At 44.5% G+C, this 72,089-nt stretch overlaps 1 protein-coding gene across 1 annotated transcript; it reads right to left on the minus strand.

Moving 5' to 3' along the window:
* Positions 1–4,330: 4,330 nt before the first annotated feature.
* On the minus strand, positions 4,331–41,042 carry GJA10 (gap junction protein alpha 10). The gene is made up of 3 exons (XM_078647717.1): positions 39,492–41,042; positions 12,012–13,080; positions 4,331–4,401 (listed from the first exon to the last, which is right to left on the minus strand). Exons 1-3 carry the CDS (start codon positions 41,040–41,042, stop codon positions 4,331–4,333), a joined length of 2,691 nt encoding a protein of 896 aa, XP_078503843.1.
* Between the last annotated feature and the right edge of the window lie 31,047 nt (positions 41,043–72,089).

The following is a 72,089-nucleotide window of genomic DNA, read 5'->3' on the forward strand; positions in this document are numbered from 1 at the left end:
ACACATTCTTTAGCACCCTCTGTAGCTGCCCTATAAGAGGCTTATTATAAGTTTAAGGGGTTGGACCCATATAGTCAATGGGACCTGGGTAATTGCTCGTTATATAAGAAGGGGGGTCCCAGACAAAACACAACAAATTATTAAATTCACACCAATTTGTATAAATTAATTCAAAAGAAGGGGATCGAATCAAGGTGCAAGGTGTTTTTATTTTCACCGCACCAATCCTAAACATTCATTAGGTCATTAGTCAGAACATAAGTATTTACACAATACACAAAAATTCAATAAGCCCACAGGGGAGAGGGGAAGGTGCAAGGCAGGAAAAAACATTTCTTGAATGTTCAAACATCACATATCATACTTCAATTTTATCAGTCCGCATTTTTTGATCACCGAACAAATTAAATAGATCCCCAAAGGTGGGGTCAAATACAGTGTAAACACATCAGAATGAATTTAATTTCAAAAGACAAATCTCCTATACAGCTATATACATAAAAATGTTCTGTAGGAGTTTAGATAAGTAGAGGAAGTCTACGTTTCGACCCATAGGATGTAGGACGGTGGATCCTTACTACGCGGGTCTTCGTCAGGACGTGAGGGTAGGGGGGAGGAGCGGAGTGGTTGTTGTGGGGCTGTTCCTGATGAGGAAAATGATAATAGGCCTCTGAAAAAACGTAGTCCTGGCACTTGCCACGTGAATTGGCCGAAATAGCTGTATCTCAGCCGTAGTATTATATGGTATTCGGCTGTTCAAATAGTTGTGACGGGATTAATTGGTCCAAAAAAGCGCGTCAGTATGTCCCATCGGTTACTCGCGCTCTCCATAAACAATAGGGGAGGTAGCAGTTTCTCTGCCGTAGTATTGGCCCATTCAAAAAGGTGATTGTATCTTCATAATTGCGGCGGGATTGTTGTCCGTGAAAGTACAACAAACGTGTCCGTTTAATCCATCAGAAATTCTCTGCCGTAGTATTGGCCCATTCAAAAAGGCGATTGTATCTTCATAAATCATCTCCTGATTGCTACCTGATTGAGGAAGACGCTGGCTCGCGCGCTCCCTGAATAATTTCACTTCGGAATTTCTGATGGATTAAACGGACACGTTTGTTGTACTTTCACGGACAACAATCCCGCCGCATTTATGAAGATACAATCGCCTTTTTGAATGGGCCAATACTACGGCAGAGAATTTCTGATGGATTAAACGGACACGTTTGTTGTACTTTCACGGACAACAATCCCGCCGCAATTATCAAGATACAATCACCTTTTTGAATGGGCCAATACTACGGCAGAGAAACTGCTACCTCCCCTATTGTTTATGGAGAGCGCGAGTAACCGATGGGACATACTGACGCGCTTTTTTGGACCAATTAATCCCGTCACAACTATTTGAACAGCCGAATACCATATAATACTACGGCTGAGATACAGCTATTTCGGCCAATTCACGTGGCAAGTGCCAGGACTACGTTTTTTCAGAGGCCTATTATCATTTTCCTCATCAGGAACAGCCCCACAACAACCACTCCGCCCCTCCCCCCTACCCTCACGTCCTGACGAAGACCCGCGTAGTAAGGATCCACCGTCCTACATCCTATGGGTCGAAACGTAGACTTCCTCTACTTATCTAAACTCCTACAGAACATTTTTATGTATATAGCTGTATAGGAGATTTGTCTTTTGAAATTAAATTCATTCTGATGTGTTTACACTGTATTTGACCCCACCTTTGGGGATCTATTTAATTTGTTCGGTGATCAAAAAATGCGGGCTGATAAAATTGAAGTATGATATGTGATGTTTGAACATTCAAGAAATGTTTTTTCCTTCCTTGCACCTTCCCCTCTCCCCTGTGGGCTTATTGAATTTTTGTGTATTGTGTAAATACTTATGTTCTGACTAATGACCTAATGAATGTTTAGGATTGGTGCGGTGAAAATAAAAACACCTTGCACCTTGCTTCGATCCCCTTCTTTTGAATTAATTTATACAAATTGGTGTGAATTTAATAATTTGTTGTGTTTTGTCTGGGACCCCCCTTCTTCTATAAGAGGCTTAGCCAGCCAGCCATCTTGACATATTGTTACCAAGTTACTCAACCAAAACAACCTGTATTCCAAACCTCCTGTCCCTGATTATGCAGACATCTGACTGCTGAATAGCAAAATAGGAAGTGAAAACAGAGTAACACTGGATTGGAACATGCCTCACATCTTGGTCAGACCCTAGCTGCCCTTGAAGCAAGTTAAACAGTCTGTTTTTCCTTTCTTTTTCTTTGATCACTTACTTGCTTCAACCCTCACCATGAAGGCCAACGACACAGCTCCGGCACCCCAAATCTCAGACATCGGTGGTCTACCTTCATTTTAGAGTGCAATTACCTTCCAGCGGTGTATAATGCCAGCACATCTTTTGTCACATACTCATGTACTCAGATATCTAAAGCTTGGATTTAAGTGCAGCGAAGCATGCACGAGTGACTGCAAAGTGACATGGACGGTGCATGGAGAAAGATCTATACCTCCTGGATTCTGGATTATAGGTACTTGTGGGAATAATTATGAAAATACCTAGTGGTAGATTTACTAGGAATTCATGCATCGCAGTGCAGCAAGGCAAGTTACTGCACTGCGTTGCTTAAATGGAAGATAGCTCAGAGTGCCATATTTGCAAAGATATGGTGCTCGTCAGCTCCCTCCTAGTGCTGGTGCACTTGCGGCTGCCTAACGCCAATACAGGCACCTATGTGCCATGCTGCAAGGAAGCCTGCTCATAGGCAAGATTTTTCTGTGCACAAAGAGATACCTTCCTGCATAAAAACAATCTTGTAAGGCACTTTCATCTTTTTGTGCATGATGCACACTGTATCACGCACAGAAAGAGGAAGCAACGAGGAGAAATAAAGATATTTCTCCTCGTTCCACTCACTGGGAAGGCGTTGTATTTTGACACATTTCCAGGTTTACAAGCTTTAGGAAATCTATAATGTGCCAAAATCCATAGGTGGATGTATGGGAACGCCCATGCTTCACCCATGGAACAGTGTAATGCAACTTGCATAAAGGGCTCTGTTGCGTTACATTTCCTTTATTAAGCTACCCAAGGCAGCTCAAGTCGGCCCTTGCATGGCTTAGTAAATGTCAACTCATATTTTGCCCCAAAAGTGGTGCAACCACAAAACAAAATCTTAGTAAATCTGGGCCCTAGAGTATATATTTTTTGGGCAGTTTGATGGAGCGCAAACTCAACTTGAAGGTATTGGAGCGCTTTACATGAGCACCAGTTACATTACACAAAGACACAATTTTAATTTTATAAGCATGGGGAGATTAACTGATTTGCCCTGAATCACAGGGTGTTGAGCCAACTGGTTCCCAAGTTCCACAGTCGGCAGCTCTGGCCATTATGCCACTTCCTCTCACCTGTATCTGGAACTTGGATGAGCTCTCACCATCTGAGTCAACCCTTAAAGGTCTTTTCTGAAGAAAATTGTATATATCCAAACCATAATCAAGTTATGCATTAGACAAGAATAGGAAATCCGTGTTCTCAAAGGTATACATCTTACTTCCTGTATACTTATGTTTATAATAAAAAAGCATTTTAAGCAAAACAAATGCAGGAAACTTTGTTTCCTAGTTTGAGCATAAACCACTGATAGGAGAGTTCAGCAACACAGTATAAAACATCAACAAGTTAACTAGCATCCCACATAAGTTAGCTAGAGTAAAGTGCATTTTATTGAACATGAGCAGGAAAAGAATAGGTTGTTGAGGGGAAACCAAACAGCAGGAAACTACTTCACAAAGGTCCTGAAGCATTTGTTGTAATGTACGTGAAGTTTCACAATTGAAACCGAGCTATCAGAGTTGAACCAGCAACAATGAACCATACTACTTCAAAAGACTTGTGTTCTGCTTCACACAATGGCTACCAATGATGAACTAAAGACTGGACACAGTGGTAAATTATGTGGAAAGGGTTTTGTGGGCACGCCCATAGTCCATTACGACTATCCTATATTTTTGTAGTGTATAAAGTTTGTTTTTTGCTCTTCGTTGCATAGTTAGTTGTAGTCTTCAAAAAAGTTTAAGCGGTGCATCACTACATGTTGTTTGTCTAGTAAACATGGGTATTAAATAGCAGTAAATTGCAGACAGAGCATCTTCCACAACAGAACTGGCTCAGTATGCAGTGAGACGCAAAAAGCTTTCTGTTTCTGAGGGCATTTGCCTTGTTCACATAGGTGCCGGCATAATTTGGAGGTGCATAGAGCTTTACGCAGCAAAGTCAGGCTTTCCCTATGGAGATGCTGCTGTGTTCATTCCTTTGTTTCATCCCTGATGCTGAAACTTACTTTTTCATTATGGAAGATAGTTCTAGAATCATACTCTGCAAGACATTAAGAAAGAATAAAAGATGATTTAGTTGTTATGCAACACTTGAATAAAATTCTAATTGACAAACAATTTGTAAAAAAAAAAAGTAATGGGGCATTGCATTAATCTAAAAGAACAGAATCGTTTACTTTTGACACAAAACGAACTTAAAAAGTTAGTGTAATTTACCTTAACGCTGAGAAAAAATGTACCAGGTTTCCTAAAAATCATCCATTTTGATTTTCCTCCCTCTTCCCTTCTTACCTGTGTGACAGAAAGGGATTAGTGTTGGCAAGTCCCAATCTCAAAACAAGCAGAACTGCTTGTCAAATAAAGTCCAAATGAAATAAAGTATCCACATCTACATAATGATGGCATTTGGCTACTAAATTGAAGGGTAGATATAAAATTGCAAATTCAACATTTTGGATTTATTGTGTCAGAATTATCTTTCCTATTTCCTATTGTTCCTTTTTTTTTAAACTGTACCTATTTGGTCTCATCACCCACACTTAATATTTGTCACAACTAACACATGCCACCTTCAGCACATCTAACAGAACACTTCCCAATAAGTAAACCTCACTCTTAGCACAACCTACTTTTAGAATTGCTGCAGTCACCACACACAGCATAGGTGACATAAATCCCATATATAGTACATACTATATATAGTACCCAGAACATATGCTGGGCACTTAGCACTGACAGTACAACCACTTCTTCCTCCACACAATATTCCTCAAATGATCCACACAGAAGATCAGCTGTCTACACTACAGGGTTCCTCCTGCTTCACAGTACAGAAGTACAGTAAAGACCTCCTATAAGTTAAGAAAGTAACAACCAAGCTTTTGTATAACACATGCAAGGAAAAAATAAGAGCTAGACGTGACCCATTCAGCTCAGTTGTGAATGTTCCTGCAGTTGGCAGGAGGTAGTCAAACACCACACCTCCCTCCCTCCCTCCCAATCACACTTTCTATCTATCTAAATGTCTGGCAGCAAGGCAAAAAAAGCACGCATTTCGGCTATTCATATCTCCCTAACCGCGCCCCCACCCCGAAATCGGACTCAAGGACTAAACTTCAGCATGTAGTGCCCCTTTTCACCTACACATCAGTCAGAGAGTAAGGAGCACCACCTTAAAAGCCCTACATCCAAATAGCAGAAACACATAAACAAGCAGAAATACTGACACAGTCAATGAGAAATTAGTATGTGCCAGAACACGTTACACACAACCATTTCACAAAAGTTAAACTATGGAGTCATTAGATGTAATGCCTCAGTCAACGCGGACCAACCAGCAAAACTACACCGTGAAATTAAATTAGCTTAATCATGAACTCACAAATCTCACCCTTTCTATCCAGCTTTCAAACAAAAAACGAAGGCCCAGATTTCCTATCATTTTGCATTGGTGTTGTGTAATTTTTGTGGGGCAGCCCCATTGCAAATACATTTTTGCCATTTACTAAGCCACCGAATGCCACTTTGCGTGTCTTTGGTTTAGTAAATACAAAGCAGAGCAATGTCTTGTGTTATTTTGCGTTGGTTAGGCGTTACATCAGCGGAGCATGGGTGTTCCCATGCATTCACACAAGTATTCGGACAAAATCCCAGATTTAGAAAGACTTATAAACCTGGGTTTGCCGAAAAAATGTGCACCTAACTGAAGGAGGCATAACAAAGAAAAATATATGCTACTTCTCCTTGTTACTTCCTCATTCCATGTTTGCTATATTCCTCCGGGGATTGTTTTTGTGCAGGAAGGTGTCCCTTCCTGTCTGTCATTCAGGCACTCTTGCACTATGGTGCAAGGGTGCTTGCATTGGTGCAGCACAGCGCACAGTGCACCTGCACAAGAAGAGAGCAGAAATGCTCCATATCTTTGTCAATATGGAGTATTTCTTCTCTCTCCCTTCCACACAACACAGCAAGTGCCTTTGCTGCTCTGCATTGCATGAAATAATAGTAAATGCACCCCCTAAACAACTGAGAAGCCTTGGTCTTTCCCAAACTAAGAACTCACACACCCAAAGAGAACTCATGACTGAGCTTGGAGCACTAGTCTTCGAAGAGCACTCATGACGTCTCATACAGCAGAAAAAAACACATGCTGCACAACAAGCCGTTAGAAGCATTTACAATAGAACAAACCTTAAGGCACAATTGCCTTTCCTATTATGAATACCATCTAGAGTTAGATTAAAATAAACAGCAGATATCTATATAGACAGTGCTCCCAACTTGAACACTAATAACATCAAAAACCATCAAAGCATATTTTTCTTCATACTCAAATCCTGTATGCTTGAAAAATGAAAATCAAATATGAATTATACAAAATTAATTTAGCCCGCGTACATGTAAAAGTGCTAATAAAATATATCACAAGAAACACAGAATGCAGAAGAAAGCCAAAACAAAAGCAATTTGTTACATTTTTGTTATGGGCTTTAATACCTGCAAAACTACCCAGAAACTAGCTACCAGGAACAACTAGATAAACTAAAAAAATGTTCTGAAGAGAGAAAAGCAAACAGCTTAGCTGTCATAGATAATGCCCAAGATAAAAAGTCCACTTCAACTTCTTGGTTACAGAAAGAGCATCTTCTTCATCTTGGTACTTCAATATCCAATCCATTCTGAGCTACCGTAATGCTAGACAGACGACCATGAAAAGAGTTGATCATCATTTCCCGGCACACACCAACTAACCTGTCCCTAGCATAGTGGTCTTCAAATGTTTTAATGGGTAAACAACCGTTACAACGCAACTATTACAACGGACTACTTTTACAACGCAACTTTTACAACGCAGGATCCATTACAACGAACTACCATTACAACGCATTTTTTTTCATCGCACATGCCTTTATAACGCATGCCATTACAACGTAAGTATTGGTAAGTATATAATTATATTAAAAATGTTATAGGTTTGGGTTTTTGGGTAAAGGGGTATTTTTAGGATTCAGGGCTAGGTTTGGGTTTTTGGGTAAAGGGGTATTTTTAGGGTTCAGGGCTAGGTTTGGGTTTTTGGGTAAAGGGGTATTTTTAGGGTTCAGGGCTAGGTTTGGGTTTTTGGGTAAAGGGGTATTTTTAGGGTTCAGGGCTAGGTTTGGGTTTTTGGGTAAAGGGGTATTTTTAGGGTTCAGGGCTAGGTTTGGGTTTTTGGGTAAAGGGGTATTTTTAGGGTTCAGGGCTAAGTTTGGGTTTTTGGGTAAAGGGGTATTTTTAGGGTTCAGGGCTAGGTTTGGGTTTTTGGGTAAAGGGGTATTTTTAGGGTTCAGGGCTAGGTTTGGGTTTTGGGGTACAGGGGTATTTTTAGGGTTCAGGGCTAGGTTTGGGTTTTTGGGTAAAGGGGTATTTTTAGGGTTCAGGGCTAGGTTTGGGTTTTTGGGTAAAGGGGTATTTTTAGGGTTCAGGACTAGGTTTGGGTTTTTGGGTACAGGGTTATTTTTAGGGTTCAGGACTAGGTTTGGGTTTTTGGGTACAGGGTTCAGGGCTAGGTTTGGATTTTTGGGTAAAGGGGTATTTTTAGGGTTCAGGGCTAGGTTTGGGTTTTTGGGTAAAGGGGTATTTTTAGGGTTCAGGGCTAGGTTTGGGTTTTTGGGTAAAGGGGTATTTTTAGGGTTCAGGGCTAGGTTTGGGTTTTGGGGTACAGGGGTATTTTTAGGGTTCAGGGCTAGGTTTGGGTTTTGGGGTACAGGGGTATTTTTAGGGTTCAGGGCTAGGTTTGGGTTTTTGGGTAAAGGGGTATTTTTAGGGTTCAGGGCTAGGTTTGGGTTTTTGGGTAAAGGGGTATTTTTAGGGTTCAGGGCTAGGTTTGGGTTTTTGGGTAAAGGGGTATTTTTAGGGTTCAGGGCTAGGTTTGGGTTTTTGGGTACAGGGGTATTTTTAGGGTTCAGGGCTAGGTTTGGGTTTTTGGGTAAAGGGGTATTTTTAGGGTTCAGGGCTAGGTTTGGGTTTTTGGGTAAAGGGGTATTTTTAGGGTTCAGGGCTAGGTTTGGGTTTTTGGGTAAAGGGGTATTTTTAGGGTTCAGGGCTAAGTTTGGGTTTTTGGGTAAAGGGGTATTTTTAGGGTTCAGGGCTAGGTTTGGGTTTTTGGGTAAAGGGGTATTTTTAGGGTTCAGGGCTAGGTTTGGGTTTTGGGGTACAGGGGTATTTTTAGGGTTCAGGGCTAGGTTTGGGTTTTTGGGTAAAGGGGTATTTTTAGGGTTCAGGACTAGGTTTGGATTTTTGGGTAAAGGGGTATTTTTAGGGTTCAGGGCTAGGTTTGGGTTTTTGGGTAAAGGGGTATTTTTAGGGTTCAGGGCTAGGTTTGGGTTTTGGGGTACAGGGGTATTTTTAGGGTTCAAGGCTAGGTTTGGGTTTTAAATAAAATTAAATTAAAATAAATTAAATTATATTAATTTTAATTACTTACATTTTTAAAAATAACATATACTTACCAATACTTACGTTGTAATGGTATGCGTTGTAAAGGTATCTGCGATGTAAAAAAATGCGTTGTAATGGTAGTTCGTTGTAATGGATCCTGCATTGTAAAAATTGCGTTGTAAAGGTATGCGTGCTAAAAGTATGCGTTGTAACGTCATACATCCGTTTTAATGCTGCGCTACCCTCATGTAAACATTCTATTGCCCCCCACAATGATAACAAACATTTTTCACAATTATTCTATAAACTGGAAACTCTAAAATATTTAATCGTTCAAGTTTCAGTAATGCTCAGTTATCCATTTTAATAATTCATAATTGCCTACATCCTATGGTCACCCTGAGCTCTCTAAAGTTTAAAAGTATCCACAAAGTGATCCTTTAGCAGAAATGGAAAGTATGGACTTTGGGGATTATCTCAAGTCCCCTCCTTTGACACCTACTCCGAGCCAGGATATGAGAGACAACAGATTTTATGATGGCCCACCACAGAGTGCCTCACTGCCACTAATTTCCTAATACACAGCACTGTTTTCAGCATGATGCTACTCTAGATAAGTGCCTAGAGCACACTGTGATCATTTCAGGCCCTCCCAGAAGGCCTACCCCCCCCCCAGTTTGAAGAGCTCTGCCCTAGGATACCCAATTTATAAGCCCAACTGTGAGCTACAGGAAACCAAAGCTGACCATCAAAGCAATTGTGTAAAAAAGTACAGAAGCACATGTAAAAGTCCAGTGTACATGGTCTCTAAGCTAATCAGATTTAAGTGTGATCAAGAGTTGTTTTTAGTCTTCAAATTTCTCAAAAATCTTCGTTTTTTATGGTACAACATGAAAATAAAAGACAGCTGACGCCTGTTTCGTCCCACAGACTTATTCAAGGCTGCAAATGATGCATACAAACTACTTCCGTTATTGTGAATTATGGTGACAAGAAGGTGATGAAAATAGTTTTCGAAAGAAGAGAGTCAATAAAAATACGCCCAAAGATTTATAAATCACCCCAAAATAATAATCGAAAGTTGAAGATCGTGTAGAGGGCCTTAAACAGGTGTATGGATAAGTCAAAAAAATGTAGATGGTGCCCGAATTGCTTCTCTAAAAAGTGGACCAAAGGAACATGCAATAGACTGTAAAATCCTCTTTGTGTTTTAGATACAACCAAGGACCTAAGTGAGTTGCCATAGTCAGCAAAAGGTTACTTCAATATGCCTCAAAGGCAAAATAATACCTGCGATTCTGAACCAAGTAGTAGATTCATGGAACAAAGGGCTGCATTAGAATGTCGGGCGGATCGCCACTGCCATGCGGACGGTGGCGATCCGCCCGTCATCCTTCCCCACCTGCCACCCATTTCCCCCCGCCATATTACGATGGCGGGGGGGACCGCGGCGGACTGAAAGACCGTCCGCCGCTTTTCCGCCCAGTCAACGAGTTGACCAGGCGGATAAGGGTTTCATATGATGGCGGTGTCTGTTAGACACCGCCATCCATATTAGGATGTGGGTGGGAACATGCTTTTCCATGGCGGTGTTACCACCACGGAAAGGCATGCGGGAATGTCTTGTGGGGGCCCGTTGTGGGCCCCCAGGGACTCCGGGGGGTGAGGGGTGCACATGGCGGGTACCTATGGTACCCCCCTGCACTTCACTGTACAACGTGGCAGGCACCGCACAGTGCCTGTCACGTTGTGCATTGCAGTACGCAATGTGAAAAATGTGGGATGCGCCTGCCAGTGTGGCGGGCGCATCCTAATGGCCCCTGCGGGACCGCCGCCCTTATGGTGGGCGGTCCCATTTTACGTCGGGATGGCAGGCGGACTTTGTCCGCCTGCCATCCTAATGGGGCCCAAAGTGTTCAAATATAAGTAATGTCAAGATCTAAGAAAAAGCAACTGAAGATTTTGTCACGGAGGGCATATGCGTTTTCTGTAATTAGAGTTATCCAACTTCCCAAAGAAATAGAGGTAACTGTCCTCTGAGTAATTGTCAATAAGTATAAGAGAAAACACAAGCTTGTGTTCAGATCAAACAAGACCCCTTTGGAACACCCATCATAATCATAGCAATTACTATTTTATGCTACATCTTTCATAGTTGCAGACCAGCCATGTCCCAGTACAACAAAATAGCAGACCCCATCCTGAAGCACATGTGGACGTCCTCATTCTGAAGAAAACCGTCCCACCACATCTCTTAAATGACAAGTCCCACTCCCATGATTCATCAATAGTCTAGACCTTGTATTGTATTGTATTGTATTGGTGTTCTTATATAGCGCAATGACTGTCACCCATCGGGTATCCTGGCGATTAGACTTAGATGACACACACACAGTGTACAGACAGTTACAATGCCTACAGGAGGGGATGTTAACAGGTTATGGGAAACAAAAATGTTTTCAGAGCATTCTTAAAAGAACTAAGATCCTCTGTGCGGCGTAGGCCAAGCGGTATAGAGTTCCACAATGTTGCCGCAGTAAATCTAAAAGAACGGCCTCCTAACCGGTCCTTAAAATCTTGGGAACTGTCACCATACATGCTGAGGCCGAATGAAGAGATCTGGCAGGTACGTACCAGGAAAACAGGTTCTGCAAGGAGGAGGGGCCCTGTCCATGAAGGGCTTTGTGTACCAGACAAAGGGCCTTAAATTCAATCCTCTGAGGGATTGGAAGCCAATGAAGCTCCCTAAGCGTTTTGTTGAAGAATCAAACCGACTACGTGAGAGGGCCAGCTTGGCGGCGAGGTTTTGCACTTGTTGCAATTTTGCCACCAAGATCTTAGGAGCCCCTAGAAGTAGTGAGTTGCAGTAGTCAAGCCTGCTTAGGATGATACTTCTCACTACTTCTGGCCTGGATTGTACCGGGAGCATCGGTAATACTTTCCGCAACATACGCAGAAGGGCCATACATGTGGCCACTGTTTTATTTACCGACCCATCCAGCTGCAGGCTGAAGTCAAACATCACCCCCAAATTTCTGACTGCTTGTGCCGGCAGACCAGTATCCTGAAAAGTTGGAGGACAGAAGTTCGGTGGCAGAGGTCATGGGGAGGGGTTCGAGGAACAGTGCAAAACCTCCGTTTTAGAACCGTTAAATTGCAGAGAATTACGGCTCAACCATGCTGCCGTCATGGACATGCACTGGTGGAAAGTTTCTTGCGACACTGCCTCCTTACCCTCCAACGCAAAGACGAGTTGGGTGTCATCTGCGTAGTTGGTGACTGCTATGCCATAAGATTTTATCAACTGAATCAGGGGACGGAGGTAGAGGTTAAACAGGATTGGGCTGATGGCCGATCCCTGGGGCACACCCTGCCCCACCTTTCTGATGTTGGATTTAAAGGGAGGCAGGGCAACCATTTGATGACGGTTATCGAGATAGGATATCAGCCAATTCAGCGCCAGTCCCGATACCCCAATTTCCTCCAGTCTCCTGATCAGGATCGTATGGCTGACCGTGTTGAACGCGGTCGACATGTCAAGTAGTACTAGAAAAACCGCTCGACCTTGGTCGGTACGCGTCCGCAGGTCATCTAGCACTGTCACCAAAGCGGACTCCGTCCCATGAGCAGGTCTAAAGCCAAACTGGGCCACGTCCAGACATGCGCTGCTCTCCATAAAACTGGAAAGATGTTTAGTCACCAGTTTCTCCAAGATTTTAATTGGGAATGGGAGCAACGAAATAGGTCTGAAATTTGCTGGACAAGTAGGGTCCAGAGTAGCTTTTTTTAGAAGAGGGGATACCACTGCCAACTTCCAACAATCCGGGACTTGTGCCAACTCAAGGGACTGGCAGCAGATGGAGAAGAGCGGCGGGAAAAGCTCTTCCTGAAAAAGTTTCCAGAATTTAGGTGGAAGAGGATCTAAAGGCGAGCCCGAGGATATCCCCTCTGCCAGTGGACAAAAGTCTTCAAAGGACGGTAAAGGGAAGAGGTTCAATTGGGCAAAGCTGGCATTGATCGTAGGTCCAGCCATAGAGGTAGAGTGGTCCAAGGAGGTATGGGCAGTGGAGTCTGGCGATGAGGCAAGGTTGTTCAAGATCGTTGTGATCTTAACCTCAAAGGCCAGAGCCAGTGCATCACATAGGGTTTGGGAAGCGGGAATGTTCTTAACTGTACTAGCGGGAGATGCCAGATCTTTCACGATTTTAAATAAGGTCTGGGACTTATTCTCCGCTGCTAAGAGTGATTCCTCTAAGAAGCTAGCCTTGGCCTGCTTGATCTGGGCTTTATAGGTCGATAGGGCCTGTTTAAAAAGAGCTCTGTCAGATTCAAGGTAAAACTTTCTCCACTTTCGCTCAGCCCGTTTACAATGATGCTTGAGCTGGTGGAGTTTGTCTGTGAACCTTAGTCCTGCCTCTAATTTTCCGGAGGGGAGCCAGTGAATCCAGAGACGTTATGATTTGTTGACTAAGAGTCTCATAGCTGGCCGCCACATTATCACCCAGCCTAAAGCCCTCTACGAGCAAGGTGGGGCATGGAGACAATTTCAGGAGTTTCGACCATTGTCTACCCACCTTAGTCGCTCCTGGATTACATTTCTTCATGGCTGGGATGGGGGATGAAAGATGAAAATGCACAAGCGCATGATCCGTCCAACACTGAGGGAGGATGCTTCGGATGGCCACTTGGTCAGCGTCAGCAAAGATAAGGTCAAGAGCATGGCCCCTTACATGTGTCTGCGAAAGTACCAACTGCTGTAGCTGGATGTTCCCGCTAGCCTGGACCAGCTCTTTTAAAGCAGAGTCGGTCGGGCCACCTGGCCATAAGTTAAAGTCACCCAGCACCATTAACCTCGTATGCGAGTTAGGAAACTCGTAGATGACATCAATAAGTTCCGTTACAGCAGATAATGCACTGGCCGGAGGTCTATAGCACAATAGGCCTGCATAAAGTGTGCCCCCCAGATCATTAATAGCAAAACCCATGAGTTCGCAGCCTGAGATTATCTTAGTATCAAGCACAGAGAGATCTATTGTCTCTCTAAAGATCTTGTGTCTTGAAGACACAAAGGGCCTTATTTAGAGTTTGGTGGATGAAATACTCCATCACTCACATGATGGGTATTCCATCTGCCATATTAAAAGTTTCCTAGGTTAAAGTGCACTGGTAATTCATTGGATGGGATATTGGCTGCGTTTCTGACTGAGCATCCTAACTACTAACTCTAAATAAGGTCTAAAATGTGGTCCAGTCAACATGACACTCAAAGGATTCCCAAAATGTAAAGAATTATGCTCCCAAACTCACTCAACCTTTAAGTCACTCTAGTAGAATTACAACCATCTTTCAGAAGCTCAATGTGCTCCTTGAGACCACAAACTGTTTATAGAACAAAACAAATGAAAAAACCTTGAACAGCATCTTTTTTTGGGGATTTAAACCTTCACTGTGGAGAAAACCTAGATTAGTCTCCACTTCCATTACCTTATTGACATTTGTCTAATAGAGCACTAGATCAAACCAATACACAGGAAGTGATTTGCACTAGATCTAATAATAATTTCCAAACCCTCTTTCAGACCACCTGAGGTCCTCTTCTGATTTAGGTTCAATAAAGAGATTCTCCAGAATCAACCTGGGACCTAAAACAGGGGTGAGAAATCTAAAAAACATGGATGTGACTAAATTCAATAACTTTATAGAGACATATCTTGCTGTAAACCAATGCAAAACAAATGTCAACCACCTCACTAGAATATATTATGACACTAGAACAGATGTGCTGGGTGAATTTAACACAGCGATTCCCGAAAAGTCGAAGTTTAAAAATGCAGTACTTGTCAGCAGGACTAAATTCAGAAAAAAGAACACATTTCATATGTGAATAGGGTAGTTCTTCAGCACTGGCATCTTTTAGAGATTCACTTGTTACTTGAATACCCTCTTTGTGTAAAGCTGGGAACCCTCAGTGATAAAAACAGAGAAACATGACATGCCTTTAAAGAGAGACCTGCTAAAGGGCTATTATCTATTTTAAGGTCAGGTTATGCACTCCTATGCACCACTGCTCCACGCATGTGAGGAACGTACAAAGCATGTAGCATAAACAAACTCAAGGAAGAATAAAACGGTTCCATGAGACTGTAAAACAATAACAATTCTGGAGAACACTCCTTGCAGGTAATTCACTTATTCTTTTTCCACATTTTGATACTTTATAGATTGTGCCCCATATTTATATTTTTTTCTTCAGTGCAATGCAGCAAGCCACCTTGCTGCGCTGCTTGAAAGGATGTGCTGTATTTAACTGTCACACTTTTGGCTGCCTGGTACCAACACAGGCACCCTTGTGTCACGGGCAAGGGTGTCTGCGTGTTAGGCAGGATAGTTTTGGGCAGGGAGGGACACCTTTCTGCACAAAAGCAATCCTCAGAGGCATTTTCCTCTTTATAGCTGCTGTAGAATGCAGCACAAGTAGAAAGAGGAAAAGATTAAGAGAAACAAAGACATTGCTCCTTGTTACACCTCACCTGGGGAGGCGTAGCATTTATACGCATTCCCAGGTCTGCCACTAATGGTAAATATGGCAATGCACCAAAATCCATGGAGGAACACTCGTCGTCCACCCATGGAACATCTTCCTGGGGGAGAATATTGGAAGGCAGCGATTTGCACTGCATTGCGTTACTCCAGATTTATGAAGCCATGTAGGGCTACGCAAGGTGGCCTTGCGTGGCTTGAAACATCTCACTTGGGTTGTCCGACGCCCTTGTGCCCCCTGGCGTGACAAAAGGGTGACACAAAACCTTGACCTTTATCTGGCCCTGTAAATTTATATGTATGTGGTATTTATAAGGCACGATCCTAGCTATAGAGCAACAGAGCCCTGAAATATGGGTTAGAGTCCAGGTTATGATTCAGAATTTTATACAGTGAGGCCAGTAATATGAAAGTTTTGATTGAGGATGGTGATAATGCTATGTAGAAGAGATGAGTCTGCTTTCTTTTTGACTTACACACGTTTGTAGAGGTATTTGAATTTTATGCTGTTAAATAGACTACTAAGCATTAAATAGACGTGTATATCCATCTGAACTGGTTCCTTGGAACCACTCGATCAATTTGAGAGTTATGTTTAAAAGTTTTGTGTAAAGACCTGCACATGGCTACGTAGCATAACTTCCTCAATCACTTGTTGGCCATGAAGGAACCATTCAATACCCTTCTGGGTGGCAAACAAATATTGGCCCTCTCTGGCAACTGTTTCTGCTATGCAAACGTGATACGGTCCACCAATCACCTAGAGATAGCCAACATATCTATTACTTGTCCTTGTTTAAGTACCATTCAATAACCATATCAGACTGGATAGAGTCATTTCATGGAATTAAACCTAGTTTACTATTAACCCAAGCAAATGCCTGGATCTTTCTAATTCTCTTGTCTGGTGTTTTGGTGTCAAGACAAGTTGTCTCCAGGTGACATATCAGATTCCCTCAAATGCAGTGGTTCGAAAGAGTGCTGATATCAAACGTGGATGCACTACAGTTCACTCTCAGGGCTGTCACTCTGAATGGTGGAATCATCCCAAGGCCTTCCTTAAGTAATACATAACCACCAGTTGGGGGACAAGGATAATTTGACCTGCTCTTTTCCTTTAACATGTATAGCTACCAGATACACACTAGCAGGTGGCTTGGTTTGGTAAGGCACAACAAGTTTGTTAAAACTTTATGTGGTTCGCTGAGACAGTGTAAGGCATTATCAGACGACCGATTGCAAACACATATCTACTTCTTGCCATATGTGAACAGTAGAGATGCATTCCTTAATCTGATGGTCTGAATCAATGTTTTGCAGGAGCAATGTGTATCCCAACTATGCATTTCCATTCAATCTTGACCAGGAGTTGAATAAGCACAAGGCCAATGAGAGTAGGATGGGGAAGTCAGGAAGATGGATCCGGGTCTCATCCTGTTGTTGGTCTGTTGGGCTGAAAGGTTCACCTAGACTGAAGTGTAATTCTGATAGCAGTGTTTCTAAGCTGCTTCCAAGACTAAGGGCCTGATTTAGGTCTTGGGGGGCGGTTACTCTGTCACAATAGTGACATATATCCCATCCGCCGAAATATATATCACATCATATCCTATGGGATCTATATTTCGGCTGAAGGGATATCTATCACCTGTGCATTGGAGTAATATGTAAGATTTAATGTAATGTAAGATTTAAATTAGGCTCTAAGTCAGGTGCAGCTGTGTTAGGCTGAATGGTAAGTATCTGGGACACAGGCAGGAAATTAACTATGACCTCTGACCTCTCAAGTATGTCCTCCCAAATATGGCCTCCCACAGCTCATCTAGTGATCACCACTAGGTTCCTACTAATACGTATCATTGTCTGGAAACGCTTAAAGGCACACAGTCAGAAGAGGCGACTAAAGGTAGAGGCACACTGCACCACAGTAGAAGCAAGACAACAACTGTTGTCCAAAGATGACATGTATAGAAACAATGACAATATGCGAAACGCAAAAAAAATCTCATTTATACATCTCTCACATGTACACCTTTCTGGAGGATGATGGATTTTCTAGAGGTGGGTTGACCTATTCCTCTGTTGTCTCTGATTCCTCTTAGAACATGGTGTACTTCATTGTCTCTGATTCTTCTAAGAGTACGCCATGCCTGATGCTTCGCTTCCCAGGGTGTTGGAAAATGAAAATCCTGATTCTATCGTTCAAGCAACTCTAATTTCTATCAATGCCAAGAGTTAATAGTTTTTGAGTTCTCATGTTTCCCAGGTGCAAAGAATATGAAAGGTGCATTGAAAGAGTTTCAACAGTGCTAGTGTTTTCAAGACCTAAGAGTGACTGGTATGAATATCCAAGTCCTTGTTAGGTCATGCTACGATGTGAATTTAAAGCTTGGGTTAACAATACAGGCATCACTAACCTGTCCAATTTTCTTTTTCAGAACTGTGATGAAGGTTGCTAATGGTCATAAGGAGAGAAATAGAGTTTATCCAATGGTTGCTGACAGCAGTGTCAAGAGAAGATAAACTCAGCCAGACCACACAGATATATTTTCCTTTGCCAGAAAATGTGGGTCTGAGAGCTAGGCAAGGTCTAAATTGTGACCGTGCTGAAAACGGACATCATCTTTTGGCAAGTATTCGTTTCCCACAACATCTTGTTTTGAGCACAATCTCATGGGTCCCCAGCACCTCCCTTCACTATCCAGACAAGGCACAGAGAACACAGGGAGCACAGGGCCAAATGGGTAATAACCGAGCAAGAGGGCTTCCAAGTAAGGGGTCAAATGGGGAGTCAGTCCATTGGGCAGGGCTGAGCGGCAGAGACTGGATAATGAGGGAGATACCGGAGTAGTGGAATATGTCAGGAGGGTGATCCTGATACCGGAGGTGGTGGTGGAAGCATTTCTAGGACTGATTCCACATTCTCGCAGTCATATGATAGGCTTAGCTATCCATACTTTAGGACCTCAAGAGCCAAGCTTCCAAGTTATCAAGCTTTGATGGAAGTTCATGCCAGAGTAACTGGAAAGAAGCCTAGGGTGTGCTCACGGCATACAGTGATTCCAGTTTGAAATCTGGATTAGACCGAAAACCATGTTTGTTTAGCAACTTGGATGCTATCAGAATTATGCAAAACGTATACTTGCAGTTTTCAAATCAGTCCACGAATGAGGGTCAAGATTAGGAACTGTTGACGTCCATTTTATTGCCCCTCCTCTGAACATCTGCTGGTGAAGATAGACCATTTTTGTGCCAGATCTAAGTTTCTCTATGCAGGGTTTTTCCACCAATGAGGTAGGTCACCCCTGATTTCCTGACCCAGTTCCTACTAATGCGACTCTGATTATTTCATGCTGAGGTTTTCGCCAAAGTTGTGTTTTTAGATGTTGAGTCATCAAAGAGGTCTAATGTCTGCCAACATCCACATGTATTGGGGTTCCTGCAAGAGGACAGCTAGCGTATGCTGCAATAATTGAGGAGATAAAACCAAGTAGTTGTGTTGTCCCGACAGGTATTCAAAAGACCTGTGCAACGCAAACTTTTTAAACATGAACAGTGCTGTGTGGTGTTTGCTTGTCTCATTCAGTACGTGATTTGTATGATGTTGTACCAGTGGCCATCCACCTATAAATATTGCAGATGCCGCCCGTCCTGTGGGATGAGCATTCATGGGCAAATTTGCTATTTGTTTATGCAATAATACAACCAAACACTTCTGCTCACTTTACACTAACAACAATTTTACACCCAAATGTGATGTTTGCACTTAAATGTGTTTTTGTAGGTTGTACTACTGAATAGCGACCCCCAGAATATTGTGGTACAAGAATATCTTGAACAGATATTGAGGGACAAAATATCAAAAGGTAAGTGTATATAGGGAAGTATAGATTTACTATTCCTAACCCCTTATCTATGAACCTTGGATATATATATCACCAAGGTGCAGTATGTGGAGTTTGGTATTGAAACTCTAGACTTATTCATCTGTCAATGTTTTATTTTTGATATTTTTACTGCCATATTGTGCCCCATCAATATTTTGGTGTTGATATTCAGGATACACACCATTTTGAGCCTAAGGTGGTCACAAATCTGCATTTCTATTGTACCAAGAATGATTTACACCAAAATCTGATTTAGCACCTAAAATTGTCTCATACGGTTGCTGCATTTTGTGATATTGTAGCATTTAAATAGTGCTTCATTCCACTTTGTGGGACATGAAAACGTATTTTTAGACCGGTAGCACGCCACAACGTGGGTACGTAATTGAATGGCAGAGTGTTGTATTTGTTGTGATCCTATGTGCGAAGCATTTTGGTGTTGAGGGTGAGTGATAAAAGAGATGCTCTTATCTGGTCTTGGTAGGGCCGCTATTAAACAGTGTAGTGGAGGTCTGAGAAACAGGTGCACAAAGTATAATCATAGTTAGGATTAAAACATAGAGTAACTTTACAACTCAATGTATTTTTGCACCTAAATATGATTTTTGCTCATTTAAGTGCTTTCACTCACCAGAACAGAAGCAGAGTGTTTTGGCTTAAAACAGCATGTCATTTCAGTGTTCCTTCACAGAAGGCTGATTTTAGCTTCCATGTTGCACAGAGCAATTTCTGCATGGGTTTTGTGCACAGCCATGCCCTAGTAGTTTAAACTAGCAGGACCTATCATTTTTGTGGCAGCCTCCACTGGGCTTGGTTTCCATTTTGTTTTATTGTGCTCACCATTATTCATCTCCGACTCTGCAGACTCCTTTCTGCTCACTCTGTGTTCTGAACACGCTCTAAGAAGATTTGCTGCTTCCGGGCTGCTTTACCTCATTTCCTTGCTGTACAGTAGCTAATAGTACTGTCACACATTCTCATGCTCCCCTACACTTAGCTCATTTCCCATATGATAGGCTCGCTAGATTAGTCCCTAAGGCACTTGTGTTGATAGGAGGCTCAGACTTTTTAATGTTACCTTTTTAATGTTCTTAGAGTTAAGCTGGGTCGTGCATCTATTCTTCTGTACAGGATTTATTTACAGTATTCATTGTGTTTAGGTGAAATTGAGCAATACAATATGTTGGTTCTCAGCACTATCCCTAACCATGTTAGTGGTGGAGGGAGACAGCGTGTGGCACAGACACCAAGGTATAGAAAGAGGTCAAATGAAATGGACTGGAGGCTCTCACAGAGTTTTGTCGCGAGTACTTCTCTATTCGTCAGGTCTTGTCGGGCTCACTCTGGCTACTTCCCAGACCAGTTTATATGTGGAATCACCGCTTTAATTTATAGTGCCACGAGAGAGTGGTTGCATGTGTCTGTAGGATGTCGGGGTGTTAATCGTAAAGCATATGATCATGGAATGCAACCAGCGCAATGCACGTTGAAGGTCTGTTACTGCATACACATAAACAGTGTGTATGCAGTAACAGACAGTGTGTAAGTCACATTCCACTAGATTCTCTAAACCATGGGTACTCGCAAACATTTCTCCTGGTGTTGCAAAGTACTGTCTGTGGCATGTCCAAGGGCCACACCGATGCCAGCAATGCGAGGGTCGGGGACAAAAAAGGTGGGAGTAGGGGGGACGTGAAGCAGATGCATGGTATGGATAAAAGGCAAGCCTTCACGTGACTTCTGTCTGCCACCAACGCTCTATTCACATGCACCAAGAATTAACTTCAAAGCATTTACTTTTAATGTAAAACGTGAGAGGGGAAGAGATACTCATCTAGAGGCTGAATTGCAAAATGTAACACCAGAAAACGGTATCAGTCCTGGCTTCCCCACTTGAAACAATTGTGTGATCACAGGCAATTGGTAAATTTCACTTTGCCTCCTATTTCTTCATTACCACACATGAGAGCCCCTTAAGAAACATGAGTTAAGGATGTGTTCTGTACAAAACCTTCTCTTGTGTTTTATTTAATAAACTATAATGTTGTTCCAAATATATAAAAGCCAGGGCTACTCACAAGGTGCACCAGACAAATGACTTGCCTCTTATTTACTAATGGCATTCTTTCAGAATGTGGGCAGATGGAATGTTTCAAGATCATGTTTGAAAACTATCACTGCTAATAAATGGCTCTCACTATAATCTGATCTACTAAGGTAAAATGCTCATGCCGTTTAATAAAGTGTTTTGAAGTTTGCAAAGAGTTTATCATGTTTTTACATGTTTAGTGCAAAGTGTCTTTAAAACTAAAGTTTGTTCCTAATGCGGCTTCGCCTCATCCAATTTAAATACCTAAAACAGGGTCTGTTTAACCTGGGTACGACTGTGGCGGGCAGGATTGATTGCCTCCCCGGAGTGTATACGATGTGGCCGGGAGGAGGGCACGTTCCTGCATACAGTCTGGCAGTGCTTATACCTCGACCAGTTTTAGAGGGGGGTATTTTCCTGGCCTGTCAGAGGTTTTGGGGTGGGAGCTCCCGCGTACTCCACGGTTGGCCCTGTTCCATGTTATGGAGGGAATAGGGGGTAACATTTATAAACGACATCTCATGCAATTGGGCCTTACATTAGCGAAGCGAGATATCTCTAGGGCATGAAAGCTCCACAGGCCCCCTCGGTGGCTGCCTGGATAAATGGCCTGGACTTCTGCATAGGTTTAGAACAGCCTATTTTTGTGGCCAGGGGTTGCCCTCGTAAGCACTACAAAATATGGAAACGATGGGCGGATTATCGGGGATTCTGGCTGGAGCCGCCAATTATAGTGGAAGACCATGCCTTGGGGTGAATACTGGGCCACGTGGGTTGGTGCAGGTGCAGGGTGGGTGGGGGTCCGGGGAGGGTGTGTGTTATCATGTTAAGACTTTTCTGGTCTATATAACAATTGTGGACAGGACTCTGTGGACACTGTGCAACTTTGAGGCGGTGGGGGAGGGAGGCGTTGGAGGGATTTAGTATTATGTGCATGCCTTTGTCATGCATCTTTGTTATCGCTCTGAAAAGTCAATTGCTTCCTGGATATTGTATGCTTTGATTCTGCAGTTGCCTCTGGGGCACAGAGCCCTGCACTGTATATGCAATTTGACAATAAAATATGTATTTTTTTTTAAACAAAACGAAAGTGTGTTCCTAAAGATAAGTTGTCTAAGACACTTTCTTTTTTTCTTTATTGTTACTTTAGTTAATGTGTAAATAAAGTATGTTTCCGAGCTTCTTGAATGTTCCTGCTCTGTCAAGGAAACAGCAGCCCAGTGTTGCTTGTCACCAGGGGACCGCAACAAGAGGTCATGAGGGCTGAGTGCGGCCCCCAGGCCGTACTTTGAGAATCCCTGCTCTAAACGTTATTCAGGCGCTGCGCCCATGGGCCTTTTTATTAATAAGTAAATCAGCGCAATGCTCTGTATCATTTTGCGTCATGCGACAACACAAGGCAAAACATTAGCAAATAATCCCTCTAACCCTTCTCTCCAGTAAAAAAAACAATGATTACAGTTGCACTTGCATACCATACTTGACACAGGTATGGGATTGTAATGCAGTAAAGTAGTTGAGCCACCAGAGGTGCACCGAACGGAGACACAGGATCCTCCCAGCATATATAAATATGTGATTCTAGGGAGAAATACCAGAAACCAGATCCGAAGACCACTGCTTTGGCTCAGTTTCTGATGGAATGGAACGTTAATGTCAGCAGCTGAAAGTGGGGTCATTTAATTTAAAAAGATTTTTTTTTTAATTCGAACGCACTTGCTGGCTTGTTCTAATAGGTGTAATAATAAGGTCCTTCCAGAGTGGGAAACATCCTTTATATAGAACTTTTACCACGCAGTGCCTTTACGACGCAACTTTTACAACGCAAACCATTACAGCGCATTGCGCTGGGGGGCGCTCTAGGATAGGGAATAAGTTTAATTTACAATCTAACACCTTCACTAGTGTCCACGGGGACTGGAGTTGGAATAGTAAATTAAACTATTCACTATCCAGCACCCCAAAGCGCTATGCGTTGTAAAGGTTTGCGTTGTAAAAACCGCGTTGTAAAGGCATGTGTGGTAAAAGCATGCGTTGTAATGTCATACATCCTTCCAGAGGACATCTCTGAAAAGATAGACACAATAGGATTCTCGCTCCTTTGTAGGAAGCGTAGAAGATCTTTGAAATTGAGAGCAATTTGTCCCCTTTGCAGAAGTTCACTTAAAATATAAGCAATGATTTTTGGGGTCTTCAACATCTGCCACAGTAAGAGCTTTTTGTATCCCCCAAAGAGGTAGAGAGTTTCAAACACTGAGGCAGATGGGCCAAGAGGCTGAAGAACAATGGACATGTAATTGATTGAGAACAGAGACCTGATATAACTAATAGACGTCAATCTCAAGCCGCAGGCGACTGGGACGGATCCGCCCAGTTGAACAAGTGAATGACCTCTGTTGAGGGTGCATTTTGACCATGTGAGACATAAGTTGTAGCCTTACTAATGAATAAGTCTGTGGATCCTATCTTGCCAGTAAACTTCTAATAAACTTCTTATGCCACCCAACAGCACACTGGTGTATGTGACATTTAAAGTGTTTGCTCAGAAGACACAATAAAACTGTTCTTTTATTTTTCATGATGTCCATTTGCATCCATCACCCTTGATCCCATTATCCATAGTCTCTCTTTGACATCTACATACTGTTCGAATCCTCCGCCGTTTAGGCTAAATGGGTGGGCTGAAGAGAGAGGGAAGGTAAGTGCTAGTCCTCTGGGTATACAACTTCATACAACATAATTACAAACCAGTACTGTCTCTTCAAGAAGGGTGTCAGCCATTTTAAGGCAAGCCCTCCATGACTTGACTTCTATTGTATTTTCAAAGGTCAGTGGGAAAGGCAGCAAAAGAATACATCAAAGTAAACATTTAGGGTATGGCCATTGGAATACTAATTAATGTGATGGGTCTCTTGATAATTCACTTTTACAATCTATGAATATCTGAGTTAACAGAAACTATACGATTCTGTTTATGCTTCAATGAACAACTCCAGCCAATTTTAGTTGTAATTTGATTAAATGTTTATTGAGTACAGTGCAGTATGGCTACAGCAGAGAAGAGAAATTGCAAGCAACTACACATTTCTCCAATTAAACATCAACCATGATACAAGTTCAGTACAAAGCGCACAGGAGCCATGGCCACAGTGCACCTATAGTCGAGTTTAACCATTGAATATGGGAGACGGTAAGAGACTCAACAAGATAATCAACCGGGGCAAGGAGTTACACTTCCTGAAAAGCATTTCTCACAAGCAGGATGGATTGAAATAACCAAAATCCCTGTCAAGGTCAGATTTCATGTAAACTCCCCTCTGCAGACTGGATGAACATAGTTCCTTCAACATCACTTTACTTGCCTTGGTTGATGAATTCCAGCTAAAAGGCCTCAGAGTTTTACACTTCCGCAATGTCCTTGCAGAAGTTCCCAAATATTTTCTATGTCCTCTAGGAGCGTTAACGCTACTCTCCATCCTGTATGGGTGTACTCAAGTGCATAAGTGTCCATTGTAACCAGTGTGCACTGTATCAATATTTTGTTTTTAATACTTTTTCGTCTTGCAGGATTGTTTGTTATCATCTATAGAGCAGGGAGGTGGGCATTTAATTTGCAGTAAAGCCCACTATGGCGGACTCTAAGGATATCTGAACATTCTAATTAATTAGTAAAATCAAATGTCTCTCAGAGCCCGAGAGGGCTTAAATCCCCTCGGGCTCCAAGAAGCCTTATTCACAGCAATGGCTGAGATCAAAGTCAAGTATTGAAATGTTGGAGCTACTGGCTTCTACCAGCCATTAAAAGCCCGGAGTACTCCATTGTTTTCAATAGAGATCCCAACATTCCAATGTTTTAATATGCATCTATGCACTACCCACCACACACCCATCAGATACTAAGCAAAGCAAAACGGATCTGTATGGTTTGAGAATCTCTGTTTACAATTTCTTTATAGTTAGTTTTTCCTTTATCTTTCCCTGTTATTGCAGCTATAGATGTGTTGTTTTTCATTGGTAGTTTAATCTAAATGTAACAATATTTTGTTTTACATTTTACAAAAAAAGTGCACTATGTAGATACTGGTCACAATTCATCTTCTGGAAACATTTACCTGGGGTGGGAAGAGAATTCACATATTCTGGTTTCTGACTTTGGGTGATCTAGTCTCAGCAGGTAAATGATAGAAGAATAATGTACCCCTGGGCACTAGAATGACTACCTTCAGCCAGAGCCAATACATCTGCCATTCGGTGCTCTCCCTTAGAACACGTCAATGATGAATTTGAAAGCAAACTTTAATAAAAATGTATTGAGAATTATACGCAGTTTTACATGGCGCAAACTTTGTCCAGGACATAACTTATGTGATTGAGCAAGGTTTGCGCTAAGCTTGTCACATGATAAGCAGAGGCTGGGATTTGAACCCAGTTCTCCATCATACATTCTGCTTAATTTGAGCCTGTAGTTTCCAGTGCTCAGCACAGGCACTTAATTTTCAACACCAGCACTTATGACAGCCTGCCACATGGTGGCGCTATCTGTCTAAATTCGAAATGAGCACAACAACAGTTGTTTATTAACTATATATGTATTAAAAAGGACTACAATTTGCTACCCAAGCCATTTTTATATCTTTAGTGGCAAGGAATAATCCTAATTGTCACACTTGTAAGATTATGTAAGAGCACGATGGCCAGTAGTTGTATTGGTATGACATTGGCAGCCCTGGCAGGGGCAGTAGTTGGTATAAACTGCAATAGCCTTCTAATGAGGGCACTGCCATTTTTTTTCTTTCTAATTGAGCACTGCATGGTCGGCAGCTGTAGCCCATGAACATGAAAGCTCAGCTTGTGTGGGCTCAAGAAAGGTATAGAATAGGAGATTTGTTTATTTGTATGAGTCAGACCAGCACAGGATCTGATCAAACGTGAATCACTGATCTCAGAAACTGTGTATTCAGACACACCAGGGCCTCTCCAAGTGGAGTTTTGCAGCTCAACAAAGTCAGAAGCTCCTCCTGACAGGTAGAAACAGGATATGCATGCATGTTGTTGATTAATAGGAGTCTTGGCAGAGAAATTATCTTGTGACTTCAGATTACTAAAGATACTTGTGCACACATATGTTTAACGCTAAAGACCTGCCAGTGAAGCTTAAAGCAAGATCTGTGAGTTAAGGGAACCGGTATATACAGGCACAGAGTTGTAACTAATATCCACCCTTCTGTGCGTAAGGTGCTAAATAACACCCTCTTGTCTGAAAGAGGTGACGGCATCAAAGAGGGCAAACATTACATTAGCCATTTCTGGAGATCAGCCCTAGGACTTGTCTCTTTCCCCTTAGGGACTTTTTTCTGTTAAACTGCCTCTATTTAACTGTCTTAATAGAAAACATTTAGCAGAGGTCAGTAAAATACCAGAATTGCTTTTTACTTAGGGACTTTATTTTTATTTATTTTTCTGGCAGCTGCCTCTATTTAACTTTCTTGATAAAAAAAAGACCAGCAGAGGTCAGTAAAATACCAGAATCACTTAAGCATTCTCTACATTCCAGTCCATAGAAACTGTCTTCCATGAGCACCTGTAGACAATACTTTTTTCAAATCTTGTATTTTCAGTTATATGACCACCGAAGGCCCTGATTTCATATTAAAAACAGAGCTTTGGACTATAACATTTCTTGCTGAAAGGCAATATTTCTCTCCATGTGTTCCCATACCTGGTGTCTCACGCAGTTTGGTGCTTATTTTCCCTCCATGTTAAAGAACAGTAGATGGTTGAGCACCCAGGCTAATGTGATGCATAGCTAAACACATATAGAGTGCCAAAGGCACGACCGGTTGCATTGCAAATGCTTGTTTAATTAACCTTAGACTAGCTAAGGATTATGGAAGAAAACTATAAGATTCTAAATCCATGCCCTGCAGTTTGCATGCAGCAGTTTGATGCTAGCTCATTGCTCAATATGCTATATTAGGAGTGTTACTTATGAGCTGCAGCTAACACAAAAATGATCGCTGTGACAAGACAAGTGGTAACCCACTGAGCTATCTATATCAAATACGACTCTGTGATCTGCATGGCACACTTGTGCTTTTCCAGAGGCATATTAACCCTCTACACCTCTTTAGGATGAGCCAAAACATCAGATCTCTCCAGCAGATACAATAATCACCTGCGTGGTCTTGACATTGTTATTATCGGATAGGAACATAAGGAATTCTGAAACATCAATGAGTTAAAGGCATCTGTAGCAAACCGCAGCTGCCCACCCGGCGCTGGGTCCTAAAGCCGGCACTGGCTGCATCTCTCACCATCAAACGGGCATTTATCATCCTGCAGTGGCGGATGGTTGAATTTGAGAGGGGTAGGGGTGCCTTTTGTATGCTTTCAACATGTGGTAGTATTTACTTTAGTATATCAGTTTATTGCACTATATTGAGAGGCATTCATTAAAACGGTTAATAAATGCCTCTCAATATAGTGATATAAACGGATGTACTAAAGTGAAACGCTCCTGCATGTTAAAAGCCTACAAGAGACTAGAGCATTTTTAAATATGTCAGTTCAGGATGCACACATCCTGTAGTCACATGTTTAAAAGTGCTCTCTTGTTTGCTTTTAATATGTGCAAGTGTTTTACTTTAGAACATCAGTTTATATGCCTATATTGAGAGGCATGTATTAACCGTTTTAATAAATGTGTTTCAATATAGTGAAATAAACTGACTGTACTAAAGTAAAACGCCTGCATGATAAAAGCACACAAAGGGAACACTTTTAAATATGTGAGCTCCTGGTGTGTATTCTGCTGTGCCAGCCTGCGGTTTGTTTTTATTGTTACAAAAGCAGTAAAAACGAGCCACAGTCTAGGTTTCCCCTTTTTCTGGAAAACCAAAAAATTTAAAATGCTATTTTGTTATTAGGTACAACTCTTTCTTATTGCTTTTCCCTTTTGGAATGTTTCTATATTAATGACTGAATTCCTGGGTCATTTATTCCTTTAAATTATTTATTCAGTTTGCTAATTCTTTGTTACCTTCTTATGATTATTGTTGTATATTGTACCTATGTTTCTAATTACTTCAATAAAGCTCTTTAAACTAAAAAAAAACACGAGACACAGGCTGGTAGGCATGATGGAAGGCCTCCATATCTCCCCCGCCCTCCCCCTCCAGCACCACTTACCTGCAAATCATACTCTGGAACACGCACAGCGGCCCGCAACAGTGTGTACTGCTGCTGCTCCAGGCCAGGATGGGAGGCTTGAGAGCGGCATGCGTGCCGCCTTGACCTCCGATGTATATTATCATAAACAGATACTCTGCCCCGGCTAAGCATTCACAGTTTACCTTTTTACAGCATGCATGCGGCTCGAACACAGAGTCTCATTGCAGTGGCGGCTCGCAGTGGGAGTGCTGCAGGGCGACGGGGAGGGGCAGGGTGGGGGTAGTGGAGTCCGACATACGACGGCCAGGAGCAAAGTAAGTAAATAAATAATTAAACTATTTACCTTGTGTTTGCTGCGTCGCCAACTCGGCGATGCAGCGAGCGCAAGGTAAATCGTTTTATTTATTTACTAGCAACCCGTCCCGACGTTGTCCAGGTATGAATTGCTGCCGGCCAGTAGTATATTGTTTTGTAGGATTTCGTATTGATAGCATTTCTTATCTGTGACAGGCCTGTGAAACGCTCCGATTCACAGTGCACTGCTGATGCACTTAAGAGTGCGCGTTCAGTAGTGTGTGAACTCGAGTTTCCCTACTTTATTTTTCCTTGAAATATTATATAGCGCAAACTCGACAACATGGCATGAGCACAATTTACACTACAGAAGAACACATTCATTTGTGGAAGGCAAGGGGAGACAAAACGATTTGCCTGGAATCACAGGATGTTGAGCTGATGCCGACATTCGAACGTAGCTCCCCAGCTCTAAAGTTAGCAATTCTAGAACTTGGGGCGGGAGGTGTGTCTAAAAGTGTATGTTGGTGCTAGCCATCAATGAGAGAGACCTGTGCATTTTTCAAATCGGTGGTGAAAAAATATGAGTATGTTGCTGGAGATGTGGGCCACCGTGCCACCAATGTACTTGCCGGGGGAGGGTAAACACCCACTATTCCGCAACTTTCTTTCTCCATACCATTACTCCTATCATTACGAAAGTACCATGACTCCGCAATACCATTATAACGCATGGCATTACATTTTATATGCTTTTACCGCGCATACATTTACAACGAAATTCATTGTAAATGCATGAATGGTAAAAGCATGTTTTTTTTCTAATGTTTGGATAAGGTAAGTATGGGTATATTATTTTTAGGGTTCAGGGGTAGATTTGGGTTTTGGGGTACAGGGGTATTTTAAGGGTTCAGGGCTAGGTTTGGGTTTTGGGGTACAGGGGTATTTTTATGGTTCAGGGCTAGGTTTGGGTTTTGGGGTACAGGGGTATTTTAGGGTTATGGGGTAGGTTTGGGTTTTGGGGTACAGGGTTATTTTTATGGTTCAGGGCTAGGTTTTGGTTTTGGGGTACAGGGGTATTTTTAGGGTTCAGGGGTAGGTTTGGGTTTTGGGGTACAGGGGTATTTTAAGGGTTCAGGGCTAAGTTTGGGTTTTGGGGTACAGGGATATTTTAGGGTTCAGGGGTAGGTTTGGGTTTTGGGGTACAGGGGTATTTTTAGGGTTCAGGGCTAGGTTTTGGGGTACAGGGGTATTTTTAGGGTTCAGAGGTAGGTTTGAGTTTTGAGGTACAGGGGTATTTATAGGGTTCAGGGCTAGGTTTGGGTTTTGGGGTACAGGGATATTTTTAGGGTTTAGGGATAGGTTTGGGTTTTGGGGTACAGGGTATATTTATAGGGTTAAGATGGGTTAGTGTTTAAGGGTGTTGGGGTATTTTAAGGAGTAAGGGTGGGTTATGATTCTGGGGTGCAGGGGTATTTAAAGGGAGCAGGGTGGACACCCGGAGCTGGAATGTACAGAACCTGGGAAGAAAAAACAATGAAATATTGGGCACAACGCTCGCTTTTTTTCCCATAATCCCGCGCCTCGCACACGCCCACGCCCCCAGCACACACCCACAGCACACGATATGAGACATGGCATAAAGGGCGGAATGTACCGCACGCCCCCAGCGTTTGTCACGCCCCCAGCACAGGCCCACAGCACAACGCAGACACGCCCACAAGGGACTACTTTGCTGGCACGGTTCTTTTACCTTTTAAATGTATATGGTGGGCGTCTGCATAGCCTATGTCCTTCTGCTGCAACTGCCCTTTCCAACGCTTTATTGGGTGTTGTGATTGGTGCTGTGGTTCCTGAGATTACCCGCCTCAAAGTTTTGGGCTCTCTCTTTATTATATTAGTATAGATTTACGTACTTGACTCCTGGCCTTCGTATGTCTGACTCCACTACCCCCATCCTGCCCCTGCCCTGCCCCGCAGCACTCCCACTGCAGCCGCCACTGGTCTCATGACTCTGTGACCTTGATTCACATGCCTGCAATACTTCACGGGCTGCAAGCAACGCGCTTTCCCAACACGTCACCCGTGACATGTTGAGAAAGGGTGTTGCTTGCAGCCTGTGAAAGTGATTGACAGGCAGTCCCAAGAATACAGCGCTTATCCACAGATGCCCGGGACTGCTTGTAAATAGGGCACTGCTGGTGGCATGAATATGAGGTCTCTTCAGACCCCTGATCATTGCAGGCCAGGGCTAGCGCAAGGTCAGCCTTTAGCCTGCATAGGGTTTTTTTTGTAGAAGACGGAAATGCTGATGGACACATGCTCACTAGAGCATGCGTCTGACTCGAAAGTGCCTCGCTCATCACAGCAAGTGCAAGAGGCAGCCAGGCACTTAAACAGCACCCGGTACGGGCAATCTATTATTTTTTTTTTATTCATGTAAATGGTAATTGCTCTTTGCAATTACCATCCACATAACTTGATAAAATGATGTGGGCGGTGCCCAGGGGCCCTCTGGTGACAGCCGCTACTGCCAGCCTGTAATGGCTCCATCCAGAGAGGGAGTGTGAGAAGGAATGAGAACACCACAATTCATACCTAAGGTGCAGAGAGGGGGCTGTATTGAGGACACGGAGTTCACTGCTAGGTTGCTAAAGTAGCAGCAGACCTAAGAAACTTTATATTTACTCTAATATATAATGAAGCGTTATTTCTTCTGGGGGGGTGCACATGAATGCCCCCCTTCTTTGTGCTGAGGCACGGATAGTCGTACTGAGCCATGCATGGCAGCCAAAAGCAGGCTAACATCAGTCTGTAATTATAATGTGAAGCTCTGTGGGTGGCGGCTCGTGCAGGAGCGGGCCCTACCAATGTCGAAATAGGAAAATATGACTGGTTCTCATGTAAAGCGCTCCAATACCTTCGGGTAGAGCCCGCGCTACATAACAGTACAAGAAAATAAAAAGCATAGTGTATGCAAGTGAGAGGGAATAAAATGTCAGATGGAGGAAGACAGCGGGATAGCGAGTTACAAGACAGGGTGGGAGGAAAGCCTCATGAAGGGGAGAGAGTAGGAGCTCTGAGAGGCTGAAACGACCGGCCAGGTGCGCCTCGTGTGCTGAAGATCCCACACGTAACTCAACCTCAAAGGAAGCTGCTGGACTCCACTCCCATGCACCAGCCCACCTATTTGAAGATTATCAACAGGAGTTGCTGAGTGGAAGTTAAGGCGGCATATATCACCGGCATGCCCACTCCTACCTTGTCCCAACCAGCCTTCCCCGCCCCCTGGCTATTGAGATTAACGCATTGGGTGCTCATACCGAGGTCAGCTCGTCATGAGCCACAGCGCTCCGGTGCTCATAACGAGCTGAGCTTGTCATGACCGCGCCCGTTCCGTGGAACGCTCGCATGCTGGGCTGATTCCCCTGCTGTGCTGAGCGTTCCATGGGAACGGGTGTGGCCATGACGAGCTCAGCTCGTCATGAGCACCGGAGCACCGTGGCTCATGACGAGCTGACCTCGTCATGAGCACCGGGGCGTTGTACGCGCCCACCCCCCACCCCCAGCACAGCGGGGGGGAAACAGCCCCGCACCGAAGGTGTTAATGGCTGTCTTCCAGACCCGCCCTGGGCCATGTAAACAATGCCCACATGGAAAATCTGTTCCCTGCAGTAACATACACCATGCCCACCAGTGAGTCGTCACTGCCCTGGCTTATGCTTCCATGGCAAGGTTTTCCTCACCCAGCCAACAGATAAGGAGGGCCCCGGGCCATGACGCTCCCCCCAAACAAAGACACAGATTTACACAGCTTTATAATCGAGCAGCTAGCACAATTTATTGTAGCTGCTCTTGGTTCTTCTTATCCTTTTGTTTCTCCCCAGGGTGGTAGGACGATGCCCCCCACTCCCATTAACATCATCCACCCGTGTCATAGAGTAACCCACTTTCTTTGCCTACTGCTCTAAGACTACCCCCCTCATCTGTTTATATTTCTTCCTAACCTGGCCAGAAAGACTGCAAGAGGGAGTCTGGGACTGCGAAATACAGGAATATATACTAGTGACTGTGCTCTGCAAGGTGTTATCAAGGTACCAAGGAGTATCATGTGGAGAACAAAGCCCATGGGCCAAGTCCTCTACCACGTGACAAAACCTAGACGCAGGTTAATTTCAGCTGATATCAGAGATACTACAGAATTTTCATATTGGAAGATCTCTCGGTATTTGGCTTGATAAAGCGCTAGACTTTTCGGTCCAAGCCACCAAAACAGCCTCCACGTGTGTTGGCCTAATGAAAATGCTCCGCAAAGTGCTCCCTCTGCTTCCTTTCCAGGCGAGGAGAGTCATGGTTCAGGCCCTGATACTCTCCCGCCTGGATTATGGAAATGCTTTATATCTAGGAGCCCCGGCAGCAGTGACCTACAGGCTTCAAGTCACGCAAAACTGTGCCGCTCGATTACTGTTCAACATCCCCCGTTGGCAGTCAGCCAAGAAAGCCCTAAAAGACCTTCATTGGCTTCCAGTGGCTGCTAGAGCACAGTTCAAGGCCATGTGCATTGTGCACAAATCCTTCCACCGAACAGGCCCTGCCATCCTGTTTCCCACAGTTGTGCCCTACGCCCCTTCCAGAGCCCTTCGCTCTGGGTCACTGCATCTAGCGACCACAACTAAAATCAACAAAGCCCGGTGGGGCGGCCATTCTTTCTCCCACACTGCCGCGAGGCTTTGGAACTCTCTTCCCCTGGCTCTTAGAGAGAATACCAACCGGATGGCATTCAGAAAAGCCTTGAAAACTCATCTGTTTGCAAAAGCGTGTTAATCCTCCCGGTGGCTCGCCACAGTAATCAGTCTAAAGCTCTGCAAGGCCTCCGGGTAGTTTACGCGCTATACAAATATAATTTTTCATTTCATTCATTTCATTTCTTGGAGCTTTTAATTTTAATTACTTTCCAAATATCTTAATGGACAAAAGTGTATTTTTGTCTCTACCCAGCTAGGTGGTTGGTAGGCATCCCAATTTTTTAAACAAAGATATTGTTGGTCATTTTCTATAATTACAGAGTTGGCAACAAAACAATGATTTGAGATGAGTCCAGAGTAATAACCATTATTTAAGACTACTTCAAGCATTGCACCAGTTTTTTGTTTTTTCTGTTGGAGACCCTAAGTATCACGAGTAGGGACAGGCATGGGTGCCGTCGCTTGCTGTGTCACTGGGGCTCACACTGGAGCTATGGGTAATGCCCAAGATAGCAAAATCATTTCTAAGATTGCTTGTGTTTCCATTGAGAGAGGACCTGTCCTAGAGGTTGAGATGACTGTCTGTTGAGGGAAAAACTATTTTGAGAATGGTTGGTCTTCTGTGTGATTGCATAGTGAACAAAAAATATGTAGGCAGATTTACAAACTTGTTGCACAACAACCAAAGTTGCTGCGCTGTGTTGTGTGACAGGGAGAGAGCAGAACAGCACCATGTCAAATATTGTGTTTTCTTCTCCCCCTGTGTCTGTCACTTTAGGCTGTCATGCACTTACACACATACAACCTTGCACCATAGTGCACGGTTGTATTTGTTCAGTCAAACATAGGCTTTGTACTAAAAAGCTATGCTTTACTACCTTTGCCACAGTGTGCACTGCTGTGCACATGCAATGTTGGAAAAAGTGGAGACTTTTAAAAGTAGCTCCACTGTTACGCCTAATTCGAGGAGGTGTCATTTTTGCCTGTTTACAAATGTAAGTAAACAAAAAGAATCCTACTCACAGTGAAGGGGACGGTGAGTATGCCACAAGTGTGGGGACACTCAGTGTTGTATTAAATACCCCTCACACACCAACAGGCCCCTTGGTGTCATGCTTCATCATAGGGGTCTTCGCATCCCTCTAACGGGATGCGGCGTGCTGCGACCTACGACTACGCGGGAGCACTTTAAGTTGGACTATGTGTGGTGTGTGTGATGCAAGTGAAGGGGTAGTGAAGGGGTAGTGATAGTTAAATGTGAGTGGTGGGGTTGGTGAAGGTTAAAAAGTACCTGGCTCGTGGGTGTTGAGAAAAACTTTATTCATAACCCCGGGCTGGCACTGTTAAAAAGGTGCAGGGTGAGGTAATCAACTGTTGTCACTATGTCCAGCGGAGCAGCGTGAGGGGAGCACGGAGACACATTCTGTCCCGAGTTAACTGCATATTTAGCAATCATCCCCTGACGTTCAGAAATGCTCATGAAGCAAGCCATCACTACAAAATGAGTCATGCAAGTGCATGGTCACAATAATCCGCTGTAGGCACACTATAGCCTATATTTAGTATAAATTCACTGTATATAGTCCTGCACTTTTCTGTAAAATACACATTTGTTAGAAATACGTGAGTAAGGTGGGAAGTTGTGCCCCCGTCCTGAAGAAGGAGCACTAGCTCCGAAACATGTTGACGCACACCAGAGGTACTGTTCATAGTGACAACAGTTGATTACCTCACCCTGCACCTTTTTAACAGTGCCAGCCCGGGGTTATGAATAAAGTTTTTCTCAACACCCACGAGCCAGGTACTTTTTAACCTTCACCAACCCCACCACTCACATTTAACTATCACTACCCCTTCACTTGCATCACACACACCACACATAGTCCAACTTAAAGTGCTCCCGCGTAGTCGTAGGTCGCAGCACGCCGCATCCCTTTAGAGGGATGCGAAGACCCCTATGATGAAGCATGACACCAAGGGGCCTGTTGGTGTGTGAGGGGTATTTAATACAACACTGAGTGTCCCCACACTTGTGGCATACTCACCGTCCCCTTCACTGTGAGTAGGATTCTTTTTGTTTATGTAGCAGTGCCCGTGGAGTAAGAATCCTACATCTATACTCTACCTCCCCCCCATTGTTTTTTTCATACAAATGTAAGTAGACATGGATTTGAGTCAAAACCCATAGATGGATCCATAAAAATGCCCATGCAACATCCAGGGTATGCACCCTTGATGAAAAGTAGCACAGAGTAGTGCATAGCGGTGTTTTGCTTTGTCTCACAAGCAAATCTTGATTTACGTTGGAAATTAAATCCCCCAACAACACTTTGGGCTGGCTTTTTGCCACTTATGATATATCCCAGCCGCAATGATTTAGTAAATCTGGGACATAAAGAATAGGAATGCATTCGGGGTCATTAAGAAATGTGATTATTAATTCATATGTGCCTTTTATAAATTTAAATTTTTCTGTAAGAAAGAACTACCATTTCGAAAATATAAGTAGCTCTTAGGTACGACTGACACAATTTATGTCACCAAATGTGTTACTCTCATCAGTGTTCTGAAAATCAGCTGCTTTTTGTATGCAAATCCTGCCCATCCTTGCTATTTTTATAAATGTAGATAAAACCACTAGTAGCAGTTAAGAGTGACCTGTGCAGTTACTCTTACTGTGCCATTGACTTTCAATGGACATATGCCACATTGGGGGGAAATAGTTTACTTCATTTGTCTCTCTACATTTTTAAAATAAAAGTAATACTTTTCTCCCTATTTATTGCAATATGTCAAAATTGTCCGTACCAAATGTAATGGCGCTCTCCATAGAGAGCAGCCGGTAAGGAGCAACGGGAACGTTATTGTGACATCGTAGCATGGCTGTTGATAACAGTTTTGCTCATGTGTCGCAATTGCATGGTGGTAAGGCAATTGATGCAATGCTATATTATAGTTTTATTATACTCATTTTTGTACATCTAAGATATGAATGAAATATACTGCAGTTGGAATATGCTTGAATGCTTGTGGATACATGTCATACTAGATATATTGATATCACCTTTAATCTGTAAATTATAGTTATCTGGGTTTTCTCCTTTTTAGCCTATATTTTGATCTCTTTATTATAATTATCTGTGTACCTTTTTTAAGCAAATCACTGTATATCTAGTGCACATCATTGATGATCTGCATTATATATGCCTGTCACTGTTGAACTAAGGTCTAATTAATTAAACTAATAAAAGTTATTTAAACTAACTACACAGATGCCAGGGTGCATCTGTACTTCTGGCATTAAACATTATAATAGCCTAAATGAGGAAGACTTAATATGTTTGTTTTCTAGAGGGTGGATACAGGTACTGTACCGTAAATTATTTTCTTTGTGAATAAGACAGCCTCCGGATGCACATTTAGTGTAAGGTGTGCAAAGCTTTTTTTTCTGACAGAGACATTTTGCAAGTTTCCTGATTTCCACCCTTTACAAGTTTAATGAGGTTTCTCGGTTTAACTTTAACTTTGCCAAGTTTTTCTAACATTGTGAGATCCTTTTACTGCATTATCACAATATTTTCACTCCGATTCAAGCCACCCAAATTGGAAAATGCATGCATACTTTTTCTGTGCAAGATTTACTTTTTGTTGAGTTTTTCTATTCGCAATTTTAAATGAATGCACGTGTTTTTCTCTGCAGGTTTACCTTTTGCATCATACATTGCCATAAAGTTTATGATTTCATGCAAATGTAGCTAAGCGTGAAATTTAGCAACTTTTTCAAAGTTGGGAAGATTTCCTATAAAGTTCCCAAATGTTGCAAAAAATGTTTTTCAACTTCACACTCCCCAGGTTAAGAGATCCCTTCCCTGTGTCTTTCTTTAAAATCACAGATGCGTGAACAATACAATGTGGCAATTGGTGCACCCCACAGTGGCTACATTTCTATAATGACGCAGTCTTTCAGCCCTTGTGTTTTTTCAGCTGGGTTAGTTGAACTGGACCAGTGGAAGTGAACCAGGACAACTACTTCCAGAAAGGAGGGCAGTGATACCACACCTTTGGGGACAGGGAGTCTCCCGGTAACCTTAATGTCAGGGAGCATGTCAGGCAGATGGTGGGGCCACAATATAAACCAAGCAGCAACACTGTGACATTGTCAAGAGATAAGATTTGGGTCTAGGGGACAAAAGGCGCCCCTGGAATACCCTGTGGTCTGTCAGGCTGCTGCCTATGCTGTCCTTCTTGTGTGTTGGAGAAGGGCTCTTGTCCTGCTGCAGCATGTGTAGTACCAATTCTGTGTATGAGGGGAGTTTTCATTGTTGTTGTCTCTGCTGCACCTGTTCTGTTTGTGTCGATTGCACTGCAGCTGCCTGTGCTATCTATGGCTGTTTATCTGCATGTGAATGGTTTGCACTGCTGCTACCTAAGCACTGGCTATCCTGTGTGCTGTGTAAGAAGAGTTTCATCTGTTGTTGCCTGTGCTGTGTGCAAGAGGCCATCTGGCATTGTTAATGTTTGTGCTTTATCTGGTCTTTTGTGGGATGGAAGTTTCCATTGCTACTGTCAATGTAATACGCATTTGGCGATACATTATCGCCGCTTTTATCGGCAGGAAACTGCCGCTAAAGCGGTGATAATGTGCTTGATAATATGCCTTGTGAATTCCCATAGAAGCCCAGGTTCTGGTGTTAACCTGGGCTTCTATGGGAATTCACAAGTGCATATTATCAAGCCCATTATCGCCACTGTAGCGGCAGTTTCCTGCCGATAAAAGCGGCGATAATGTATCGCCCTTTCTTGATAATATGGCCCGAGGTGTGTTTTACTGAAGTGGAAAAAACACCATTGACAATAAAATAAAAAACTTCAAAAAGGACTGATTTTGTCAGAGCTTTTTGGTGGTGGGAAAAAGCATGAGGTGAGGCTGCCAGATAAGTGTCGTAAGGGACAACGTGGTCCAGTCTGGGATATCGTTTATTAACGTGATGCATTCTGGGAGCAGCTGTTCATGTTTCCCTCAATTGCACTCAATGTCTAAACTACAATAATTTGGTATTGATCTGTAGCTCCTTCTTTCTCACTAGTACAATATAAAGCGCCCCCATCAACCACTGAGAGGGAAGGAAAGAAAGCACACCCTGTCTGAAATGTTGACTACACTGGTGAGATGTAGAAAATCACTGCAATAGGTTTCCACCACTCCCTGTTCCCAAAGCAATGTCTCAGTGTGCCATGGATGAGGCTGCTTCTCCTTAGAAACACAATTTTCGTGGTATGCATCCAGTTGTGCTTCTTTATTAGGGCAGTCAGAAGGGGAGTACAGCTGGGACTATTTGCCCTAGGCTTTGCGCTTTTTTGGGGCCCTGGGCTCCACGCTTTTTGGAGCTGTGTACTCCGGTTAAAAAATGTGATCATGTGATTTTTAAAAAAAAGCAGGCCTGAGATGTGATGGCATATTATACCTTATGCAGCAACAACACAAGGTATTGCCAAATGCTCTGGTTTTATTTTTATCCCCAGTGAACATCTTGTGCCAAACATTACAAACCAGAGTGGGCCGCTGCAAAGATTTTATCCCGGGACCCCGCAACAATTTCCAACAAGCCTGCTGCTAATAGCTGGATAAAGAGAATAGACTAGGAGTATGTGAACTGAGATAAGGAATGACTCACATACTGTCAAAGCAAAAGGTAAATGGCTACAAAGTATAGGTCTGCCTTGCTTGTATGCCCCAAAGTAACTGATTTAACGAAGCACCACTCTACTAGTCTGACTGCTTTACACATTGGCTTCTATATGGTTTGAGTGTGATTTTGTGGCAAATAACCCAACTACAGCAGCATCTTATTCCAACCTGCTAGATCACAACTATATATAAGGGATACTCAACTGTAATGTGGTTACTGTAAAGTAATGGGAGAAGCCCACTCTGCTGCTACACAAGGAGCCTATAAAGAGGGCTAGGCTTAGACTGCCAAGCTTTACTTGCCATCGATAATCTGCGTCCGGGGGCGGGTGGCGGTGTGCCTGGAGGACTCTCTTCTCGCCTCTTAATTTCAGACCCAGAGCCGTTCCTGGAGTCTGGGCTCTCGGGGTCACTGGCCAGCTTACCATCCGACAGGACTCGCGACATGAAACTGGTTTTCCGTGGGGCATGACCAGTAAGTGCGCTGTCCAGTGAGTCCCGGCGACTTTCCTCCAAGTCTTTGCAGCTGCTTACTCGGCTGTACTTTCGCAGGGCAGAGGATATCTCCACGTGGCTGGAGTGCAAGCATGACTTGTAGGGGTGGGCTGGGTTCGATTTTGGTTGGTCAAGGGACTGTTCACTCTTGAGGCAGCTTTTTGAGCCCAGGCTCGTCTGCTGGGTCTTGTTGTGAGAGTCTTCGCTGCTGGAGGACAGATGGCGATTTTGGAGGGCAGGCAGAGACTGCTCCCTGAGCTGCCCATGGTAGCGTTCATTAGGGTTGTGGAGCCTACGGCCTAAGCCCTGTTCATGCTTGCCGTGAAGGTGGGGCTGACCTTGCGGTTGATTGCTATTGTTCTGGTCCCCACTGAACAGCTTTCTATCGTGGCCGAGCCCATTTCCATACTGACCTTGCTCACCAGTTCCCTGAATCACTTTAAAGCCTTGCGTTGGGGGCAGATAAGCGGGCAGACCGCCTTGGTCCATTGGCGGACAGTAGCTGGTGGGAGACAAAGGGATGGTCTTTTGTGGGGATGAGTTGCCCATGACACAAACATGCTGAATCATTGAGTTTTTCTTGGATTTGCAGATGCTTATGTCGTCTTCGGTCAATTCGCTCTGTGGCCTCTCATACAGTGCTTGCCTTATCTTCCTTATTCCCAAGTGAAAGAATTCTAGAATGTTTAAGAAGAGGGAGACTACCGCAATGCTGTGCATGAAGATCATGAAGATGGTCTTCTCGGTGGGCCGGGACACATAGCAGTCCACTGAGTTCGGGCATGGGAAGCGGACACATTTGTAGAGAGCATCCAGTTTGAACCCGTACAGTGCGTATTGGCCAGCAACAAACCCAACCTCGAAGACAGATCTTGTTAAGATATGCAAGACATATGTGCGCAGTAGGGACCCTCTTAGAGGGGCCTTGTTCAGTTTTTTTTGCTCTTCCAGCTTCCTGAGCTGCCTCTCTATGCGCCTTTGCTCTTCCAAGATGGGTTCCAACTCCAACTCTGCCCGTAGATGGGCCCTCTTCCTCTGCCTCTCTTTCTCGAGAGCTCGAAGTCTATAAAGCGCATGGCCCATGTACACCAGGGATGGCGAGGACACAAATATGACCTGCAAAACCCAGTAGCGAATGAGTGAAATGGGAAAAGCTCTGTCATAGCAGACATTCCTGCAGCCGGGCTGCTCGGTGTTGCAGACAAAATCAGTTTGCTCGTCATCCCATACATCCTCGGCCGCTACCCCCAGGACCAGCATCCTGAATATGAAGAGGATCGTAAGCCAGATTTTGCCCACGATGGTCGAATGAACGTGGACCTCTTCAAGAATGCTGCCCAGGAGGTTCCAGTCCCCCATTTTCAGAGGTTCATTTCTGTAAAACAATAATGCATGCGCTTTAGTCACAATGGACGGCAGACATCAACAATGACTTCCACAAGACATTACTAAATGTACTTCATTAAGAAAATGGATGACCTTACACCTTCCTTGACAAAACACAATTGGTGGTGGCAGCAGTCCAAATAAACTCCCGGTTGAAGCCTGTAGCCGCTTTATAACACCTATATGTATTAAATGTAATATTTTTAGAACTAATAATCTGGTCAAGCTAATCAGAGTCCCACAAAATAAATGTGTATGCTATCATTTGTCTACATTTTTAAAGCTTTTCTACCACTGTTTTAAAATGTCAAATTTATAAATAATTGTATCATCTGTACTTATTGTAATTTTATATTGTGGATCTCTGATGAGGGCTAAAACAATAAAAAATATTTTTATTTTTATTTTTTTGGCAGCTGCTCTTGTAACTGCATGCAAAAAAAGGTTATGTTATTTACACATCACAATAGTTATGTCACCAGCCGTCCCAACGCCAGTGGTGTCCATCCTAGGTTTCAGGGGACCACATCCATCCCATGAGATCTGACCACGAGTTCAATTAGATTCATTTACTCGATTCATAAAGGTATTTAAAGTTATATTTACAGCCAGAAAAGCCTTCATTAAACCAGTCAGGAATTCAAGAAAAGAATCCTCGCATGTGTAAATGGGTTTTCTATTCCATGTTTCTGGATCACAAGTGTGGAAAAATGCACAGCAGTAAGTTCCACCCAAGATCTTAGAAGTGGGCAGAACAAGGATTCACTGGTTTTTTTTTTACTTTGTGAATGCCCTCAAACTTGCAAATTTGTGAACATTCACAAACTTTAATCCGACCATTTGTCACCCTGGAAATCGTTAGAAGTTGACTCCAGCACAGAGTTAGGGTAATTGTCCTTCCAAGATGAGAAGGCAAACAAAACAGATCACCTCCAAACTTGGAGACGATGTTAGGGGGGAGGGGGTGTTTCAATGGGTATTTTTTTTTTGCCAGTGGAGAACAAAAAATGAAATGCACAGATACAATTATGTACTGGGGAAATAGGAGCCTGAGGACATTTTACAGATATTCCCAGTAGTACTCAGATGCTTCCAGGCTTACTATAGGAAATGCTCGTAAACTCCAAACTGTAGTAAACCTGCATCCATCGTAGGAGTACTTTTACATGAGCAAATTTACTCGTTTTTTGACACTTTACATTTATCTTATGTCAACATCCTGAAAATCAGACATGGGTCTTGCCCTCTTGAACCCACGTTGGGTGTGTGCGCCACATGAAGGTGCATTCACATCAGCCGGGAATTCCACAACAGGTTCAAACCAGCTCTCTGCCAGCTTCGCCCCTCTATCGTCTGGGACAATTTTCCCGCTCCTTGAATGAGCCCATCAGCACTTTAGTACCCGCCCAAATGAACACGGAAATATGGTGTAACGTCACTAGTACACAGCCGGCAATTTAAGTTTCAATTAAGTGCAAAGCTCAAAGAATTTGCTACAAAGTGAAACTAAAGATCCTGTAACCCACCGTTTCCTTTGTAAAGGAACATCCGCTGACCAATGCTGTCCGGTGACACTTACCTCCTAAACAGATGCCACGGCTGTCAGGCCGCTCGGAGCATGGCAGGGCGTTATTGGGGTTGCATGGTGTGGCCCTGCCACTCTCTGGCGACATAAATGACGACTTTCTTTCCTGAGAGACAGATATATGGTATTCGAAGGGAGAAAAAATCCTGCCCCCTCGCAGTTCCAGGAATTCTGGTGCCGGTATTGACGGGTGTCGCTATAAAAACCAGGCATCGATCAGACAGCGCCTGCAGCCTGAATTGGGTAATTATTTCAGGCATCAGTGAGTCCTAATCAGACGGCGCGCGAGGCTTGGCGTCAATTTCAGGCTGTTCTGTAATGTGCCCAGAAATGAGGACGAGCTGGGCGCACGCGTGCCACTTCGTGTACCCTCCAGCCAGGTATGCGGAGTGTTTTGTACACAAAAATAAAATAAAAAAACACATGCACACACTTCATTGTGGCCAACCCCGACAGTTCTCCCAGTCCCCGGGTCGGCTTAGTGTCCGGTTCCAATCAATGCCCCGGATCAATCGGTCACGTCCGATTTCATGCTCGGCTGTACTGGCGGGAACTCGTCGCTCTGGTATTGGCTAAACTGAAACAGCGGTCGGTGCCCGTGCATGGTGGGGGACCGCACTGTCTGCACACTGGCAGCCCTGCCAAGCCTCCTGGAGCCATGCCTGATGTGATTCTTCAGTCCAGGTTTTTATCTTTGTACAGGGAGTCTTTTTTATTCGATTTGACAACAAGACTATAAGTCCCAGAATTCAAAGGGAAAACTCCTTAGACTGGAGTAGGTCATCGTGCATGTGGACCTGGTAAACTAGGCAGTTATGCACTAGCCCCTTTATTACATTCTTTGCAAAACCAACGCTGGCATCTTTTACAGGAAGACGGTGCTTCTAGATCTAGTAGCAGATCATGTGTAGGAACCCAGGCTTTCCTTGCATTGTCCAGCAATGCGATGAAACTGACAACTGGACAATTCACAGAATTTCACAACGATCTAATTCCTGATATTCAGAAATCGTCATACCAGGAAGGGGCAAGATTGAATTTGATCGTCTTACAAAGATGAGATAGTATTTGAATATGTGAGGGGAAGTCTTGCTACATTCCCCGTGGTTGGTATCCATCGTTCAATCCTAAGACAAAACAACAGTAGCAGGTACCTCTAAAAGCGTACAGGTCGTGGACCGGGCTTGTGGCGGAGGAGTAGGAAGGCCTGTAACGGCTACCTGACAGAAACTGGTTATCGGAGCCCATCTTAGCTATTATATCCAGACTCCAAGGCGTCCCAACTTTTGAGAACAATTTCCCAATGCAATGGCAATGGGGGTGGGGAGGGGGGGAGTTGGGCAACTCATTGCACCCATTCGTAGGAATACTTTTCCAGGTGGAGATTTCCTAGGTTTTTGTGACATGCCCATATTACTTCTAAATTTATCATATGTCAACATCCCAAAAATCTGGGTTGGGCCCACCTTGGATGTGAGCCACAGTTAGGAACATGCGCACCGACCCAGAATTCCAAAACAAGTTAACACCAGCTCTCTACAGGCTTCACCCCTCCGTACTCTGGGGACAATTTCCCCGGTCTTTGAAAAAACACAACACAACCTTATCACCTACCGAAATGGACAAGAAAATATGTTGTTTTAAACAACAGATATAATCTTCAGTATTTATTTTATTATCTTACGTGGGGAAGCACACCTTTTCACCTATTCGTAGAAGTACTTTTAAAGGCTCAGGTTTACTAGTTGCCTCTGACTGCCCAATTTGTATGTACATTTATCTTAGGTCGACATCCTGAAAATCTGGCATGGATCTTGTCCTTTTGGACCTACAATGCATGTGCTTAAGTAACTGTTGGATCTGACGTCCTTGGTGAGGTTTTCCCTCACTTTTTGCCTTCCATCCTCCTGTTTTTGCTTATTTCGATTTTGCTGGTCTTAGGACTCTGCACACTTTACCCCTGCTAACCATTCCTAAAGTGCTTGTGCTTTCTCCTATAAACATGGCAATATTGTCTTCCATCCAATTAGCTCATTTAGTTTACTTGTAAGACCCTAGTAGAGAGGTACTACCTGTACCCAGGCACTGTAAATTAAATGCTGTTAGTGGGCCTGCAGCACTAACTGTGCCATCCACTAAAGAAGCCGTTTAAACATGTCTCCGGCCTGCCATTGCAGCTTGTGTGTGTAGGGTTAAACTGGCATTTTAACCTGGCAAAAGAAACCTTTTTTTGCAGGCCTGAACCTTCCTTTTTAATACATATGAGTCACCCCTAGGGTAGGCCCTAAACCGCCCATAGGGCAGGGTGCAGTGCATTAAAAAAGTTGGACATGTACCTTTAACTTTTACATGTCCTGGTAGTGAATATCTCTTAAATTAATTTTTCACTTCTGCAAGGCCTGCTTTTCCATAGGACAACATTGGTTACCTTATACACTTTTAATAAGTGGTACATTTCAATTGGGAGCAGGCAGGAAAGTCAAGTTTAGTCTCTAAACAATTATAATTTAAAACCCTCTTTAACAGTAAAGTTGCATTTTTAAGTCACAATTCTGAAAATGCTACGTTTAGAAAGCTGCCATTTTCTTGTCTCGACCATTTGGTACCTACAGTCTGTATCACATGACTAGGTTTAGCGGGCAGGTGGTCTTTGTATATTGCTCCCAGACATTGGGACAAAGGTGGAATAAATGGGTGTTGGCAGGATGGGCCATCTCTGACTTGATTAGGGGGCGGAGCTATCACCTACCACACTTGCACATCACAAAGTCTCTGAGTCTGTGCCTCAGCGTACTCATGGAGAGGTTCACACTAGTCTTTGGTGCCCTCAGACAAGCTGGGGCCAGGGTAGGGAGGAAGACAATTCCAAACACCTTAGGGGATGAAACCCTCTGGAAACGTCCAATTCAAAGCTGGCACCAAGGATGAACAGTGGACATTCAGAACCAACTTCCCACTACACATCTGGACCTGTGAAAGACTTAGAAGAAGGACTGTTGTGTTGCTCTTTTGCAAGGACTGCTACTCCCGAAGCCCTGCTACTCTGCTGTCCTGCTGACTGAGTCAGAAGGACTGGACTGGACCTGCATTTTGAACCCAGGACCATCAGAGTGACTCCAAGGGCGAGTTGGTTGGCCCCCTGATCAGAGCCTCAGGGACAGTTGAATACCTGGAAAAATGGCCACCTCCTTTTTAGAAGTCCATTGCCTTGACAACTGCATGTACAGTGCATCACACAAGCTGGAAAGCCATGCTCACCGCTCAAGGCACCCCTGCCAAACCCATGTCAACTCCACTGAAAACACTAGCCACCAAAAATAGTCTGTGCTATTTTAGATGCATGTGAAGTATTCTGTCTTATGCCTTCTATGGAGTTGCTGGGTGTTTTTTTCCTTAATAGGTAGTGCTTTGTGTTCATGGTGACACCAAACAACATGCCTTTCTTTGCTGTATTAGTTATTTGTGCAGTTTTCTGACCAGTGTGTTCTATTTTATGGATCTTGGTGTCGTTTCTTAGCAGTTACTGCTATTGTGAGCTTGGTTACACCCAATTATTTGGAAAAATCTGTGCTGTGTTGGATGTTGGTTAGTTCAGTGACAGCACATAGTCAGCGTAAGCACATTACTTTGAATTACTTACCTGATCATGAAGAGCACTGAAGACTGAATGAAAATTATAAAGCACACTCGCAGCGACACGAGGGAGAATATTTTTTGTTGGATTAAATAAAACCAAATAATACTTTTGATTACTTTGCTTTAAACAATAGTGGTACATTTGTTCCAGCATGTTTGGTGATGCTGCAACAATTTTCAGAGTGGTAGTACTGCCATCAATGTTACATCACAGAAGTCATAGTCATTGTGAAAAATCAAAGTATCACAAAAAGAACAAGTGTTACAAAGGAGCCATGTCCCTTCAGCATGAGAGCGGTGAGCATATGGTATTTAGCTCATAGAGAATTTTGGAGCATACTGTCACAAGTATATCACTAAAGGGTGGTGTGGTAGCACACTGTCATTTACAGAGAGGCCACTTTCTATTGAATTGGCCTCTAAATGTGCACAGATATGCATCTTTACTCATAAAACCATGAAGTGCACATAAGATAATGTGTGCAAATCATGTTTCAGCAAATATTTAGCATCATCAAGAAAAGTATCTTAGTTTGTTTTGATCATATTCAAAACTTTGTTTCCATCACAATTCAGAATTATAAAAAAAGGTGCCTAATGTGTTCATTCTTAATGGTTGATATATTTTTAAATATGTGTATAGTTAATTTACAGGCATTTAAATGTTGTTATGTGTTAGAATGAAATTGCCATCCTACTGCCTTTCCTTTTAAACTTCCTGTATCCTATTAACACTGTAACATAGGTAAATTTAAATAAACATTTAACTTCGGAGTGAGAGAAAGAAAAGCAAACACCAATCTCAATCATGAAAGAATAAGCATCAATTTGTCAGAAGATATAGCCTGACAGTTGACCTCTGTCTGTAAAAACACACGACAAGCACGACCAATGCAATTACTCATCTCTCCACCAATTACTATTGGCTGATTGTGCTGCAAAGGTTTTTCTTGCTCACTCAAAAATCAATAAAGTTGATTATAAAAAAAAAACACCCAACAAATGTGACAAGATAAAACAAAGTGCAAAGACCTCTTTCTTGCTCTTTCACTTTCTGAACTCCAGCATTGTTAATTAGGGGGTGTAGCATCCTCCCCAGCCTGGAAGCATGCAAATGACCACACCACACTCAAAGCTCTGTAGTACACATCTTTATTCTTCAGAGTGCAACCGTTAACTGCACACACTGTGTCATATACATTATTAACCGCACCCTGACACACCCAACTGATTATGTCATTATTCTACGGAGTCCATCAGGGACCAGAAGACTCCTACTTTTTATAAGCAAAAAGTACAAATATTACATGTATACATTATAGTTCCTCAATGGGCTGTTGAGGTGCTCAAACCAATCTTCCAAATCACGTTGTGCCAGGTTGATGAGGCGTAGGTAATAGGCCTACATTGGGTACAGGTGATGCAGAGGCAGGTGTATGAATTGGGCTCTCTGGACTCTCAGGTGGATATGTCTCAGTTCTAACATCTGGTGCCAACAAACATCGAGGCAGGTGCTTGAAATGTGGAAAGTCACTCGTGGTGGACTTTGCAGGACGTTGAGCGGTCACCATATGTCCTTTGCTCCTCACAACCCTCAGTGGGTCATCATCAAATGGAGTATCAGATTTGCCATTCCATTTTTGTTTGAACAGGACCTGGTCTCCTTCCTTGAAAAACGTGTCTTGAGCACATTGGTGTTTGTTAGCAAAGGTGTTCATTCTGGACTCGTGAAAGCAATCCATTGTATGGATCTCATCAGCAGTTCCTGACTGATCTAGAATTGAGCAATATGCAAAGGACAGTAGGCTACAGAGTCAAAGAGATGGGAACCCATTTCTTTGTTATGTAATGCCCTCACACACCAAGTTGGGTGTCATGCTTCATCCTCGGGCTGCTTCTCGTCTTGCCGGCGCTGCAGTGCCTGACGGGCTCCCGGTTGAAGTGGTCTGTTGAGTTCTGCACTCCCAACCCCTGTTAAAGGGTTCCCAGGCAGTATAAAACATTCAACTAGGTAGACATTTCCCTACCTCCCCTCTGATGATGAAGCATGAAGCATGACACCCGACTTGGTGTGTGAGGGCATTACATTCCAAAGAAATGGATTCCCATCTCTTTGACTCTGTAGCCTACTGTCCTTCGTATATGGCTCAATTCTAGATCATTTAGGAACAGCCCAACTTTAATTTTCATATGGTATCAAGTAAGAGTCAGAACTCCTCCATTGTTTCACTAGCTTGCTGTCTTGCCTGGCTGAAAATGTACATTTCATAGTCGACATTCGACATTGAATGGAACTTTGTTTCTAATGCCTCCTTAATTTGATGGTAAGATGTTTCATCATCTTGTCGTATTTTCTCTATCACTTCTTTCACTATGTCACCTGTAGGGTTCTTTAAGTATTTGATGATCTTTTTGTCAACTGCTACTTCTAGCGCATCAATGAAATAATTAAATGTTTCAATTCATGTAGTCCATCTAGGGCCAATATTCTGCTTTTCAGCGGTATAGAATGAAAGCAGTGGTTTTAGGAAGGTGGCGGCATTGTAACCAGTGGTGTACCTAACTGACGTTGAGAGCGGGTAATGCTCCAGTGACGTCTGCTGCTCACTTGGACCTGCACCTCCTGTAAGCACTGGCAACGTGCTTACATCGGTGTCATTGCATCCGATCTGATGTCGTATGGCCTCTTTTTTCTCTTTGGCGATGAGTGACTATTTTCTCTCTTGCATATCATCGTCACCGTTCTCAATCTACTGCATTGTACTCAGTCTTCACTGCCTTTAGCATTTCTTTGCATCTGGATGCTTCTACTTTTGGCGTGATTTTGCACCTGGCTATGGCTGCCTTCTGTTCTTCTCTGTATCTTGTTGCTGTTGCCTTTAGTGTTATTGTTCTGTACATATGATGGCCTTGTGGTATGTTGTGGCGCAGTACCTCTTCTTTCTTCCTTACCAGCCGGTTCCTGGCAGATTGTGAATAGGCTTCTCCATAGGGCCTTCGCCTTTTTTGAAAATCTTGCACTGGCTGGAGTGGTGCTTTGACTCCACATTTGCCAACCATAGACTGCTTCACTTCTACTGAAGGTCACATGGCATGCACCAGTAGTTTGCTGGACCTCGGCAAACTCTCAGGGAGATCAGCTTTGTTTCTTCGGGGCACGTGTCCCATACTTGTCGCCCGTTGTAGCATCCTCTCCAGCCCAGTAGCATGCAAATAACCATGCCACACACTAAGCTCTGTAGTGCACGTTGTTATTCTTCAGAGTTTTACCGTTAACTGCACTCACCACGTCATAAACTTTATTAACCACACCCAACCGATCTCATCGTTCTCCAATGGAATCCATTAGGGACCAGAAGGGTCCTGCTATTCACATTCACAACACACTACAGGGGGTGCTACAGCACCCCCAGCACCGCTACTTCCAGCGCCTATGAGCATGTTACAAAAGAAAAGTTTATAGGTGCCCACAGAGTGCTCTACTGATCCGTTGTCCAAAGAGAAATCACTTCATGTCAAAATTATGTATGCCAAGCCGGTGTGCTGCGGTGGCAGGGTTGTGCAAACGTAAAGGGCCTTCCTTTCAATTCACCTACAAGACTATTCTCATTGTCACAGCTGGAGGGATTCCAGGACAGCACCAGCTCCTGGATTATGGCCTTATGGGTTCCAACACTCCCTTGGCCACATGGGAAGCTTTATGGGCAGAGGGCATCATAACTGAGCTGAGGCAGATTCCGGATCTCAGAAATGCAATTTTAGATCAAGAGCAAAACCACTGGAAATGCAGCACTTTTAGTCAACCAAATCCTAATTTGAGAATAATCCTTTAATGGCAGTCCTCTGTTATGGTAAGTAAGAGGAAGGCAGAGTGCGGATCACTTTTTATGGTATGTATGTAGGTCCACCATAGAACTACAGGTCCATGTCACTCCAGAATAAGTATCTTAACAGTGGGTTAAACTACCCATGCCCCAGGTTCAAAACTCTAAACACAAACTACCTGCAACAATAAAAGACAAGTCACCACCATTCGACCAGGCCTTTGCTTGAACTTTCAGCAGGTCATCTAACGAACAACGGCAAGAAGGGTCAGACTGGCCTTTCTGTCACTCTGACATTTCCCAGTAGGCTGCAGGCTAGGCAGCTGCTTTCAGAGCAGGATGGGCTGCCTTAACCCAACCATGCTCTCCTGCTCCTTGGCCACTTTCTAGCTGCTGCCCCTGTAATATGGGTTGAATATTTTTGCCAGGGCTAGTTTTTGTATCAGTCCGGACTTGGTGGGAAGTAGTGGAGGTCGAGATATAGTAAGAGGAGGGAGGGAGCAGCAGGTTAATACATACATCTGCTTCAGTTTCAAACCAGAGTAACACTCAACACCAAATATGCATGTATTGAAAACTTCAAAGAGAAGGAAAATTATATACTACAAGCGGCTCTTTCAAAGAGTGAAGTTTCTGATGCATGCACCAACTGTATAGTTTCCACACCAATTTTACTCCCTTTTTCATACCTTAAAAGCAGACAATCTATAAGGGTCAATTTTAGCTGTGGCTCAGTCATAAAGCTACACATGCACATTAGTAAAGGCAATACTATCCAAAATCAAACTGCTACCCGGGGGTCACCCAGGATCATTATACTGCCTTCCAACACTTTTCAGAAAGGCAGTTCCAGATGAGTACACCCATCACATAAGCAACAAACTGGATTGGACTTTTCAAGGGGCCATCTTGTAAGTGGTGTCACAATGTTTTCCAAAATCCAAGATAAAGTTATCAAACAAATGAACATTTTAGAATGTTTATATTTGGGTACTGTAAGCTTGCCTGCATGTAGAGAATGTGCTATTAAAGAATGGATGTGCCAATTAGCTGCACTCCATACACCAGCCACAGATTTGCTCATAACTATGCAGATTCACCACACCAGAGATCTAAACCAGTGTTTCTGTCACTCCCATTTTCCATTGATAAAACTCTCTCTTCATTCTAGTTGAAAGTGCAAGAAGACTGCAGTACCACACGCACCCAACAGAGGCACACTGGGCATTCTGTATCTTTGGCATTATCATGGTAGGCTGCAGGCTAAGGTGTTATTTTAAGAGCAGGATCGACTACCATCATCCAGCCATGTCACAATGGCCCCATTCTAATTGCAGCCTCCTGCATAGCGGGATCTGTTTGAACATTTTTGCAAGGGCTTACTTTAGTTTCTAATAAGGTCATGCTGCCTAGTCCTCTTCCTTAGTGACCAAACAGGGGTTGATTTGATTTGATATTTGATTTGATATTTATTGATTTGTATAGCGCTGAATCACCCACGAGAGTATCTCGGCGCAGTTTTCATGAGGATTACGATAGGAAGATTTGTGTTCCCGCCAATATAATTATAAGTATTCAAAAGGTACAAGAACGCCAAGGACCCCACTAGCCCACAATTGCATCTTGTGTTTCTGCTGTCATTCTTAATACAAGCATTAGCTGATTGTATTATTATGAAGGATGTGGAAGCAATTAAAAAGGCATTCATCATGGAAAGGAGAGTATTGAGGGACGCAATCGAGGTCCAGAAACCGAGTGTTAGAACATATGTTATGCTAAAAACAACTCCACTCATCGAACCTTACCTAATGGGTTCCTTGACCTCTTATGAGAAATTCTTATTAACCAGATTCCGAATGAATCATTTTTATTATCTGCTTGTTAGGCCACGAATTAGCACTTTTAACAAAGAGGCAGCTCCGTGCGGCTGCGACGGAAAGTCTCCGCAGGATATGCTGCATTTTATGTTTTTATGTAAACTCTATGAATTTCTCTGTAAACGCTATCTGGTCCCACTTTTAAAGAAACTGAACTTCTGTCAGATCAGACCTGCCTTGATGTACTTACAACTATTACACAGCGATAGTATTCTTTTTGTATTAGAGTTTTTGAAATCAATTGTTAAGTCCAGAAAATGTTTGGATCTGTAATGATTCTTATTTAAATTTTTGTGCACATGCATTTATTCACCTTAGTATAACTTGTGCTGCTATACATTGCTGCTAGACAGGTATTCTTGTACCTTTTAAGGATACTTATTTGTTTTTTCTTTTTTAAATAATGAATTTTTGGATTGCTGTATTGTACTTTTATGGTTTGTAAAGGTACAAGCATAAGATTGACATGCTAGGGCAAGGGAAGAAACTGAGTAAGAAGCAAGCAAATGGGAGTGACGATAAAATAAAGGGACTGCAGGAATTGCTTACTGGAAACTGGGCCCAAGTAGAGCTTGATTTAGATGGGGCCCTTTCAGGAGATTTGGCAATGACTCATTCCCCCCCCCCCCCCCCGAAAATAGGGGGTAGACATGTGCTGTGCCTACTCTATGCAGATGATATGGCAATTTTGGACGTGACTCAAGTAGGCCTGCAGGGGAAGTTGACTAAATTCAATAATTATTGTGAGGCTAATAAACTGAAGGTGAACCTGGGAAAAAACAAATATAATCCTGTTTGGGGAAAACGTTAACCGTATAAGTGGCTGTTAGGTAATAGTAGGGTTCAGGGCGTGTCTTCGGATCACTGACATAATATCGAAAGTCACAATATCGACCTACAATTTTATCGGCACAAAAATATTGACTACACCAATATCGAAACCCTATCCTTAATTTAAAAAATACACTATTATCGACACCAAAATTTCATTAAACATTAACATCGATAACAGTATTATCGAACACATAAATATTGTCATTTAAAATATCAAACATTGTTTAAAAATATACCACATGTCAAAAATATTGATAACAAAAATATAGACAGCAATAATATATTTTTTTAAATATCAACAACTTAAAAATATATAAAACAAACAAAACTGAACACCAATATATTTAAATAAATAAACATACACAGCATACAAAATAAATAAAATACAATCAATTTAGAAAATAGTAAAACATATTATAAAACAATAAATCATAAATACACTATTAATACCTATTTACGTTTTATATTTAAAGAATATACACACATTATTTTACATCACAAATAATATAATACACATTTAAATAATTCAACCTGTTAAAAAAAAGCAGTAAATGACTCTTAAGTAGCATTTTCCATAAATCAATCAATCAATCAATCATAACACTTGTATATCGCGCTACTCACCCGGAAGGGTCTCAAGGCGCTTGGGGGAGGGGGTCTGTTACTGCTCGAACAACTATCAAAACAATTAAAACAATAAAGATCAACCAATCAAATACACACAATATTAAAATAAACCAATAACATTAACCAAACAATTAATTGAACACTATGGGGCCTATTAGTCCGCCGCTTTTCCGCAGGTCGACACATTGACCGAGCGGAAAACTGCCACAATATGGTGCGCGGTGTCTGTAAGACACAGCCAACCATATCAGGATGCCGGCGGAGAGCAGCCTTTCCATGGTGGCGTTGCCACCATGGAGAGGCATGTGGATGTTGCTGTTGGGGGTGCGTAGCGGGCCCCCAGGATGTTGGGGGGGTCAGGGGTGCACATGGGCGGTACCTATGGTACCCCCCTGCATTGGAATGGGCAAGGTGGCAGGCACCGCACGGTGCCTGTCACCTTGTGCATGCCAATGCACAACGTACATTCCCAGCATTGTGGCGGATGCCACCCCCACGGTGGCGGTGGCCTCCTAATTGCAGGTGTGGGACCGCTGCCCCCCTGGTGGACGGTCTCGCATACCATTACTGTAACAGACCCCTATATAAAGAACAAAAAATTATTCTTATACACCCTAAACCAAAAAGAATAAAGAAGACAAAACTCTGCCAGATTTCTGCCAGAAGCAAGGACTTCATTAAAGAAAAATCTATTTCATACTTCAAAAAGTAAGTAAAATACCATTTATAATATAACAGTAATGCTAATTCTCAAAAACTACTATTTATCATGCACAAATAATTAATATTCATCTTTTTTTCAATCTAGGGCCCCCATTAGGATGACGGGCGGACTTTGCCCGCCCGCCATCCCATCGGTAAAAGGGACCGCCCGCCTTAAGGGCGGGGGTCCCGATGTTTGCATTAGGATGCGCCCGCCACAGTGCCGGGCGCATCCCTCATTTTTAACATTGTGGCGGGCGGTGCTCACTGCACCGCCCACCACAATGTTAAAAATGTATGCATGCATTTGCATACACGAAGCGGCAGGCACCGCGCGGTGCCTGCTGCTTCGTGTATGCAAATGCTCGGGGGTACCACAGGTACCCCCCATGTGCACCCCCACCCCTCCTTCACTCTGGGGGCCCACAGGGGGCCCCCACAGTGAAGACCGCATGCCGGCACATCATAATATGGCTGGGGTGTCTATTAGACACCGCCACCATATTAATCCTTTTCTGCCCCGGCGCAAGGCGACCGGGGCGGAAAAGCGGCGTTCGCCGCGGTCCCCCCGCCATACTAATATGGCGGGGGGGCATTTGGGAGAGGATGGTGGGCGGATTGCCCCCGCCAGGCCGGCGGTGGCTACCACCAGCCTGGCGGGGGCAATCTGCCCGCCATTCTAATGGGCCCCCTATGTCTCCTCTACAGATAATTCTCAAAAAATTCCAACAAATACAGAGCAGATTCTAAAATCATCTAACAAATAAAGTAAGTATTCAGCAAAAAGCATTAAAAATGTTATCTAAAACACCCAACCAAACCCCAACTTCATATGAAACCCCCACCCCACACCACACCATATAAAAAATAATTAAAAATATGTTTTAATCTACCAACAGAAACATCAGCAACAAAATAGAATTTACCTAACAAAGAAAGGACATCTACATTGTAAACGAGCACAAAATCGACATTGTAAGTATATTAATAACAATGTGTATTTATTAATTAAAAAGCCTGTACATTATTCGTTTTGTTAATATTTATATACATTTTCCGTAGCATTTAAAACATCACAATGACAGAAGGCGCCCAATTTATCAGTTCCCAGAAAGGAAAGTTTTTGCTATGTTACATGGGGTATGTCTCTACCCAGGAAAAGCAAAGTGGACTTAAAGTAAATTGGAAATGTAGCAAGTACTATTCGAATAAGTGTTATGGGTGGGCAACAACCAGAGAAACAACTGTTTTGTATACAAGGGAGCATAACCACCCCCCAAATGTTACTGAAATAGAGGTTCGGAATGCCCAAGACAATATTAGAGAAGCTAGCACAAGCTCACAGAAACCTACCACTCAAATACTTAAAGAATTGCTGTCCAAAGTACCCATCCATGCTACTGGCCAAATGCCCTCGAGTTCTTCATTAAAAAGTACTATAGCTCGAACAAAAAAAGCCACAAACACCACCACGCCTGCCCCAAAAACATTTGAAGAGGTAGAAATTCTCCCAGATCTATCTATAATTCATAACATGAACTGGTGCACTATATAACTTTCAAACTGCACAATCACACTTGCCCTCAGGGCTTTTGTTATTTTTCAAGTTCAAGAAAAGTTTATTCAAGCAAATAAGATAAAAAACATACAGAGTAGAGTAATAATAAGTATACGAAAAACATACAGTTTAGCTGTTCAAGTTGGCATTAAAGGAGTCAATAATGGGTAACAGAATAATATGCAAAGATGGCTTTTGTTATTTTAATGCTATGTCCTACACGCTATGCTGAATATGACAATGATGTTATCAGTGCTGTCAATTGGGATGTCATCAATGATAAAAACCAAAGGTGGTGATGGACGGAGCGTCGACAATACAAACACTCACCCCCAGTCAACTGATCTGGGTTTAATCCATCACCGTTCTTTAGCTCACTCCGCCGCCCCAGTTCAGACATGGCCATATGCAAATCAGTCTGACCCTGTGCCTCATGGGAACAGTCCAGCCCAAACTGCCAAGCCATGTCTTCCCTGGACCGTAATCAAGCTTCCCAGGACCGGTTTCTGGCATTACAGCCGTGTTCAGCCGGGCTTGCTTGACTCCAGTGGCAAAGTGAGCAAGGGACTCACGTCTGAGCATACCCTGCCAACTTAGGGCGAACAAAGAAAAACCAAAGGTGGTGATGGACGGAGCGCTGACAATACAAACACCCCCAGTCAACTGATCTGGGTTTAATCCATCACCGGATCAATGATGTCATGAATGATGTCATTTCACAAATCATGTGCAATGTGAAATGTGAGGACATAGCAATGTTTGGTGGGGTACAAGATATAGTTAGCTCGTTAAACCATAATAAGCTACTTTCAGTGTTTCTTTTTGGTTTGTAAATGTTAGGTTTTATGTTATTTCAACACCTAACTACAACATCACAGTAGCCACAGTTTTTTTCAGTGAATAGACATATACGTATATAAACATGTATGTACCTATTCACATATATAACTAATTTACTTGTGAAGTAAATTCTAAGTACATGCAAAGTAAAATGCTTAAAAACTTACCTGCAATGTGACGACTTCAAATGTACTTGGATAACACAAAGTAAAGACTGTGTGGTAATGGTAGCACACCGTTCCTTTTGTACTAGGTGGGCTACAGAAATTGGAGAATTTTGATCCTCTTGACCTAATGCTCATAAGTAGCAACACAAGTGTGATTGTGGAAAAGACCTTCTAAGTGGACAAGGATCCAGACCATGCACCCTGTTTCATAATGAAGTCTCAATAAAATACTTCACTTATTGTGGCCACCTCATCGTTTTTTGACACAATTCATGCATTAGAGTTGTGATATATTTACCAAGCTCCGGGACACCTCTGTTTGAGGTAGCTGTTTGCACTTTATAAATGTCGGTACTATTATTATTATTATTATTATTATTAGAACGAAGAACCCTTTGTTCTTTATGACAACAAATCTTAAGGAAAACTAATAATTATGTTTGCACCCACAAATAATTTATTCAAACTACAACAGTCAGAAACATGGATGATGGATGGGACTTTTAAAATGTGTCCCAAACCATTCTATCAATGATATACTACTCATGCCCTATATCAAAACACCAACATCCCTTTTATCTACGCCTTACTACCTAATAAACAAAATTCCACATATACAGAAAGCCTAAGTTAAATTAAACAAGAAACAAATAATTATTTTCTACAGAAAATAATTATTGATTTTGAACAGGCAATGATAAATGGAATTCTAAAATCCTACCCACACACATCAATTCAGGGTTGCTACTATCATTTCAATCAGTGTACATGGACACACCTTCAGAAATCAACACTTATTGGCTCATTACAATGCCGGAGGGACCGTCACCGACAGCCATGCGGTGGGGGGCTCTCCGTCATCTGATAGCAGTTGTTCCCCGCCAGATTACTAAGGAGAGGGGCAATCCTCAGGAAAGTGTTGCAGACGCAAAGACCGTCTGTCACGGTTCCGCAAGGCGGTCCTTTTCCACCTGCCTTGCGGAACCAAAACAGAGGGCAGCATTGCGGCGGTGCCTTGCAGGCATCGCCATAGGGATTGCGATATCCCTTTCCACCTGTCTTTTCGCAGTGGTCATCCCACTGCGAAAAGAGACGCAGAAATGGATTCGGGGGGCCATAGCGGGCCCCCCTTGTGTTGGGGAGGTAGCTGTGCACTAGGGGGGTACCCATGGTACCCCCCTCAATTTCCCTGCACTGCGTGGTGCCTGCCACATAGTGCAGGGAAATGCACAGCATTGCTATTTAACATTGCGTATGGCGCTGCAGCCAGCAGTGCCGTCTGCAATGTTAAATGCCCTGAATGAGCCCGCCAGTAGGGCGGGCACATTGTGATTGCAGTGGTGGGACTGCCGCATGTCTGGTGGGCGGTCCCAAACACTGCAACGATTGTGGGTGGGCCCAGGTCCACCCGCCATCGTGATGAGCCCCTAAGTGTTGAATATGCGACAAAAATGTCATTCACATAACAAATAAAAAAACGTATTGCATTGGCCTATGTCCCAGTTACTGACGTGGCCTAATATTCAAACCTATTAATAGAAAGTCCTGACTACCAGCAACACAAACAAAAGTTAAGTGGCTCATTACGATGGCGGAACGATCGCCACCACCGGCATAATGAGATTTACCCACCACCATATTAGGATGGCGGTAGGTATCGCGGCGGACGCAGTGTCCGTCCGCCGCTTTACCGCAGGTGGCAATCGTAACAATTGCCCGTAGGGAGGAGCAGGGCCACAAATATGGTAGCGGTGCCTAGCAGGCACAATCCACCATGTTACGTTGTGTGAACTGGAAGGCCTTTCCATGGCGGCAGAAAGGCTGGCGGGGATTGGTTTTGCTGGCCCGTAGTGGGCCCCCCTTGTGTCTGGGGGAGGTGGGATGCACTTGGGGGTTACCTATGGTATCCCCCTACATTTTGCTGCACCAAGTGGCAGGCACCGTGTGGTGCCTGCCATGTGGTGCAGTGAAATGCCGGACATGCGATTTTAACATCGAGATGGGTGCTGCTGTCAGCAGCACCCGCCACAATGTTAAATTGCGGAATGCGACCGCCATGGTGGCATCCTAATTTGCGGTGTGGGACCGCCACATGTCTGGCAGCCGGTCCCAACACCGCAGGGATGTCGGGTGGACTCAGGTCCGCCCGCCATCCTAATGAGCCCCTAAGTCCCCTCCTAGACTATTTTGAAGATACCTGGATGGGAAGACTTCATAGATCAGGATATAGGAGACAACCAAAATACCAAATTCCATGGTGAAATGTATACCTTAGCACACTAAACCAAGAGGCAAAAACAAACAATGGTTTTGAAGGTTGGCATAATGCCTTCCAAGCAACAACAGGACGAGGTCCACCTACACTACACAAACTCCTACTCTCCCCCCAAAAAGAACAGAGCTACCAACAGCTAAGAATGAAGCAATCTGTAACATAAATCAGGCCTAAACTATCCAAACAAACTAAACAAATGTTTGAATACCTACAACATCAAGTCAGACTATACCCACCAACAAGAGGCCTAGAATACTTAAAAAATAATTGCCAAAAGCCTACTCTAAATGATCAAGCCAGTTTAAAATATATAATACTTGTGGGGGGGCGTGGCTAGCAGCCGAGAGAGATGGCTGCAGCTTAACTGAGCTCCGCTCCATTCCTGGCCGATTCATATTGTACAGCCTGTACTCCCGATGGGACTTCCTGCCACAGAGCCCCTGCGATACCCTGGCACCCCTGTGAAGGCTACGAACTGGCATTGTTGACTGCAACCCCCCCCCCCCGGGCGACTTTATGTCTTGGATGCCTCCGGGACTGAAAGCAGACAAGATGGCGACTCGGAGAGCCTGGGGCGGCTCTTGACTTTGTCTCTGCCCCGCGGCGCCGGGGCTCTCCGCCTCCCCCCCCTCCTGGCTTGGTTCTGCCTGCAGTTCGCGCCGGGTCGCGGTGCAGGTGGTTGCCGGCGCCCCGCGGTGCGGACGGGCGGATTCCCTATACGTGGAGGCCCTCGGGAGGTGCGGAGGTTGGCCTGGGGGCGGGCCCTAAATCGAGGCCCCGGACTGTGGCCTCGCTGGAGCCTCGTGTTACCGGAGTAGTGGCGGAGGTCACGTGTGTGGGTCCTGCTGCGACCTGGAGTGCCCCTGGACTGCGGAGACCCGACTGAGGGACTCGGGGGTCACCCGCAGGCAGGCCGCTACGTTTCTTTGTGCTCCGGGCTCGGAACAGCGCCGCGCCATCCCGGGGCATACATAATGTACTTTTGGGCCCGGACCGGCCCGACTGCGTGAGGTAGGGAACCCGCTGGCATATGTCTGGCAACTGCGGCTGCCTTTTGGGTGTACTCCCCTACCCACTATAAAGACGTTAAAACCGGGGGGCTGCTATATACTGGCCGTTGGATGCAGTGCTCGGAGGCGGCCCTTGGAGTACATTTAGGGGGCGTCTGTGTGGATTTGATCTCCCCCCCTGGCCCCTGGTTTGGCCTTGCGGACCCGTGGAGCTACTGGCCCTGAGGGTGTACAACAGTGTCTGGGGCGGGATGGTTTCCCCCCCCCTCCCGGCATATTGATTGCTGCTGGAAAAGGTGACGTGGCCGGAGTCTTGGAGTGTGTGGCCACCGCAGGGGGATACAGTGCGTGGACGGCGGTACAAGAGAGCAGCTACCACCGGTGGGCGCTATATGGACACATGCTGTTGGTTCATGTGGATTCAAAATTGCTTTTGGGGTCCATGGGAGGTCTATGAGGCGTAGTGGCGAAGCTGGCTCCTGCGCTATATACGAACAGCGATCTAGATAGCGAAGAACCGTTGTGACGCTACTGCAGCATTCGTGTGCTTCTCCTCCCTACCCTTCCCCCTAACGCGCTATTACGATGACTTCTGAAATGGCTTCAGGGGGCAGGGGGTCAAGAAACAATGCCCAGAAGCAACTGTCCAAATTCGCGTGGACCAAGAGTGGAGATAAAAGTAACTCGCCGAATGCAGATAAGAGGGACTCAGTGGCTGCGTCACATTCAGAGCCGGAGCCGACGCTCCATGACGTCATGGCTGCCATAGGTGGTATGCGCACGTCAATAGACTCTGTTTCAGTAGAGGTCTCCCTGCTGAGAGCTGATTTTAAGCAGGTAAAAGAGAAAGTGAAGGAGCTAAAAATAGCAACAACTGCGTTGTGGGAGGATACCTCCGAGCTTCAACGTCAAATGTCCGAAATGGAGACCAGACAGCTCCATATGGCACAGCAGCTGGACGACTATGAAGGGCGGGCCCGTCGAAATAATATAAGAATCATAGGTGTTCTGGAAAAAACAGAAGGGCCGGCTGCAGACCTTTACGTAGAGGAATTAATAACTAAACACTTGAAGCCCAAGTCCCTCTCGGCTTACTTCTCTATAGAATGGGCTCACCGGGTTCCAGGAGGAAGGCAAGGCCTGGGGCCCCACCACGACCTTTGATTGCCAGAGTCTTTAATTTTAGGGATAGGGACAGTATCCTGCAGACCTCGAGGGCTGGCCCGCCGCTCAAAATCGACAACTATGAAGTGTCTTTCTTTCCCGATTTTACTGCCCGGGTCCCGGCGCAGCGAAGAAGTTTCCAGGCAGTTAAACAGGAGCTGCGCAGCAGAGACATTAAATACGGAATGCTTTTTCTGGCAAAACTGAGAGTGGAAAGGGACGGTGAAACATGGTTCTTTGAGTCGCCGGATGCGGCCTGGGACTGGATGGAGGGCTGGACAAAAGTCAGAGGCAGGAGTGGCAGTCGACGGGAGAGGATGGAGCGGAGAGACGGTGCAGTTTCCAGACCGGACAGCAGTGGAGCATGCGGGGGAATCCAGTGGTTTAAATGAGCAGGAATAAGTTATCTTTTGACTCATTGGGGGCCAGATGTCGGGGACGCACGCAGGTGTGGCAGGGGGGGGGTGGAGGAATGATGCAAGTAAGGGCGTAGATTTTTTTTGAGGCTCTGCTAGGTTTCAGAAGACTCTGGGTATATATTATGTTTTATTTGCCGCTTCTTAAGCCATGTTATGATGTGTGGTATGAGGCTATGGTTACGTTGAGGCTGTACCTTATAGTTGTCAATTTAAAATTGAACGGAGGGCTCAGTTCCCCTTTGCGTTTCTAGCATGGTTAAGAGGGGTTCAGGCACTCTGCCGAGTTGGGGGGTGGGTCGTTCTATATCCACAGGCAGGGGAGCAGGGAGGGGGGCGAGAAGAAGGGGGAAGACAGTTCATAAGGGGGGAGGGGGGGGGAGTTTGTTTTCTGTAAAATTGTATTGTTCTCTGAAATAATGATGACAATGTATGAAGGGGTCTTCAGCTCTATTTTAAGTTTAAGTTATGGGCTAGGATTCACTGCTGTGATATCTGAGGTGCATGCTGAGAAGATTGGTCTGAAACACTGGCTTCATGCTGATGGCAGAAATGGGTACTGTTTGCAATGCTGCAAAAGTTAGTATCCCCCTGTCGGCCCCGGTGTCTCCTATGACTTTGATTACCTGGAATGTCCATGGATTAGGGGACAAAATTAAACGAGGGTTAGTGTCACAATACATACGCCGAACGGCACCTGCTGTTGCCCTACTCCAAGAAACATATCTAGTGGGTTCTGCATGTAAGGCATTGGACCGTTGGGGTTATAAAATGGTGGCACACTCAGAGTTCTCTACTGGCTCTAGAGGTGTTGGCATACTGGTTCGCAAAAGGTTCCCACTAATTGTTCAGCAGGTATGGAGAGACGCGTAGGTACGATTTGCTGCAATTTCATGCTAATGGGAGGGGAAGAGATTTAATATAGTGTCAGTATATATTCCACCAGCCCTCCACTCTGTGGCACTACCGGCTCTTAGTGTATTCTTGTTGGCACTGCCAGAGGGTGAGCTCATTATAGGAGGCGACTTTAATGCAGTCATAAATGCTGAGCTGGATCGCCATCCGGGCAAGCTGCAGGGGACGGGGAAATCCCGATTAAGTAGTTTTCTGGATGCGCTTGGCCTAACGGACGGATGGAGATACAACCATCCTACTGACCGTGGATATACTTTCCACTCCGGAGTTCATGGTAGTCTCTCCCGTATCGATTACTTTTTCCTCTCTGCCGATAGCCTTTCTTACTTGACTGAGACGCGGATAGGGTCGAGGGGCATCTCTGACCACTCGCCGGTTGTTCTGACATACTCCTGACACATCACAGCGCGGAAGCGAATCTTTCCGATTTCTCCTGGGTACCTGCTGGTCCCTAAGATTCAAAAGGAGCTGATTGCAGTCACAAAACACTATTTTCAGGAAAATGTAGAATCCGTACGATCACCGGGCATCCTCTGGGAGGCCTATAAGACTGCGCTGAGAGGGCAGGCCATTGCATCGATAACGGGTCATAAGCGGGCAGCTAGACTTGAGTTGGGTGCGATGGAAGCCGAACTGATCGGGCTGCAGTCGCAACACGACGCTGACCCCACAGTGGAGACGGCACGGCAGCTGCGCATTAAACAATGCGAGCTCACTGAGCATCAGCGGGAACAGGTTCGATTGAGGCTCCAACACACGCATCATACTATCTATGAAATTGGGGATATGGCTGGAAAACTTCTAGCCTGGTTAGATCAGAAGTAATGGGCTCAAAAGATGATAACACAACTTCGCACCTCCCAGGACGTAGTAGTCTCTACACCAGTAGATATTGTCGACACATTAGCTGACTATTATGAGCAAGTATACACCTCCACTTCACGTCTCACGACGGAAGAGGCTCAAACTTATATTAAAGACATAAAAATACCGTCTCTATCGGAGGAGGATGCCCTGCTTCTAGAAACCGCTTTTACGAAAGCCGAAGTAACTGCGGCGGTTCACTCCCTGCAATCGGGTAAGGCTATGGGACCCAATGGGATCCCTATTGAAATGTATAAGCAAGTGTCTGAGTTAACAGTCCCACACCTCTCAGCTATGTTTTCCGACAGTTTAAGTAGGGGGGAATTGCCGCGGGATCAGCGACTGGCCACAATTGTTGCAATACCAAAACCTGGCAAGCCCCGAGACGAATGTACATCTTACCGTCCGATATCCTTGCTTAATGCAGAGGCCAAGCTTCTGGGCAAAATGATAGCTAATCGGATAACTCCGCATCTGGAGACATTGATCCACCCTGATCAGTCCGCTTTATGCCAAATAGAAACACGGCTCTTAACCTGCACCGGGTCCACGCGGTAATGGCGCAGACCCCAAATCTCTCGTAACCCGCGGTAATTTTGTCCCTGGATGCCCGAATGGCATTTGACATGGTTGAATGGCCTTATTTATTTCCGATTCTCCGGCATCTTGGCTTTGGCCCCAATTTTTGTGCGTGGGTTAAATTACTTTATACTAACCCGCTGGCTCAAGTGGTAGCTAACAGCCACATCTCTAGGGACTTCCCGCTTGGTCGCGGCACGCGCCAAGGGTGCCCCTTATCACCCTTGCTTTTTGCTCTCATTCTGGAGCCACTGGCGGCATGGATCCAATGGGACCCTAGTGTGAAAGGGCTTAATTGGACCGAGACATGGAAGGACCGCATATCGTTCTATGCGGACGATATCCTGTTATACCTGACCCGGCCCAGATGCTCCATTATGATTCTCCTCAACATCTTTGAAATCTTCGGACGAGTTTAGGGGTATACAATTAACTGGTCCAAGTCTGTTTTATTTGTTCTCAAAGGTCCCCCACCTCAACTTCCGGTAGGCTGCCAATTGATTATTACTGCGGACTCCTTTAAATATTTGGGGGTTTGGGTGACGCCTACTCAGGAGGCCTTTTTCTGACGTAACTTAGCGCCCCCTCTTGAGCGTTTTCGCGCTGACGTACAACACTGGCACACCCTGCCTTTAACCCTTCTGGGGAAGGCGGCACTATATAAAATGAAAACACTGCCTCGGCTGCTCTACATCCTCGAAAACACCCCATTCTCTGTCCCTCAAACATACTTCAGGTCCATAGACACACTGGTCTCGGGTCTCTTATGGGGGAGTAAACCGGCGCGCATCTCCCGACAGAAATTAATTCGGGGTTGATACGACTGCAGAGTTGCTCTCCCTGATATTCAATTATATTATTGGGCGGCCCAGTTGAAGATTATTAATCACTGGTTGTATGCGCCTCAGACCGAGCCCGTGTTTAAAGCTGATAGATATGATCTGGGTGGCGGTGGTGTACTAGCTGCACTTTATTACAAGAGGGGCGCCTCGGCCCTGCTTGGCCCCACAGCCCACACTGTTAAAATATGGTACGTGGCTCAGGCCCGCCTTAAGTGTAAAAACGTCATTACACAAATGACTCCACTCTGGGCATCGCGCCAACTAGGCCGCTTGCGCAAGAGTAAAGGCTTCCAGGCATGGTATCTGATTGGCATATCCACAGACGGGGACTTCTGGAAAAGAGGTGCCGTACTAACGTTTGAGCAGCTTGTGGAACAATATGACTTGGCCCCCACTGAAAGGTTCAGATATCCGCAAATTCGCTATGCCTTAGGATCACTTATCCAGCCTGGGGACGACGTCCCAGAATATACCCCGCTGGAAGATAGGCTCCTCACGGAGCACATGCCCAAAAAAGCGACCTCCCTCGTTTATCGTAAGCTCATTAACAACCTACCGGACCCGACCTTAAAACTGAAGGACAAATGGACTGTGGAGGTGGGGGAACTCGACGAGTCAGATTGGCAGACTGCACTTTCATCCCCTAGGGAAGCTGCTATTCCTTCCAGACTTGGACTGGTACAATTGAAAATACTACACCGAGTATACTATACTAGGGTCACATTACATGCGATAGGGAGAGCTGAACATAAATACTGCTTGCGAAGATGCGGGGAGGAGGGGACGTTCTTCCACACCATCTGGGATTGCCCATATATCGCAGATTATTGGACTAAGGTAATGAGGACTATCTCACAGGTAGTTAAAGAGTCAATACTCCTGGATGCTAAATGCGGTCTCTTAAATGTCTGGAAACCCAACGATCTCACCCTCTCCACCCAGAATTGGATGACGATAGGAATGATGTACGCAAAAAGAAATATAGCTAAATTTTGGGGGGCCCAGGGGGAACCGACACTCAGGGATTGGTGTTCTGATCTTGATTTTGCAATGTTGGCTGGACGAACAGTATATGTAAACCGAAAATGCCCACGGAAATGGATACGGCTTTGGGGTGCATGGAACGAGTACAGAGGATCTTTATGCGACCCCCCGGGGTTGGACAGTGAGAGTGACTCTGAGTAAGAGGGGGTAGGTGGACACTTACGGATAGACACAAATGTACCCAAATGCAATGAGGCTTGAGGTTATTTTTCATTTGTTTTCCCTTTTTTTGTATTGTATCTAGACCAAGTGATTATCGATCTCTATGTATGCACACAGAGATTCTCTGTACGCCCTATGATTACTTTGAATTATAATAAAAACTGTTTTAAAAAAAATATATATATATAATACTTTTCTATAAAAATAATTAAAATGCATACAAAGAATTTTATTTTCACAAAATTTATTAATTTGTCTAATATATTATTATTAAAAGAATAAATATATATATATATGAACATATTAATTAAATATATGAAAATATAAACAGCAATAACACCAAGGGGCCCATTAGCATGTCGGGCGGATCGCCACTACCCGCATGGCGGTGGCGATCTGCCTGACGTTTTTGCCTGCCCGCATGCCAATTCCCCCACAGGGGGGACCCCGGAGGATGGAAAGACCATCCGCTGTTTTTCTGCCGGTAGGCAATCCGCCCAATTGTCTACCAGGCGGAAAAGCTGTTAATGGTGGCGGTGTCTGGCAGACAGCACCATCCATATTAAGATGCATGCGGGGTTTTGCCTTGCCGCCACAGAAAGGCAGGCGGTTCTTACCATTAGGGTCCGTAGCAGGCCCGTCGTGACGCTACTGCAGCATTCGTGTGCTTCTCCTCCCTACCCTTCCCCCTAACGCGCTATTACGATGACTTCTGAAATGGCTTCAGGGGGCAGGGGGTCAAGAAACAATGCCCAGAAGCAACTGTCCACATTCGCGTGGACCAAGAGTGGAGATAAAAGTAACTCGCCGAATGCAGATAAGAGGGACTCAGTGGCTGCGTCACATTCAGAGCCGGAGCCGACGCTCCATGACGTCATGGCTGCCATAGGTGGTATGCGCACGTCAATAGACTCTGTTTCAGTAGAGGTCTCCCTGCTGTGAGCTGATTTTAAGCAGGTAAATGAGAAAGTGAAGGAGCTAAAAATAGCAACAACTGCGTTGCGGGAGGATACCTCCGAGCTTCAACGTCAAATGTCCGAAATGGAGACCAGACAGCTCCATATGGCACAGCAGCTGGACGACTATGAAGGGCGGGCCCGTCGAAATAATATAAGAATCATAGGTGTTCTGGAAAAAACAGAAGGGCCGGCTGCAGACCTTTACGTAGAGGAATTAATAACTAAACACTTGAAGCCCAAGTCCCTCTCGGCTTACTTCTCTATAGAATGGGCTCACCGGGTTCCAGGAGGAAGGCAAGGCCTGGGGCCCCACCACGACCTTTGATTGCCAGAGTCTTTAATTTTAGGGATAGGGACAGTATCCTGCAGACCTCGAGGGCTGGCCCGCCGCTCAAAATCGACAACTATGAAGTGTCTTTCTTTCCCGATTTTACTGCCCGGGTCCCGGCGCAGCGAAGAAGTTTCCAGGCAGTTAAACAGGAGCTGCGCAGCAGAGACATTAAGTACGGAATGCTTTTTCTGGCAAAACTGAGAGTGGAAAGGGACGGTGAAACATGGTTCTTTGAGTCGCCGGATGCGGCCTGGGACTGGATGGAGGGCTGGACAAAAGTCAGAGGCAGGAGTGGCAGTCGACGGGAGAGGATGGAGCGGAGAGACGGTGCAGTTTCCAGACCGGACAGCAGTGGAGCATGCGGGGGAATCCAGTGGTTTAAATGAGCAGGAATAAGTTATCTTTTGACTCATTGGGGGCCAGATGTCGGGGACGCACGCAGGTGTGGCAGGGGGGGGTGGAGGAATGATGCAAGTAAGGGCGTAGATTTTTTTTGAGGCTCTGCTAGGTTTCAGAAGACTCTGGGTATATATTATGTTTTATTTGCCGCTTCTTAAGCCATGTTATGATGTGTGGTATGAGGCTATGGTTACGTTGAGGCTGTACCTTATAGTTGTCAATTTAAAATTGAACGGAGGGCTCAGTTCCCCTTTGCGTTTCTAGCATGGTTAAGAGGGGTTCAGGCACTCTGCCGAGTTGGGGGGTGGGTCGTTTTATATCCACAGGCAGGGGAGCAGGGAGGGGGGCGAGAAGAAGGGGGAAGACAGTTCATAAGGGGGGAGGGGGGGAAGTTTGTTTTCTGTAAAATTGTATTGTTCTCTGAAATAATGATGACAATGTATGAAGGGGTCTTCAGCTCTATTTTAAGTTTAAGTTATGGGCTAGGATTCACTGCTGTGATATCTGAGGTGCATGCTGAGAAGATTGGTCTGAAACACTGGCTTCATGCTGATGGCAGAAATGGGTACTGTTTGCAATGCTGCAAAAGTTAGTATCCCCCTGTCGGCCCCGGTGTCTCCTATGACTTTGATTACCTGGAATGTCCATGAATTAGGGGACAAAATTAAACGAGGGTTAGTGTCACAATACATACGCCGAACGGCACCTGCTGTTGCCCTACTCCAAGAAACATATCTAGTGGGTTCTGCATGTAAGGCATTGGACCGTTGGGGTTATAAAATGGTGGCACACTCAGAGTTCTCTACTGGCTCTAGAGGTGTTGGCATACTGGTTCGCAAAAGGTTCCCACTAATTGTTCAGCAGGTATGGAGAGACGCGTAGGTACGATTTGCTGCAATTTCATGCTAATGGGAGGGGAAGAGATTTAATATAGTGTCAGTATATATTCCACCAGCCCTCCACTCTGTGGCACTACCGGCTCTTAGTGTATTCTTGTTGGCACTGCCAGAGGGTGAGCTCATTATAGGAGGCGACTTTAATGCAGTCATAAATGCTGAGCTGGATCGCCATCCGGGCAAGCTGCAGGGGACGGGGAAATCCCGATTAAGTAGTTTTCTGGATGCGCTTGGCCTAACGGACGGATGGAGATACAACCATCCTACTGACCGTGGATATACTTTCCACTCCAGAGTTCATGGTAGTCTCTCCCGTATCGATTACTTTTTCCTCTCTGCCGATAGCCTTTCTTACTTGACTGAGACGCGGATAGGGTCGAGGGGCATCTCTGACCACTCACCGGTTGTTCTGACATACTCCTGACACATCACGGCGCGGAAGCGAATCTTTCCGATTTCTCCTGGGTACCTGCTGGTCCCTAAGATTCAAAAGGAGCTGATTGCAGTCACAAAACACTATTTTCAGGAAAATGTAGAATCCGTACGATCACCGGGCATCCTCTGGGAGGCCTATAAGACTGCGCTGAGAGGGCAGGCCATTGCATCGATAACGGGTCATAAGCGGGCAGCTAGACTTGAGTTGGGTGCGATGGAAGCCGAACTGATCGGGCTGCAGTCGCAACACGACGCTGACCCCACAGTGGAGACGGCACGGCAGCTGCGCATTAAACAATGCAAGCTCACTGAGCATCAGCGGGAACAGGTTCGATTGAGGCTCCAACACACGCATCATACTATCTATGAAATTGGGGATATGGCTGGAAAACTTCTAGCCTGGTTAGATCAGAAGGAATGGGCTCAAAAGATGATAACACAACTTCGCACCTCCCAGGACGTAGTAGTCTCTACACCAGTAGATATTGTCGACACATTAGCTGACTATTATGAGCAAGTATACACCTCCACTTCACGTCTCACAACGGAAGAGGCTCAAACTTATATTAAAGACATAAAAATACCGTCTCTATCGGAGGAGGATGCCCTGCTTCTAGAAACCGCTTTTACGAAAGCCGAAGTAACTGCGGCGGTTCACTCCCTGCAATCGGGTAAGGCTATGGGACCCAATGGGATCCCTATTGAAATGTATAAGCAAGTGTCTGAGTTAACAGTCCCACACCTCTCAGCTATGTTTTCCGACAGTTTAAGTAGGGGGGAATTGCCGCGGGATCAGCGACTGGCCACAATTGTTGCAATACCAAAACCTGGCAAGCCCCGAGACGAATGTACATCTTACCGTCCGATATCCTTGCTTAATGCAGAGGCCAAGCTTCTGGGCAAAATGATAGCTAATCGGATAACTCCGCATCTGGAGACATTGATCCACCCTGATCAGTCCGCTTTATGCCAAATAGAAACACGGCTCTTAACCTGCACCGGGTCCACGCGGTAATGGCGCAGACCCCAAATCTCTCGTAACCCGCGGTAATTTTGTCCCTGGATGCCCGAATGGCATTTGACATGGTTGAATGGCCTTATTTATTTCCGATTCTCCGGCATCTTGGCTTTGGCCCCAATTTTTGTGCGTGGGTTAAATTACTTTATACTAACCCGCTGGCTCAAGTGGTAGCTAACAGCCACATCTCTAGGGACTTCCCGCTTGGTCGCGGCACGCGCCCAGGGTGCCCCTTATCACCCTTGCTTTTTGCTCTCATTCTGGAGCCACTGGCGGCATGGATCCAATGGGACCCTAGTGTGAAAGGGCTTAATTGGACCGAGACATGGAAGGACCGCATATCGTTCTATGCGGACGATATCCTGTTATACCTGACCCGGCCCAGATGCTCCATTATGATTCTCCTCAACATCTTTGAAATCTTCGGACGAGTTTAGGGGTATACAATTAACTGGTCCAAGTCTGTTTTATTTGTTCTCAAAGGTCCCCCACCTCAACTTCCGGTAGGCTGCCAATTGATTATTACTGCGGACTCCTTTAAATATTTGGGGGTTTGGGTGACGCCTACTCAGGAGGCCTTTTTCTGACGTAACTTAGCGCCCCCTCTTGAGCGTTTTCGCGCTGACGTACAACACTGGCACACCCTGCCTTTAACCCTTCTGGGGAAGGCGGCACTATATAAAATGAAAACACTGCCTCGGCTGCTCTACATCCTCGAAAACACCCCATTCTCTGTCCCTCAAACATACTTCAGGTCCATAGACACACTGCTCTCGGGTCTCTTATGGGGGAGTAAACCGGCGCGCATCTCCCGACAGAAATTAATTCGGGGTTGATACGACTGCAGAGTTGCTCTCCCTGATATTCAATTATATTATTGGGCGGCCCAGTTGAAGATTATTAATCACTGGTTGTATGCGCCCCAGACCGAGCCCGTGTTTAAAGCTGATAGATATGATCTGGGTGGCGGTGGTGTACTAGCTGCACTTTATTACAAGAGGGGCGCCTCGGCCCTGCTTGGCCCCACAGCCCACACTGTTAAAATATGGTACGTGGCTCAGGCCCGCCTTAAGTGTAAAAACGTCATTACACAAATGACTCCACTCTGGGCATCGCGCCAACTAGGCCGCTTGCGCAAGAGTAAAGGCTTCCAGGCATGGTATCTGATTGGCATATCCACAGACGGGGACTTCTGGAAAAGAGGTGCCGTACTAACGTTTGAGCAGCTTGTGGAACAATATGACTTGGCCCCCACTGAAAGGTTCAGATATCCGCAAATTCACTATGCCTTAGGATCACTTATCCAGCCTGGGGACGACGTCCCAGAATATACCCCGCTGGAAGATAGGCTCCTCACGGAGCACATGCCCAAAAAAGCGACCTCCCTCGTTTATCGTAAGCTCATTAACAACCTACCGGACCCGACCTTAAAACTGAAGGACAAATGGACTGTGGAGGTGGGGGAACTCGACGAGTCAGATTGGCAGACTGCACTTTCATCCCCTAGGGAAGCTGCTATTCCTTCCAGACTTGGACTGGTACAATTGAAAATACTACACCGAGTATACTATACTAGGGTCACATTACATGCGATAGGGAGAGCTGAACATAAATACTGCTTGCGAAGATGCGGGGAGGAGGGGACGTTCTTCCACACCATCTGGGATTGCCCATATATCGCAGATTATTGGACTAAGGTAATGAGCACTATCTCACAGGTAGTTAAAGAGTCAATACTCCTGGATGCTAAATGCTGTCTCTTAAATGTCTGGAAACCCAACGATCTCACCCTCTCCACCCAGAATTGGATGACGATAGGAATGATGTACGCAAAAAGAAATATAGCTAAATTTTGGGGGGCCCAGGGGGAACCGACACTCAGGGATTGGTGTTCTGATCTTGATTTTGCAATGTTGGCTGGACGAACAGTATATGTAAACCGAAAATGCCCACGGAAATGGATACGGCTTTGGGGTGCATGGAACGAGTACAGAGGATCTTTATGCGACCCCCCGGGGTTGGACAGTGAGAGTGACTCTGAGTAAGAGGGGGTAGGTGGAC

This window comes from Lissotriton helveticus, chromosome 6, assembly GCF_964261635.1.
Source record: "Lissotriton helveticus chromosome 6, aLisHel1.1, whole genome shotgun sequence".
Taxonomy (NCBI): Eukaryota; Metazoa; Chordata; class Amphibia; order Caudata; family Salamandridae; genus Lissotriton; species Lissotriton helveticus.

Bases quoted from the DNA above. Each gene is read 5' to 3' on its own strand.
- GJA10 (XM_078647717.1), bottom strand. From the start codon at position 41,042: ATGGGGGACTGGAACCTCCTGGGCAGCATTCTTGAAGAGGTCCACGTT. The intron at 13,081-39,491 runs GCAAGTAAAGCT...CTTTTTAAACAG, and splicing joins CCGGACGCAGATTATCGATG to GCCCTATCGACCTATAAAGC. The intron at 4,402-12,011 runs GTAAGGAGGCAG...AATGTCTTGCAG, and splicing joins ACTCGTCTTTGCGTTGGAGG to AGTATGATTCTAGAACTATC.